Source organism: Neltuma alba, unplaced genomic scaffold, assembly GCF_004799145.2.
Source record: "Neltuma alba isolate B1F8T4 unplaced genomic scaffold, ASM479914v2 tig00010560_pilon, whole genome shotgun sequence".
NCBI classification, from domain to species: Eukaryota; Viridiplantae; Streptophyta; class Magnoliopsida; order Fabales; family Fabaceae; genus Neltuma; species Neltuma alba.
The window spans coordinates 1650709-1722797 of record NW_021635427.1 but is presented as its reverse complement, the minus strand read 5'-3'; the positions used below and the strand labels follow the sequence as shown (position 1 = coordinate 1722797).

General features: G+C 31.3%; 1 protein-coding gene and 2 long non-coding RNA genes across 3 annotated transcripts; 1 reads left to right on the top strand and 2 right to left on the bottom strand.

Moving 5' to 3' along the window:
• Positions 1-1672: 1672 nt before the first annotated feature.
• LOC114757039 (uncharacterized) lies at positions 1673-4064 on the bottom strand. Its single transcript, XR_003741524.1, has 2 exons — positions 3856-4064; positions 1673-1922 (listed from the first exon to the last, which is right to left on the bottom strand). It is a non-coding gene; the product is annotated as an uncharacterized LOC114757039 (long non-coding RNA).
• Positions 4065-26857: 22793 nt separating this feature from the next.
• LOC114757093 (uncharacterized) lies at positions 26858-45532 on the bottom strand. The gene is made up of 3 exons (XR_003741528.1): positions 45522-45532; positions 34513-34515; positions 26858-26938 (listed from the first exon to the last, which is right to left on the bottom strand). It is a non-coding gene; the product is annotated as an uncharacterized LOC114757093 (long non-coding RNA).
• Positions 45533-50697: 5165 nt separating this feature from the next.
• On the top strand, positions 50698-51911 carry LOC114757113 (thioredoxin H2-like). Its single transcript, XM_028946101.1, has 3 exons — positions 50698-50907; positions 51008-51130; positions 51441-51911. The coding sequence occupies exons 1-3, from the start codon at positions 50758-50760 to the stop codon at positions 51570-51572; spliced, it is 405 nt and encodes a 134-aa protein (XP_028801934.1). The 5' UTR covers positions 50698-50757; the 3' UTR covers positions 51573-51911.
• Positions 51912-72089: the final 20178 nt, after the last annotated feature.

Genomic DNA, 72089 nt, shown 5'->3' with positions numbered 1-72089 from the left:
GAATAAAATTAGCAATAGAATTAGTAACAAAAACTCCTGTAACAAATAATTTAATGACAAAATTAGCAACGAAAATTTCTGACGAAAAAAATTACGTTGCTAATTCCATCACTAAATATTTACTGATGAATTATTACTGATGAAATTTAACAACAGACAGAAAATTCATCACTAATCCATCACTAATCCGTCACTAAATTTAGCAACAGAATTTTCGTCAAAAATTAGAGACAAAATATTTTCCTTTGGTAATGAGCTGTTTTTTTTAGTGACACATGGATTAATTAAAAAATATAACAATTTATCTAAAAATCACATGTTTTGATTGGAAAATGACAAGTCTAAATGTGATATTAACAAGATATTTTTTCCTCATACATAACAGGAAGTAGCATGCATACTAATTAAAATGAAAACAATTTATTTAGAAATGACAAATCTTGACTGTGAAATTACAGGTCTGTACATGGTTAACAAGGTGTTTTTGCCTGATATATACATAATGTGAAATAACATATGAATTGATTAAAAATGACAATAATTTATCTAGGAATAACAAATCTTAATTGTAAAATGATAAATTTAAACTTGAGTTTAACAATGTCACAAGTGTAGACTTGACAAGTCTAAACTTCTGAATTAATTAAAGATTATATTGTTAATCTTAAGTATAAACTTATCATTTCGTAACTTGTCATTTTCAAATAAAATCTCAAATCTAAACTTATCGTTTTAAAATAAATTATTGTTATTTTTAATTAATGTGTTATTTCCTCTTATGTATCAAAAACAAAACACATTACTAATTTCAAATTTAGAATTGTTATTTCTCAATCAAGACATATCATTCCCAGATAAATTGTTGTCATTTTTAATTAGTATACATGTTATTTCCTGTTATGTATCAGGAACAAATAATTTGTTAATATTAAATTTAGACTCATCATTTCCCAATCAAAACTTGTCATTATCAGATAAACTGTTGTTACGTGCTGCAGCTACAGTAAAAGAATCAACTTTTTTTTTTTGTATTATAAGATTAACAAATCATTGGCGGCCCAATAGTCACCTTCCCTTTTGTTGGCCTAAATTGACCAGAGAATAGTAGGATTAAATTACACTCCCACCACTTTTCTTAAATGATTTTTTACATGGAAAAAAAAATCTGCCACCAAAAAAACTTTGTCGGCAGCCAACACATTGGTGGCCAACACCGTTGTCCAGTCGTCGGCAATGGCTTGCTGCTAGTGAGGGGTTAAACCTTTTTTAAGAAAGGGGGATATTTTTGTTATTTCTTTTGAATTTCAAAATTCCAATTTGGGAATAACTTCCCTCTCTGTCATTTCCAACCCTTAGCTTCCTAAATTGGAATATCCTAATTTCAGCCTTATTTATTTGTCATTCTCCCTAAGATATGCTACTTTATCAAATGTACGGATGCAAGCTTCAATAAGAACCAAGGATGTTCCTATTAAAAAAAGAAAGATAAATAAATCTAAAGTGAAAGTAACCTACCAGAACACATTTAATCAAAATTTCAAGATCTTGCTAAGAAACTCCAGGTTTTTTTGACCGTAGATGGTTGTTACGCAGTTACAGCAAGAATGTGAAGATTCCACCTCTTGCCTAAAAGCCAGTCTTTAATCAACATGTTGCAGCACAAATCGGTTGTCAACAAAATTTTGGTCTAGAAATTCCAACAAGTTTAATTAAGTTTCAGAGATATACATAACTAGTCACTCGCATTCAAATAAGGTACAGGGTTTTCACAAATCCCTCCCAAGTGAATCTGATTATTGAAGTTACTAACTATCATGCACAAACTCAGCTCAAAGCTATGTCCAAGAGCACATACCCAGTGTAAGGCTAAGAACAGCTAAGTGCAGCAAAACTCCAGCAGGGTGGTTCAAGTTCCAGCAAATCTGAAATAACGTGCCAGTAGAAACTAGGAACATTAGATCACGCAATTGCACTCATGTCTAGACCATGAGGCAAGACGAGTAAAAGCCCATGAATTGTCAGACAACAGTGGGTCTGTATAATTCAGTGAAATGCAGCAGATTTCAGCAAGAACAAATAGCAATGCAACTAAATAATGATCAGATATTGACAAACTCAAGTACTCAACAAAGAATCACTTCAGAAACTTCATTTCACAAGATGAAACAACTTATGATAGCTTTCCAGAAAGTTTAGTATGCTTCCAACAACTAATTGTAACAAAAACTTGCCCCAAGAGTCATACTTGTGAAGAACAGAAAATAAGAGCGAAAACTCAAGGGCAAGAAAAATGAATATATCCTCTGCAATTCCAGCAGCGATGCCAATAACAAATAATAGCTCTCATTCTAATAAGATCGGGCAAATAACAGAGGCCACGAATAACCAGCATAGCACAGAGGCTATGAATAACAGGCGCTTTGTGCCCAGTCCCACTGAAAAAACAAATGTTTATATTTTATAAGAAATCATTTCTTTCAACTTATGAAAATTCATCTAGTATATTTCAAAAATTCAACTCCGTAAAAGATTCTGCAAAATATTCATAAGCCATATTTTAGAGTTCCTTTCATGTTCCTTTCATAGACTTAATGATCGCATTACTTAAATATCTGTGTGTCTGTGTCAATAAATATATATATTTATATACATATATATAAAACAAAACTGTTCACTGAACAAGGAAGAATAATAATCAAATCAATATTTCAATCAGAATGAATTGTTATATACATTTTATTATAATTCTATCTATCTCAAACATTTTCCCGGTTCAAACAATTGATCAAGTATTTATAAAAATCAAGATAAAATAATTATGCACTTAAATCTAAAATGATACCTAACCATTCAATAATTTAAACCATTCTTCCTTTCTATTCATAATAAGCTCAGAGACGACTCTAGACATAAATTTAAAGCAGCAAATTGAGAGAAAAAAACTTAAACCAAACCCAACTAAAGAACCAATCCAAATTCATTTTTTATGCTTAATTCCTTTATTCTCCCAAGCTTCCTTAAATCATTTAATAACAATTTTCAATTTATAAAAGTAACTAATTCTTATATTATAATTATAATTTCACTCAAAGCTAGCATCAATACCCAAATCCATAATGATTCCTCTCAATTATTGAATCAAGCACTTCCAGTGCATTTCGCAAACCAACTCAAAACCCTTGGAATCCCTTGGACAATCTTAATTTAATCCAATTACTTTTCTACACAATGCAACAAACATCTCATATGCATCTTCAAATTTATTCCCAAACAATCACCATACCACAATTTAGTATAAAATTATAGAACTTCCGAATTTTTATATTTACACAAGATTTGCAACATAATCATGCAGTACAGGATCTCAATTCTTGTTCAGCATCAAGATACTTTAGAAATATACTTTTAATTTAGTCTCTTCTCTATCAAACATTTTATCAAACACCTTGTGGGCACACAAGATTTCTCAAAGCCAAAACTGATATTATGATACTTCAATGCTCGTTCATTTTGACTTTAAATCCCCACATTTTATCTAACACCTATCATATAGAAGACTAAAATTAGCAAACAAGTTTCTTCTCTTTTATTTCTCCCCTTCGCTGACTTGTGTGTGCGTAAGTGTGTGTGTGTGTGTGTGTGTGTGTGTGTGTATAGCAAGAAGATTGACTCGAACACGCCATTGTGGAGGAAGAAAAGAAAAAAAAATTCAATCCAAGAAGCATACTCACTACGGCAACAGTTAACAATGGAGGGGAAGAAGGTGGGGGGGGGGGGGAATCATTACAGCCCATCCACACCCAATGAACAAAAGAGACAAAAATAGAATATAAGGAAACCCAGGCTTATACCTACCACAATGCCAGTTGAGGAGAAGAACGAATCAGAATGCTGAACAGAGTAAGAAGGAGGAACAGCGAACCGAAATCTGAAAAAGGGAGGAAGGCGACGGCAGACAGGCACACGACGTAATCACCGACGACGACATCATGGACCACCGGCGATGATAGAAGGAGCAATGAAGCTAAGGTCTCAAGTTTCAGGGTCTGGAAGTTTCTTCCCCCACTTTGCCCAGCGTTCATCAACTGAATTTAAAAAAAGAAAGCTTATTTATTTCGTTTTATGGTGGTCTCATGGTGTAGGACAAAAAACAAACAAAATTACCAAAAAAAAAAAAAAACATAGATCGGAATCTTAAAAAACGTACTCATTAGAAAAGGCAAAAAGCTTTTACACTCTAAATCTTAAAAAAAATCTTAATTAAATAAAAAAATACCCTTTATGCTAGAGAGCTAGCTTTGGATTGTATATAAACATTTGGTGGTTAAGTTTTTTCGTTATTATTCAATGTTTGGCACATTATGTATATGAAAAAAATACTGTTGGAAAAAATCCCTATTATAGTTTTACAATACTCTAAGAGATTAGTCTCTTACCATTCGAGCAGAATGATACTCTAAGCAACTAAAAAAAAAAAATAGTTAAGGCTGGCAAAAATATTTTACACTATCATCAAGATTTATTTTAATTTTTTATAGCATAATAATATGGTAGATAGTGAGCTTTTAGATTCATCTAAATGGCTACAATTTGACGCAGAGGGACGCTGCGTATCCTGTTCCAATAGAGGGAGGATACAAATCCAAGACACAAGGAACAAAACACAAGTTCCACAACACCCACTATTCGCTTTTAAAATCATGTAAAACAAATAATTAAAATACTAATTATGAATGAAATATTATTTTATTCTAATTTCAGGACCATTAATTTTTTTTTCTTTTCCAGTTTTTTCCCCTTACCCTATCAATTAATTAATTACTATTAAAATATTCTCAAATTCCTTGTTCATTGCATTCCTCCCCCTTAAAAAAAATTCGGTCCTCCTAATTCAAATGTTTGTACGGTAGGCCCCATTCTCAACATTGAACTCACCATGCAACTTAGAAATTATATTACTTCCAGTTCTAATTATAATGCATCGTTTATAAACTACTACAAACGACCTCTTATGATTAGGATAAGAGATAGCATAACGTTAAGAGGATGATGAAGTGGTGCCAAACTACCCAACCTTGGCAAATCAACTAAGTACTGACCACTGATTTCGAGTCATGCATCAAGGATCGGTAGGCCCCATTCTCAACATTGAACTCACCATGCAACTTAGAAATTATATTCTTCCAGTTCTAATTATAATGCATGGTTTTAAACTACTACCAACGACCTCTTATGATTAGGATAAGAGATAGCATAACGTTAAGAGGATGATGAAGTGGTGCCAAACTACCCAACCTTGGCAATCAACTAAGTACTGACCACTGATTTCGAGTCATGCATCAAGGATTTCATTTTTTGAAGTTTTCTAGCAATTTATGAGCGGCACCTGGTTGTCAAATATGCAAAATTTATTGTACCAAAAACGGTCTCTGATTCTCATTTTACCAAACCAATAAAAGACGGTAACTATAAGAGTCCATTTGATATGAAAGGAAGGGAGAGAAGAAAAAATGTTAATGAGCTCGACTTAAAAAACTGAAAAAATGGGACTTAAAGTTTTTAATTAATTTTTATTACTCTTTTATATTGCTTTTTCTCTTTATTAAAATTTTAAAACCTCGCTTCTCCAATTTTTTAAATAGAGCTCATTAAATTTTTTTTCTCCCCTCTCATTCCCTCCATTTCCCACATATCAAACAGTAGCTAGGCTTATAACTTAGAGGCAAAAAAAAAAATCATTTTAAATCAATCATCACACGTCTCAAACACTCTCTTTGTTCTCCTTCTAAAGAATTTAACAGCGGTATCACTAATCACTCTCTCCTTGAAATGGAAATTGATCTTAGGATTTAGTACTTAGAAAATACGATGCTTTTAAATAAAAACCTAATCCAAACCAAATGAGTGTTAAGTGGAGATACTAAACGCAAAGCTCTTTGTGCAAGTGTTTGAACATATATTCCTTCCAACCAAAACAGAATAAATATACACAATAATCTAACATGCAATATAATCCTTCCTTATACACATAATTTGCATGCCTTAATTTGTGGGTTAATAACAAAATGACCAAGCAACAAAACCTTGGCACAAAACTAGGAAAATAACTGGTGGAGGTTCCCCCCCCCCCCCACTGAAAACTCACAAGAGTCAAGCACGCACACCAACACTTTAACACAAGCTTTAAGAAACTGCGAAAACACATCATTGGGATTAATTGATTTTAATGTTTTTTTTTTAGTTGAAATAACAATATACATGTGCAGCTGTCAAGAGAAGAATTTATTCATGATAAATCATGCTCATATGCTTATATGCAGTTGCTTTTTCCTTTTGTTTTTGTTTTCTCTCATTCTCTCTCTCTCACAACAAATCAAGCTGTACAACCAGAGACAAGAAGTTTATCTAGTATCACATCCTTATTATATAAATAAACTAAAATCCTTTATGGCTCATGGCTATCCATCAATTAAAACCCAATATGAGACGACGACTACCTGTTTAAACTCTAAATGGAAGGGTTTATTCATAAGCTCCCTCTATGATGCTAAGACATAAGCATGACCTGAAAAGTGCTCAAGACAAATCTTCCATGCAAAATTAAGGATACAAAATAGATACCTCAAGCAAATTATATAAAGTTTCCTAAACATTATGTTTACTAAAGGACTAAGAGGGTGTTTGGATGAAACCAAACCATGGTTTGGAAAATAGCTTCTGGAGAATAGATTCTGGAAAAAATAGATTTTGTAAAGAATAGATTTGGTGAAAAAGTGATTCTGATAAATGAGAGTATTTGGATAGTTATTATCAGAAGAACCCAAACCATGGTTTGGGTCCCAAATATTAGTTTTCTATGTTATCCAAACAGGCCCTAAAAGGGAAAGAAAATGAAAACAAAAGGGCTTTTCTATTAGTAGAGTGCATGCATCACCATACTCAAGGAAATTGTATTACTTGTGTGTTTTTCTCACCAATTTAACATATCCCAGTTCATACGATGAGATGGAGTAATCCATAAAACTTTTAAAGATGCGTGTTTAGCACGTGGCCTATTGTATGATGATAATAAATATATATCAACTATCAAAGAATCATATATACGGGTGATTGAAAGTTCATCGAGAAAACTGTTTGTGAGTATGTTATTGTGTTGTGGGCCACTTGGCATTGGACAAATGGCTGAAGGATACCTTGTTTGTCTTTTACCATAACTAGTCCATATATAGGAGACCGACATGAATCTTCTTTTATAAAGGTATGTCTTCGTCTGATCGAAACTTATATATTCACATACGGACACCTAAGATGTCTTGATGTTTGAAAATAAGGTAATTGAACACTTCGTTCAAAATCTACTGTAACCCATTTAGTTCTGATTAATTTTATTATACATCCATCTTTAATTTTTTGGAACTACCATGAAATAGGAATCCTATATAAATAGTATGTAAGAATCAAATCAAACAAGCAAGATATATATGTGGCAAGAGAAAACTATTATATAGGGAAAAAAAGATCAAACACCAATTACGACTAAGACGAAACACGAAAAAAAATAAAAAATTATAAACGAAATTGTTAGATTCCGCACCTTGAGCTGATTTTGCATAATCTATTTTAATTTGACCAAAAAAATTAGTTTCATGAGTTGGATTTCAATCTTGATTCATGGATTATGTAGTGCAAGCAAATTAAATACCTAAAGAATTAAAACAGAAAAGAAAACAAATGCAATAGACCAAACAGATGGCAAGATTATGAAAGCTGAAGTATTTCGAGCTTAAAAATTTCGCAACCAATCAAAAAATTTGTCCTCAACTATCAACAATCCTGCAGAGGGAAGAGAGTAGGGTTCAAAATTATTATAGATTGAACGAAGAAGAAGGAACAAGCGACCAAAAACCATATACATCAACTTGCCTGAAGGGGGTGGAGGTTGCGACAAGAAGTAGTGAGCAATGGCGTCAACTCGAAGATGAAGAAGGGAAGCTCCTTGCTCTGCTCAGTCAGTAATAAGAGAAACGCTGGTCACTGGAGAAAGTGAAAGTCTTCGCTCATCCTCACGGAGCACGGTACGTAGCAGCAGATTGAAGCAAATAAGAGGAGCGGAAGGAGTAAGAGGTGCCGAGCTTAGGTTCACAAATAGGGAGAGGCCGATGAAATTGAAAATGGCGAATGGGATAGAGGAGTTGATGAAGAAAAGAAGGCCGTGAGTTTCTGCAGGAATGGAGTCACAATCATGAGGGGGAGAGAGTTGGTGTGCGTGAGCTTTGGAGTTGCAGAGGGAGCGCTTGAAGGAATAGAGTCGGTGAATGATCTAGAGGGAAAAGGAAAGTGAAAATTTTTGTTAGAATTAAAATGTCATATTAAATGGGTTTATTATTAAAAAAAAATTAAATGGGTTCAACGGCGGGAAAGTGAAAATCTTTGGAGCTAGGGAGAATAAGTTTGGCTTTTACAATGAACGGAATACAGTTTTTTCACAAACATGAAAGTTATTTGTCAAATTTGCTTTTATAAATTGCAAGTTCAAATATAAGTTTTACTATTTTTTACACAAAAGAATAATTATATTATATTTTTAAAAAATATTATAACATTTGGCCAACTTTTTTTCTAACCAATATCTAGCTAACCTTATATTATTATTATTTCTAAAATTTTTTAATTAAGTCTTTCTTTTAAATGCGCTTTCAATGTCAGTTATGGTAGACTAACTGGAAAAGACAAGAAAATGAAGCAACGCTTATTTTGATATTTACTTTTTTTAATTTATAGAACGTTCTAATCCTTATTTATTAATAATTCATTAAATATATTTCAATTTATGTTTACTAAATTATAGTGAAACCTTTAAATTGTATGATTCGTGAACTGATATTGTCATTTAATTTTCCAAATTAGTATATTACTGTATGCTCTATCAAATATCAGTTTAAACTTTTAAGTATAATTTGATAATTTTTCAGTTTAAATTTTCCACATCTTTTTTAAAAATAATATATGTATATATAATATAACAAGATCAAATTACATGAAGATGTGGAGTGAAAAAGTGGAATAACATTGTCATGGATAGATTACAAGAGGTGATAATTATGATTCATACATATCTCACAGTATAAGGAGGATTGCTATGAATTACCATAAAGTACAACCAAATCATTAGGCACTTTGTTTAATTAACGAGAGTTGTAACTTCTTAATTGAAGGTTGCGAGTCCAGATACTCAAAATATAATCATGTTAAATTTTTAACAGGAGAATTTTGTTGTTCTTTACAATCTTATTAAACTCAATACTGATTAGTTAACGATATTGTTTTACACCATTCTATATTGTTCTTTATCTTGCACCCATTATATTTTTCAGATGTCTATTCTCTTAAGATCAGTAAAATTCAATTTTGCGCCTCCCATTCATTCTTTTATATCTTCTTTTAGGATCAATAATATTCAGTTGATTTGATAGAGTCGCAATCAACCAATAAATCCAAAAAAACTTTTATTTTTTCATACTTAAGTCAATCAATTGAGTAGATTGAATTGGTATACTTTACCAATGCCTCCTAGATTTCACTATATGCCTTTAGTGGAGTTCTTTTTGTTTCTTTCTTGTATAGAGTGGTCTTTTGTTGCTTTCCATCTTGACGGGAAAAAAACAGAGAGAATAAGTACATATTATAAGAATAGAGTTATAAAATTTCAAATTACACGTAATGTTTTAGAGGAAAGAAATTAACTAATACTTCAATTGTCAAAAAGATATGGCCAAAGTATACATTTGGTACCTTTAACTTTATATGAGGTTTCAATTTGATCCCTTAACTTTAAAAAGTAGTACTAGAAAAAAGGTTTTTTACACCAGTTAGAATGGGCATTTGACATTAGAAATATGACCGGTGTAGAAACAATGTTAAAAATTCACACCTTTTACATTGGTTTTTTAACTGGTGTAGAAAACTATGATGTCAATAGCAGTTATTATACCAACCAGTGTAAACATTGAAAATTAAAATTAAAAAAATCCACTACTTAGCCTAGTGGTCTAAGAAGTATAACTTTTTTTTTAAAATTTTCTTATATACTAGCTAGTTCTTCTGATGAATGAATTTGTTTTGCCACAAACAAAAGAAACTACGAAAACACAAAGTAGTCTTGTAGTTAAGAACTAAGTAGTATTAGGGTTTAGGAAAATAGCTCACTAGGGAGAAAGAAAATGAAAGAAGATGAGTATTAGTGGTAAACGGGAAGAAAGAAAACAAAGGATAGTTCTTTTTGCAAGGATGAACTAGTTCTCTAACAAGTATTTGGTCATTCAAAGTACTGCAACTTAGAGCTAATCATACTTGAATGACAAATGCCTAGTATAGCTCCTCATCCTCTTTAATGGACCAAATACAGTGATGATGCTTCAAGCCTCAGACAGCTTATTGCAACCTTTAATGGATAGATTCAAAGCTAATCTTGAACAGAAAGAGACTTGTATGAGCCAAATAGCTCAATGGAGAAATAAAATAGCGACAATGATACCTATGGTGAGACTAGAATGGCAAAGGCAACGGATGGCAACGATAATGGCATGCAGTGGAAGATGACTTGAGCACTCCATGCCATCTCCACACAGCTTTAGAGGTAAAAGTTCTCTTCTCCTTATTTTGAGATTGCAAAACTAAGGGTAGAGGCCTTATTTATAGTGAAGGCAAAATTTTAATACCAGTTGACGTAGAAACTGATGTTGAAAACTCATTTTACATTGAACACAGGATAACTAGTTTAAATTTTAAATGTTAATCATCACTAGTTCTTCTCTTTCTTTAAACCAGCTAGCCAAAAAACAAGATAACATTTTTACTAGTTTTAGGGTTCATTGTTAAAGATTAGAGAACCGAAAAACGCAATAAAATAAAGGAACAACACACGATCATCACAAAATATCATTATATATTTACATTTAGTAGGGGGCATGGAGGCTACATTTACAAAATATTTTAAAGGAAAAAGACTACATTTTTACAATAATAAAAAAAACTAATAGCAAGAGGAGGAGGAAGATGCAGCAAATAGGTCGCCCATGTCATCATACTCAATGTACCTATCATCAAGTAGGAGGTTGACCTTATTGTTGAGGGCATCAAAATGAACCACTAAACAGTAGTGGCAATGATTAATCATTGCCACTCTTTAAAGTAGCTGGTTGAGAGGAGGAGGGACAGGAGGAGAGGGTGGCAAGAAAGGGAGAGAGGGGAGGGAGGGGGAGGAGGGAAAGATGGAGGATGGGTCAGGACGATTTTTTACTGTTTGGGCATTGTAAGGCTGCTAGCATTAGTAGATGAAGAAGATGGAGAATGAGAAAGACAATTAGCTTTTGAGCTTAAAGAGATTGTGACAAGACATAGTTGGTGACTGTTCAAGTTCAAATTACTTTGGGGAAATGAAAAGGCAGAAGATAGGCCTATGTAAAGATTAAAAACACCAATTGGGTTAATACTCAATATAAAAAGTAATAATGACAATGGTGTTATTATAACCAATTTAAATATTATATCATTATATACAACAATGCCACTACCTCATTTATTCCACCATTAGTGCAATAACCGTATTAGATTAGGCAGCGGAAAAAGGTGTTTTTCTAGTAGTAAAGTTGGTTTTGGTCTTTTTACCCTAAAATTGTTAGATTTTAAAGAAGATTTTTTAGACAATCATGGTTTTAAAAATTAAATTTAATATGTTAGTATTTGAGAATGTTTTATTAACATTTAAGATCTCAATGTTATCATTTTTGTTAATAATTTTAGGGTTAAAAGACTAAAAGATATATTTTTTTAAAGTTAAGGATCAAATTAAAACTTACACAAAGTTAAAGTACTAAATGTATATTTAGCCAAAAAGATATTAATATCAATAGTAGCCTTCAAAACTCATTATATTTATTTGAGATAAAATTAACTAGGAAAAGAGAAATCAATCTGATAAAAAAAATTGACTATATTTTATTAGGATAATATAAACATATCAAATTCCTATCACCTATACTCATATTTTTTTTAATTTTACTTTGTGAACTCAACAAATCTAATTCTAAAAATTAACAAATAATTATAAATAATTTCTTATTATATCTAATAAAAATTATTATCATATTACAATGGTAACTAAAGTTTCAAAAATCTTAAATTGCTAACAGAATTAGTCATAGAAAATATTCCTTTGCTGATTTTTGTTAGAAATCTATCACTAAATTTTTTGACAAAAGTTTCGATGGACTTTGTCACAGATTTTCAAAAGAATTTACCTACAAAATTTTTTCATGGCTAATTTTGTCAAAAATAAAATTACTGACAAGAATTTTTGACAAAAAATTTTCATCGATAATTTTCGTTGGAAATCCATAGAAAATTTTATCCATAAAGTTACCAAAATTCCATTAATGATTCCATCAGTGATTGAGCGTTTTTTTGTAGTGGCTATAGCAAAACGAAAAGAAGTTTCCATGACTTCTCTTTTATGCCTTCGCTTGAAGAATAGTTGAGTTATGATAGAAATGATCTTCATTTAGAATCAGCTAAACTCTTGAAGGCATTGAATTCTTAGCAAAAGCAAATGTATGACAAAGTCATGTTATCTTTAGAAATGGATCATGGGTGTTTCTTCTTTGTATATAAATATAGTGAAACTAGGAAGACATTCCTGTGAAATGAATTGACTTTATCATTGTGTATAAAAGGAAGTACTGTATTTACAGTTGCATCAAGTGAAATTGCAACAACCTTATTACCATAAGGTTGGACAATACATTCTAGGTTTGCAATTTCAATTCAAATTACTAACTCTTCTTTGTGTTCAGTCAAGCAAAACTCACCTTAGAGAATCTAATCAAAAGCACTAAACGAATATTTTGGGATGAGGTTCTTATGGTACAATGTTTCTATGTAGAAGCATTAGACAAGACACTACAAGACATCATGCATTGTGCTAGATTATTTGATGGGAAATACATTCCTGAGAGGAATAAGAGGAACAATTATCAATGCATGCATTAATTCTTCACACCTGTGGAATCACCGCACCATTTTCCACTTGACAAAGAATATACAATTGACTTATCATCATCGTGCAATGACAAAAGCAAATTGAAATGGTCTTATAGATAGTTGTTAGATGTGGGTGATGGCAAACTGGGGGATTCACATGATAGTGTTACAAAAATTGAAATGTGTGATAGATTATTACTATCAAAGTGTTAAGATCCAATCTATGCAATTGTGGAATCTACTTATGTAAGTCTCCCTAAAGATTTAAATTTCAATGAATATTTCAATGGCAAAACAATACTAGCACTAACCATTGAAATGATTAATAAGATTAATTAGCACATGCTCGATATTGCCAATAAAGCACATGAGTTCCTCAATTGTTACTCAATTCACAAGGTCGTAATGATAATTACAGCTTTGAAAACCTATGTTCAAAATTCTTAAAAATAATTACCTGCTCAGGCTTGCCTCTACATAAGCTAACATTGAAAGTTGAAGCACCAATAATGTTGTTGAAAGAAACATTATTCACACCTCTGAATTATGCAATAAACACGTCTTCATATATCAAAACTAGGAAAGACAGTTATAGAGACAATCACTTTGAATGGTCTATGCCAAATTAAAAGATTCTCATTCCTAGAATGAACATGAATCCTTCCAAAAGTATATGGCCATTTTTCATGCAATGGATGCAATTTCCAGTCACTCTATCATTTGCTATGACAATCAACAAAAGTCAAGAGTATTCTTTCCATCATATAGGTTTATATCTATGTAAGCTCATCTTCACACATGGCCAATCACACGTTGCCTTGTTCAAAGTGAAAAGTATGGATGGTTTAGAGATTGTTGTGGGTGATAATCATAGTGATACTAAGAGGACAACAAAATATATTGTGTTGAGATCTTTAAAAATTATCATTAAGACAATTGTCAATGGTTTGGTTTTGTTCTCAGCAACTTTCATATCTTCATACTTCCTTTTGCTTATTTCACTATTACTCATTGTTGTTTATTCTAATATATATGTTCGACAATAATGTTCTAAATTAAACTTAATTAATGTCCTGTGTGGATGATGATTTATTTATACATATGTTATGTTCAGTGTAGAGTTCAAATTGGTTTGTTGTATGTGAAATTGGATCGTCTTCAATTTTGTGATATGAAACTCATAGTTTGTTCTTATTTTCATCCAAATGTTAGTTAGAGTATTATATAAGTATTAACCTTGCATCAACATGGAGGTTTAGAATGAAATGTAAGAGTTGCACTAATGTTAAATTTAACAACATATTGATTAAATTTTGTAGCCTTACTGACATTCTAATTTAAAACAACATATTGTAGCTATTGCATTGAATAATAGTAATCAATTAATTAGCATGAGTAACTAATCATGGAATGAAAGATAGACATAGTCATACATATGTATTATTATTATTATTAATTATTAATTAGTTTATGGTGATGATAGTAAATTTCCATAATTAAAAATTATGGGAGGCTTCATTCCGCTACCTATGACTCATGAAGTTGGCCCCCGACCCTCTCTTCACTCTTACTTCTGTGTTAGGGTTCTGTAACCCTTTGTGATTTTACCAAACTTCATCAAGATTAGTTTAGACTCAGATAAATCCTTCAATTAAAATGAGACAGGTCTAAAACATTGTAAATACTTGGTGGCAGAGTTTTGTTGTATTGTCGGATTTGATTCGAATTAATCTAGACCTTGATAAATCCTTTGCTTGATGAGGTAAGATTGTTCCTAGAAATTGGATGCTCAATACAAAAAATATTAGATAATAGTTTAAAAATGACTCAAATTTATTTTTAACTTTTAATTTTAACAGCATGATGAAGTTGCAAACTATGAGATGTTGCATTAATCTAAATGGATAAGATTCACCACACTAAGAGTTACTAAGAATTTTTGCCACTGAGAGAATGAGTAGATTCCATCCTCATCAACAAGATGAGCATGAAATGGTCATCTTAACCTATACCATTCAAATTGATTTTGAATGGTCAAGATTCTTTTTTTATTTGCTATTTAAATGATTTTTTTTATTTTAATAGATGCAAAATTTAAAATAAAAATGACCTTATAATTGACACTTGAAAAAATTAAAGTTATCACAGTTATGTAAGAAAAACAACACACATAGTATTCAATCAAGTCTGATTATATATATGCATATAATATCTGAAAAAAGTTACAACGGAAGACTTATAAATACCTCTTGCCATTAGCTTTATAGATTTGATGAAGGCCTTGATCTGAATAATAGAGAATTATAAAGCCAAGAATACCGTTAAAGAAAACAGTATAGGAAATCTTCCAGTTGGTGATTACGTGCAATGATGATAACTGGAAGGTAGCCGTCACCATTAGGGAACCCTCAGAAAAGTGAGCAGAGATTACAATTAGGGTTACTTGCTTTAGACTTAGTTTACCGCATGTTATATGTTACTCACTATCAGAGAAAATAACTTTTAATTAATTGAATCTAACACCTACCTTGGATTAGGCCCAAAATAACTACGGGTCACACTTAGCATATTTAGTTTATTAACCTAATTAATATCTAAATAATTATAATATAATAAATATCTCACATTCTCCTACTTGGTCTGTATACTCAATGTCATTGCCCTGTTTAAGGTTAACTAAGGTTGTACTATAAGAATCATGGTTCATCAAGTATTACTTTCTATGTATTATAGGTAGCATCCTTACTTAATGGGTATCGCTCTATGAATAAACTCAATGTTTATTTGGCTCCTATTTCAATGTTCATCAATTTCAAGGTCACAAATGTATACAATTATAAAATCGAAATGATAAACCATGAATTTCATTTCATTGCTCATACCTTAACTAATCAAATAAATAACGAAGTCCCATGTAAGGCACATGTAAAACAAAAATATTTGGTCGCAACCCTTTAGTCAAAGGATCAGCTAGCATATCCTTTATATTGATGCATTCAACTGAAACTTGGCCATCCTTAACTCTTTCTTTCAAGTATAGGAATTTAAACTCGATAAATTTACTTCGACTTTTATTCCTTTTGTTATTTGCTATGGCCACAACAGCTGTATTATCACAATACATACTAATTCGCCTAGAGATTAAGTCCATAAACTTGAGCATAGCAATGAAATTCTTTATCCATATTGCTTATGAACTTACCTCAAAGCATACAATATACTCAACATCACCAGTGGAAGAAATTGTTTGTGTTTGCTTTGCACTTTTCCATGACATGGCTCCTTCTGCTAATAGGAAGATGTAATCGATTGTAGATTTGTTTGGATCTACACATCCTCCAAGATATGAATCTGAGTACCCAATTACTTCCAAATTTTCTGTTCTTCTATATGTGAGCATGTAGTGTTTACTACCTTGTAGGTACCTAAACACCTTCTTGTAGCTATCTAATGCACTTTCCTAAGATCACTTTGATATTTTTCCAACATACCCACAATAAAAGCAATGTCAGGCCTCATACAAACATGTGCATATATCAAGATTCCTACTGCTGAGACATAGGCCCTTTTCCATATGTTTTTTCTTAAGCTCGATTTTGGGATACTAATTTGAACTAAATTTACCTCTTTTTTTAATAGGAACTACATTAGATAATTAGTAGCCAGCAAAATGTCATTCACATACGATATCAAGAATATTATCTTACTCCCACTAGCCTTGTGGAAAATAAAATCATCCATGATGTTCTTAATGAAACCAAATGATGTGATCACCTCATGGAACTTCAAGTACCACTACCGTGAAGCCTGTTTCAAACCATATATTGACTTCTTTAGCTTGCATACCAATTGCTCTTTACCTCTTGCAATGAATCCCTCAGGTTGTTTTATGTAGACTTCTTCCTTAGTTCACCATTAAGGAATATAGCTTTCACATCCATTTGGTGCAACTCTTGAAATATCCTTTCATTTACCCCTTTTAGTATATGTGTGGAAGTGTTACGGTTTAAATTATTCACAAAATAAGCTCGTAGATTGAAAATTCGAAATTTGATTCTTGGGTAACTATTCATTGGTAAATTCCAAATTTTTTGTTTAACTTTGAAAACCCATAGTTAATTACAGAAAAATCATATTGAGGTAGTTCAAAATTCTATTAGAATCTCTTTCAATTATCTATAGGGAAAACTATAAATCTGGGCTTAATCCTTGCCAATTCATATGGTTAATTTGTGAAAGTTTACTGTTCATTTGGTAAAAATTGTACTTTTTAGTTTCTCTATCCTAACTTTGAGTAGTCATAACTCTTAGCATAGATATCTATTTTAAGTGATCTACCACTTATTTTAAATCTCAGGATGTATACTCTAACCATACAAAATTTCATAGGTAGATTCAATCATTTGCCTCACTTCCACTCTGTCATAAATTTGTGGCTCATTTAGGGGTAATTTATCCCCCTTACTTGCATTAATAATTATATTCATTTATTTCTTATCTCATAGTTATGCCAACATTGCATAATTTATTCCCATACATTATCATATTTAGTTTTGCATGCCTTCATCATCATTTATCATCACATAAATGATGTGAAAGTTTACTGTTCATTTGGTAAAAATTGTACTTTTTAGTTTCTCTATCCTAACTTTGAGTAGTCATAACTCTTAGCATAGACATCTATTTTAAGTGATCTACCACTTATTTTAAATCTCAGGATGTATACTCTAACCATACAAAATTTCATAGGTAGATTCAATCATTTGCCTCACTTCCACTCTGTCATAAATTTGTGGCTCATTTAGGGGTAATTTATCCCCCTTACTTGCATTAATAATTATATTCATTTATTTCTTATCTCATAGTTATGCCAACATTGCATAATTTATTCCCATACATTATCATATTTAGTTTTGCATGCCTTCATCATCATTTATCATCACATAAATGATGTGAAAGTTTACTGTTCATTTGGTAAAAATTGTACTTTTTAGTTTCTCTATCCTAACTTTGAGTAGTCATAACTCTTAGCATAGACATCTATTTTAAGTGATCTACCACTTATTTTAAATCTCAGGATGTATACTCTAACCATACAAAATTTCATAGGTAGATTCAATCGTTTGCCTCACTTCCACTCTGTCATAAATTTGTGGCTCATTTAGGGGTAATTTATCCCCCTTACTTGCATTAATAATTATATTCATTTATTTCTTATCTCATAGTTATGCCAACATTGCATAATTTATTCCCATACATTATCATATTTAGTTTTGCATGCCTTCATCATCATTTATCATCACATAACGTTAGTGGCATATTCATTTCATACATTGGCATATAAATTACATAATGTAATATAATACATTTCCTCAATTCTTTTCCTCTTTTCCTTACTTCCTCTTCATGCATCATATTGCTTGCTCATTAATACCTAATAAGGTTGGTTAAGGGAGGGTGAGATTTGAAAAAATCTTAGTAGCAAATAATTACCCATGTGTATGTAATACTAATGCTTGATGGATAACATGCTTGGTTACATGCTTTTATGCTTATAAAATGATATACTCCAATGCTCAATGTTTCATTCACACATGGACATAGAAAATACAAGAAATAAAGCAACATTCAATTTTTCGTAAAATAAATTATCATCAAGCAACATCAACACACAAGCATACATATCAAGTACACAATAAGGGTAAGTTCACTATCTTGTATCTCTAAGCTTTCTTTGCTCACAAGCAACTTTCTTGCTCCCTTTGCTTCTAACTACCAAGATTGCTAGAACAATCTTTTTATTCATCTGTCCTGGTGTCTCATGACCCTATTTTCACATTGCACATTAATAGGCAACGCACTAGGACCATGGTCATTCCTAACAACTTTTACCTTCAAACTTAATTCCTATTAAACCCTAACTTTTTACTTTCTTAATCTTGATTTCTAAAATCATTCTCTTAGCCATTTCCTACTCAAATTTTCATAAGAAATCCAAATATGAGCTTGGATTTAACAAAATCCAACTCCTTTCATTTAAATTCTGTCACATCCTATAAATTTTAACCCTGATAATGAGAATAAAAAATTAAGTCAAGGGCCAATAGGGAAAGTAGACTAACTGACAAAGCCACGTATGACATAAAATCCAAACAGGGTCTAGACTGATATTTTTATAATATCTGGTATAGGTTGGACAGACTGCAATAGGGTGTTAGAAAAATTGAAAAATTCCCCAAAAATAGGAAAAATAGAGATTTGAGGATTTAGAATAATATATGAGGTCCCAAAGGTGAAAAAGGGTAAAAATAATTTATTATAGAATTTCCAAGATTTATTAGTATTTTATGATCAGATAGGGATTTTTTTATTGTAATTAATTATTTGAGCTACCTCGAGGCCTCAAAAAATTTGAAAAAAATATAAAAAAATTACTTAGCATATTATTATGAATTTTAAAATTAGTGCTAGCCTTAGGATGTGAAGAGAATTATTTTTGGATAATTAATTATGAAACTTTATTGGTAAGACCCAATTTTGGATAAAATTCAATACAAGAGGTTAGGGTGGGAAATAAATTCCAAAAAAATTCATGAGACCTTTTTATATTAAAAGAGAATTTTTTATGGGAGAAATGAATTTTTGAAGGCCCAGAACTATTTTTGGAAATAGTAACTCATATAGTGAGTTTTGATTTGAAATTGATAATTTTTTATTGGGCCACACTTTTCCTTCCTTTCTAATCAGTTTGGACTCATTTTGGGTTAAGAAAGCATATAAAATTTGTGCAGCCCATGGTCCCTTATGTCAAGTGAACCCAAGCCCAAAACAAACCCAAAATAACTAAGAAAAATTAAGATAAAAGAGACACTTGGCATCATCCAAACTTGAAAGGTTATGAAGGGAGACATATGTTCCTTTAGGTGGTAGAAAATTAGGCCATTTGGGAGGGGTTATGGCTAGCTCAAGAGGTTTATAAATACCCCAATGAGAGCATAATTCAGCCAAAAATTGAAAAAATAAGGAGAAATTCTGCTCAACAAAAAATTACCCAAAAACAACACCCTAAACTATCCAAAACAAGAGAAAATCATCAAGTTTCAACCAAGGATCCATTAAGGTATGTTCAAGCTTTATTTTGGTTAGGTTTAAGAGTTGTTTTGGTTAAAGTTTCATGACAAAACCTAAGCCTCTATGTTGCCAAAATTTGGTCAAAATTGAGAAAGCATTAGGGAAGGATAGAAACCATGAATTTGAGCTTGGAATAGCATGTTTGATTGATGTTTGGATCGAATTTTTGAAGAAACCCTAAGTTGTGTCCTTAAGGGCCCTATTCGACCACCTCTTGTTCTTGAGGTTGGAAACTGTTTCAATGTGATTTGATAATTCCAATGGTAATTTTGTGTAGGGAAACACTAAGAAAAAGTGTTTAAAATCATTGTAATAAAAAATGAAAACCAAGGACCCTTAGTATACCCTATTCGGCCAAATAGAGTTTAGGGGGAAGGAGTGTGATTTTGTTAAATCTGATTTGGTATTTGGATTGTACATGAAAAATTATATAGGAATGGTTCAAGAGATTGATTGAAACAAAGAGGAAACAATTATGTCAAAAATCAAGAAAAAAGGGGTTTATGAGTTCATTTAACAAGGCTTTTTTGGGCTGAAAAGTAGCTTATTTTGCTACAAGCCCGATTGCAATATTTCAGCTTGTTTGGTTGGGCTTAAATCCAAAAGGAGCTTATGCATTTTAAGCTGGAAAAAGTACGTTTTGAGAGAAGCTCCATTTTTGGCTTATTGGATCAGCGATTAGAGCTTATTTGCGTTACTGTCCATTTTGGGAAATGGACTAAATGCCACCTGTCCTTGCTTTGACCTTTTGTTGCAATACGAGGGACCCACCCTCTCCTGTCCACATTTTTAGCCAGTCCTCTTCTGTGAATTTGGTCAAATCATTTTTATTAATGTCTTTCTATTTCATCCAGGACTCTGAATATATCGGCCGTATTATTTTGCCTCACTTCCTATACCTGTTTTGTTTTTTCCTAAATATATTTTTGTACTATTTTTAATTGCTTCTCATGTCTATTTATTTCCAAATAATTCAAATTATTTTAGGAAAAAATATCAAAGAATCTCGCATTAAAATATGTCTTAACAAAAACGTATTTCAATTTCTTTAGAAATATAAGTATAATTTTTCAGATATATGTAACGTACATTTAACTATATCTAAAATGAAAATGAAAGATCTTCCCTGCAAACGGAAAAATGCCATGAGATGATCTAAAATATTCAGTGTTTGCTCAAGAATTTTGTTTCCTTTGATTTTAGAATTACATCCTTATTACTCTTTTAGATTTAGGATTACTAAGTTTTTTTTAAAGTTCTTGTTAACATTTGTGTGCATTATGTTTTATTTATAATATATTTTATCTTTTTTTTCATTTCTCTGATGTTTTCAAATTTAATTCATTCAATCAATTTCACTTCTTCATATTAAATTAATTTAAATTCATTTTATTATGTCAATTCATTTTTTTTATCATGTTTCATTTTATAGTTAAAATATTTCTTATGATTTCTCTAAAGTTTTCAATTTTAATTCACTCTATAAATTTCACTTCTTCATTATATTATCTCAATTCATTTTTTTTTTCATCTTTCACTTTATATTTAAAATATTTTTTTATGATTTTTCTAAAATTTTAAAATTTAATTCACTCATTAAATTTGACTTCTTCATATTAAATTATTTTAATTTCATTATATTATGTGAAATCATTTTTTTATCATGTTTCATTATTTATTAAAACTCATATCCATTTTGGTCATTTTATAACCAAACTTATTTTTACTCAGCCGTAATCCAAACAATTTTTTACCAATCTCACTTTTGCAAACTAGCTTTTCTGAATTTCAATCCAAACACAATTCAGCTTATCCAATTTAGCTTTTACCCAACTTCACTTCTCTATAAGCTATTTTTTAATAAGTTATTTTTCCAATCGCTGATCTAAACGGACCCTATATGAGTATGTTATTGAGCAATAGTGTTTATGCCTTGAATTATTGGTAATATAGAATATGTTTATACTTGGATTGATAGGCATTGTATAAGAAAATAAAGATGAGCACCAAATACATAAAGAGACCGAATTGCATACCTAAGCAAGAGATAGCATTAAACTCATAATTTGATTGCTTTCTTGCTTGTTTAAATGTGTATGTGTTACTTGTTTTATATTGCCATGATGTGATTGAGCAAGCTGTGTGATTATGTGTAAATTTTTATGTCAAATATACCTTGGCAATATGTAATGTGGAATGGCTTAATGGCTTGATATGTGGCTCTCTTTCTATGGCAATAAAAGTATATGAAAGCTTGTGTATGATCATTCTAGTTTTATGGTAACATGTCACATTTTTGCATAGCATGATAATTGTGATTCATTGCTATTGAGATTTTCTATAAAATCTCATTCCTTTATGTTTAAATATTCACCAAATAGGGGTTAGACCAAGTAAGGAGAAAGGCAAGGAGATTATCTTGGAAGAGAATTGAATTTATATGCCTTTTGAAGAATATTTTGTAATTTATGTGAATTATTTTGGATTATGTATAGGTGACTTGAGATGTTATGTATGTGGATATTTGATCAACAAATCATGTTTAAGCATGTGATATGGGATTGCAATAGTCCCATGAGATTAAAAAGGGAGGAAAGTCAAAAAAATGCATGAAAAATGGATAAAATAACCCTAATAATGCCTTATTTTCACACCAATGAAATTCTGCTCAAATGTTTGAGATTCTAGCTGAAAGTTGGCAAACTTATAGATAATACTTTTAGCTTTTAAAAAAATTTTTTATTCCATCAAATTTGGAGTTTTGTACAAAAGTTATGCCTATCCAAAATTAGGCATAAATACTGAAAAATTAAAAATTTACTATATGAATAGTACCACTTTGCATTAATTTTGGGGTTGATTGGTAAAGGTTGGATACCAGTGAGTATTGTTTCTCTGAAGATCATATTAAGAGATTTAAATAAAACTTGGAACCACCTCATTTTTATTTTTCTAAAATTAGTTATGATTTTTCAAATTTTGACCTTAATTAGGGTTACATGAATAATAACCCAAATTTAATAAATTTTAAATTTTAAATTTTTCCTATCTAAGGCCATAAGAAATGGTTCCAAATGGATCTAATTTAGATATAATATGGTCTAAAATTAAGGTGTGACAAATTCCATTTGGCTAAGAGGTTACCCTTTAGGGTTCAAAATTTTCATTTTCAATTCTAATGCTTTCAAACTTGTTTCCTCACTTGTATCTTACACAATTTTTCATTCTAAACTTATTGGAAGAATCAAAATTATCAAAATCCAATCCTAACACTAAGAACCAGCCTCGGCCAAACAATTCCCTTAAGTTACATAATCATGGAATTCAATCAATTTCAATATAAAACCATTTAATTCTTATTCCTTTCAAGCCTTTAAACATTATGCTAACATCAATTTCATCTTCCCCTTAACTTATAAAGTTTGTGTAGCTCATACCTCTAGGGTTCCAAGCTTCCAAAAACCATCAAAATCATAATCAAACTCAACAAGACAAGTAGCAAGATAAACTACATCAAAAACCATAACCATAACTTATCCTAAAGCTTAATCTTGCATGGAACCTCATGTTCATCTTCTTCCTCCTTTCCTCCTTCAAGTTTCGGCCTCTCCCTCTCTCTTGGTGGCTTGGCCAAAAACTTTGGCCAAATGGTAAAGGAGGGGTATTTAAAATAATACACTTACCATTTACCTTGGTTAATCACATATACCTTTACACCAACATGTGTCAGTTGATTAAATCACCTTTCTTATGATATTGCCATGTGTAATCAAGATTGACGTGCCTCTAGACTTCTAGATTGCTTACTCCTCATGACATCACACCATTTACATCATGCCTTGCCATGTGTTTTATGATTAAGCCACCTAGCTCATGATTTTGCCATGTGTTATGATCAACTTCCCAAGTATGTTCTTGCAACTTTTCCACTAATGAGAAGCCATATATATGGTGCCATATTAAGGAGGAAGAAGGACTAGGGAGCTACTTCAATAAGCTTCCAATCCACTAGTCTTATTCACCAGGGAGTTGCTTTAATAAGCTTCCAATCCACTAGTCTTATTCGTCTCCTACCGGTCTCTTTTCTTTTTCCACATGTTTTCTTGGAATTTCTAACCAATAGAAAGAGCACACATGTGGCGCCATCTTAGAGAAGTAGAAAGAAAAATAATCAGCTCCATTGATAGGCTATTTAAGCTTATTAAGCCATACAATAGATATTTTATTAAATAATTTCATTTCTTCCAAACATATCCCTTAACAACTTGTACAATTCCATCCATGTCCCTTCATCAAATTACATTAAAATAGGGAGCAAAATAAGGAGAAATTCGTACTCCCTCATACCCTTGGCTATTCCTCCACCTATTTTATGATTTTATATCATATCAGGTACTTTTTTTAGTCCTAACTTACCTGGTAATCTTGGGACACATTATGGCGCTCTTTTTTTTTTAATCACAAATAACCTCACATGATATTATATAATATGCATAAAGAGGGAATGATACTCTTCCATTTGTTCTTTCATTAAAACACTTAATAATATTTATTTCGAAGTAACTTAACCGAATTCTTTCTACCAGTCCATGACTTCGAAAATCTATCTTTAGGTGGCAATACCACTTTTTCATCACGGGAAATTTCTCTAATTTTTCTTAGGTAAAAAATTAACCCATATACGTTTTATTTTGACTTTTCTCGGATAATGTATAAATAGACTTTAAATTCTGTTAAAGCAAACCTCTCTACTCTCTGGGGACAAAATCATTCTTAAAATATGTGATAATTCCACAAATATTATTCCCTATTTTTCTCTAATTATCTGAGACCTCCCTATACTTTGAATAATTCAATTTTGGCTAATATTCACAATTAGCCAAAACCTTGGTAATTTCATCCATTTTGCTCTATGTATAATTTTTGTCATAACAGGGCCTCAATACCTTATTTCTCTTTTTTTTTTTGAATTTTTCAAGAATTTTTTTGGTGTACCTTCCATCATTGTCATTTTCGGCCTGAAAGTTTCTGAATTTATGATTAGGGCCTCAAGAATCATCTCATTGAGGTTTCTAGCATAACTTTTGGCCCTTAATCATCTCCAATTCTCACACTTGAGCTCTCAAGACCTTATCAGAGTCTTTAACTTGCCTATCTCATGATTTTAGAAAACTCTTACTTTACGATTTTGTTCCTAGGAATCTTCTTGTCCTTCCAGGGAACTTCTGGAATGCCTGCCAAAAGAGGTCTGGTAATCGACCCATTTCAGGCTAATTCTGGTACTTCTAGACCTAAAATTCGGGATGTTATAATTCTAGATCAAAATACGCAACTAATGTCATGATAATGCAGGGTGAATTTTTCTTGGATACTGGTGAAAAGGTTTCCCTATAGTTGATTCTTTTTACTTGTATGAAACCCTTAACAACCAATATTGCCTTGTATTTATCAATGTTGCCTTATGGGTCTCTTTTGGTTTTGAAAACCTAATTATAGCCAATGGCCTTCGACCTAGCAGGCAACTCTATAAGTTCCCAAATATGTTTGTTTACTATAGAGTTCATTTCATCAATCATTATATCATGCCATAATTTAGAGTCTACACTCTTCATAGTTTGAGTAAATGTCATTGGATCATTGTTAACACTTACATCACAGTCAACTTCAACAGAATATACTATGTAGTCATTAAGTAATGTCGATCTTCTTTCCCTAGTTAGCCTCCTTAACTCAAATTCTTGAGTTAGTTCGGGTTGTAATTAGGAACATCCTCCATCATATTTTGTAGTGGTTCTACTTGTGTGACAGTTTGGTCAGGTTGTATATGTTCTTGTTGTTTGGCATTGTCAACTTGAGTCATGGAATTCACATCATGTTCATCAACCACCCTAACAATAGGAGAGTCATTAACTATTGATATTCCCTCATCATTAGTGTTCGTGGTTTTCTCTATGTGATTATCTTATGGACAATTACTTCCACTAATCACATCATTATCAAGAAATTGGGCATTCCTAGATTCTATAAACCTTTTAAAAGGTAGAGGATAATAAAACTTATAACCCTTTGATCATTTTACATAGCCTACAAAATAAGCTCTAATAGTTTTAGGGTCTAGTTTCTTTTCTTGTGGATTACAAACTCTTACTTCTATAGGGTAACCCCATACCTTAAGACGATTTAAACTGGATTTTCAACCTATCCAGATTTCAAAAGGTATCTTGGACATAACCTTTATTAGAATCCTGTTTAATATGTATGTGGCTATTTTGAGTGCTTCCTTCCACAAGAAGGTTAGAAGTTTGGAGTTACTTGGCATGCTCTTAACCATATCCAACAAGGTCCTATTTCTTCTTTTGGCTACACCATTCATATCAGTTAAGTCAAGCATGATATATTAGGCTACTATACCCCACTCAGAAAGAAAATCAGCAAATGAACCAGGTGCCTTCACTAGTATATTTGCCATAGTACTTACTACCTCTATCTAATCTCACAATCTTAATTGGTTTCCCAACCTGTTTTTTTACTTTTGCTTTATATTTCTTAAAGGCATCTAGTACCTCACTTTTATTATAAAGCATATAGGCAAACATGTATCGTGGGTAATCATAAAAAAAGTGATAAAATATTTTTGACCATGTGTAGTCAAATCAAGGCAACAAACACTTGAAATAATCCCTTAATTTGTCGCCTTGAGGTTATTCCAAAAATAAACCAAATTAATGTAATATAGTGCACAATCCGGGTCATATTCACTTTAAGGAGTCTTTAAAAATTCTTAAGTAACTAAGTATGCAAAATAACTTAAACTATAAAAACAATTTTGATTTGATGAACTACCAAGTAAATGCCATGAATTAAATTGAATTTAAAAGACTTATTTTTAGTGTTTTTATACAAAAATAATATAAAAGGAATGATGATAAATGGAATGAAATAAGACAGACGAGAAAACAATGATAAAGAACATTCAACAGCATAGGCAATCACCACTTCAACAATGATAACGGAGTTAAAAGCAATGAATTAAGAATCATAACTAAGCTTTTAATCCAACAATTGAGCCACCTCGAATTGTCACAAACTGTTTTCTAAAATCCCAACTTACTAACTGTAATCAAAATAGTAAAATGGAACTCATGATGTTAAAAGCCAATGCTTAGTTACAATTCAATAATTAAAAACAGCAAAATTAAAGGTAGCAAGACCTTTTGATCCAAAATTCCAAGCCACCTTAAAAAATCACAATATATTAACTCTAAAGTTAATACAAACGTTATAACCACAACATTGTAATTGAAATTAAAGCCATAGACAGCCTAATGTCAAATGCTAAACAATAATCTAGCCACAATAATCTCTATACAGTATCAAATTAAACATTACAAAATTCTTAATAATCAAAACTATCCTAAGACCTAGGAATTGTTAAACAACTAATGGGAAGAATATTAGAGTAGCATGAAACTCCCTTATAGAGACCCAAGCTCCTACCACTGCTACTAAATTAGAGGATTATGGAGACCAGCCATGGATTGCCATCAAGATTGACACCAATAGAACTCTACCGCAAGTAACCATGGAGAAGACATCGGGAAGGTAACAGAAACAGAGAGGAAAACTGAAAAAGCTGATGGCAATGATGAAGAAATATTGAAGACAATGACGGGTAGCGGCAGACATTGAGGGAGGTGGTAGATAGCAGCGAATCACAAAGAGAGAGCAAGAAATAGTGATGGAATGACGGATTAAATGTTTTGGTTGGTAGTTTTTATGGAATGGGCCAAGAATCAAGGTTAGAGGTGGAGGAAAGAGGTTGCATTGAACTCCTTGTTACAACCAGGAAGAAGAAACAAAGAAAATGATGAATTGATGGTTTAAATTGATAGGAGATGAAGGATTCAGTAGAGAATAAGAAGTGGAGGAAAGGGTACAACTTGCTGTTGACTCCTCTATCTTGCCTGCGTGAAGAAGATGATGAATATTTGCTCTTTTGTATTTTCCATACGGTCCTTTTCTACATTTCTCTTGGTCCTTTATTGCCATTAAAATTGGAACTAAAGTGTAATTTTCAAATATGCCAAAAATAGAGAAAATCATATAGTTTTAATTGTCCTTCAAAATCAATTAATCACAATTAAACTAAAATATGACAATTTTGTCCCTATAAAATAATAAATCAAAACAAGGCATATTGATTCAATTAATGATCAAATAATTCAAAAGGGACCAATTAAAGTGACAAAAACCCATAAAAAAGATATGAAAATATGTATAAATAAATGAGTTTGTCAAAATATCTATGTGCATAATTTCCAGCAATTGAGAACACCTTTTAGCCCCTTTATGTGACTTATTGGTCTGTTTTCCTCTTATGCAATTGACACAAGAATTAAATTATGAATGGTCTAAAGATGGAAGAATTTCTTCTTTACTTAACCTTTTGATTCTCTTAATAGAAGTATGTCCCAATCTCCTATGCTACAAGCTAAAAGAGTTCTCATCAATGACACTTCTTTTAGTACCATGCATAATAGGGCCAAAAAAAATTGAGGCAAATCAGAAACAAGTTTAAATAAACCATCAATTATAACTAAGTTCGCAATCAGAATAGAGTCTTTTGTCAAAGTCATAAACTTTTTTGAGAAAACCAAATGATAATCAAACGAAATCAATTTTGACATAGAAATCAAATTCTTCTTGTAAGAGGGAACATAAAATACATCAAAAATATCCAAAACATAATTCTTTGAAAAAATGATGCAAAAAATTCCAATTGCTTTTATAGGATTTCCTTTCCCACTATCTGAAAAGACTTTTTCCTCATTAGGATATGGAGGCTTGTTTGTTAGAAAGCTCTGTATGGTAGTTAAAATGTGAATCATTGAACCAATGTCACTCCATCAAGTGTCATTATTAACACTAAAAAAATTAGATTCAAATGCAACACATGATGTAAACATACCTTTCTTTTCCCACTATGTCTTCCTTTTGAGCCATTCCCTCTTTATGTGCCCTTTTTTCTTACAAAAGAAACACTTAGAGTCCTTCTTTCTAACAGCCAAGGAAGCAGAGATTTTATCATTTCTGTTTTCTTCTCTTTCACTATTAGCCTTAGAACTAATCAGCCATATAATATTCATTTGGTTGTATAGGAAACTTCCCCTTCATCATTAATCTAGTCTCCTCTTGAACACACTTGGCTAGAAGTTCATCTACTATCCATTTATCTATATGTGTGTTAAAGGAGATTTTGAGAGCTTCATACTAATAGGGAAGTGAATTTAGAATCAATCGTACCAAGAATAGCTCAATAAAGGACTCAAATTGGGAGGTGAGGTTTTTCATGTTCAGAATATGTTTCCTGATTTCACCAATACCTGCAAGTTTCATGTTGCATAATTTAGACATGACTATTTCCCCTTCCTTCTCATTTGAGGGGTTGAATTGTCTGTCTAATTCTTGCAGATATTCATTTGTAGTGTGATATTCAGGAATAACTCCCTGAATGCTTTTAATGGTCCTTGTCTTAATTAGTAAGAGTGCCAAGTTGTTGGAGTTCTACCACTGATCATAGATATCTTTAGCCTCTCGGTCATTTGGATCATCTTTAGGTTTTGAAGGTTCATTAATCCTCAAGGTATAATCAAGATCTATGCTTATGAGCTGTAATAAGATATTTTTCTTCCAATTTGGATAGTTAGAACCATCCAAGAGTCCTAGGTTACCTACATCGTGAACAATTTCATGGGTAGCAATCAAAATTGCAAATCAAGACAAACAAGCTGCCATATATGCCTGTTCAATTGAATAAAGGATACAAATTATAAATACATATCACTAATGTCTATCTTTAGGCAAAGATATTAGCATAGCATGTATTTATCTCAATTGATGAAACTAAAATGCATTTATATTTCTTATTACCTTTGGGATACTTAAAATAACAAAGTCATTCTATCTCACTCTAGTTAAATATGCAATTATAAAATATTTACGTTTGGGCTGAGATAAATTATAATTACATATTTAATTACAGTTGATACTTCAAATCCACATGTGATTAAAAAGTGCATGTAACAAAATTAAGGATGTTTTGGCTACTCCTTAGAAAAAAAGCGTGCTAACAACAAATATCACCAATGTGCATTCGATTCCAAATATACACAGCCCAATGAAGAATTCAACAAATTAATTTAACCAACAAAAGTGAACTCTTCCACTATTTTATGCATCCAAAATTTTTTTTAATAAATCAATTTCAATACATTTCAACTCAAAAGGATTTTACAAAATTTAAATAGTTATTTTAATTGCCTAGAATCATTTATGCAAAATAGATAATTAAATAACAAACCAAAACTAAATTTTGTAAACATTTTCCAAATCTCAAAATGTTAAAGAAATTAGTTTTTCTCAATTTAAAAAATTAAAGTTTATAAAAAAAAATAAAAAAATTGTCAAACAAAATTAAAATTGCGTAAAGAAATTTATTTAGTACAGATAAATTCTGGAAAAACAACTAAACAGCCCAAAAACATTTTCTAGAAATAAAACTAAAAACCCATACTGAAAAAGTCTAAATAGAGTCCAAAATAAACATTCTAAAAATAAAACAAAATGTTTAGGCCCATAACAAATGTCTAAAAAGTAAATAGAGACAAAAAATAAATTTCTATACAAAAATAAACCCAAACCAAGGCCCAAAACATCACTGTGCAACTTTTCTTTCTTTTTGTTGAACATGCATGGCCCAAATAGAGAAGGCGCAAACTGGAAACTCAAATGAAAAAACAAAAATAAAAAGTACACAGCCCAATCATAATAAATTAAATAAAATGAATTAATTTAATTTTTCAAAAACCCAAAACAAGTCTCAGACCGAAAGCCCAACTCGATAGAAATAAAACAAAAACAAAATTGAAACTTTTCAGAAGTCCAGAAACCTCTCAACCCAATTCATAAAACTTAAATAAATAAATAAAAAAAATAAGGCAAAAACTGAAGCCCAAAAGGTGTTTGGCCCAATTCCACTTGAGTGAAATTGTGCGTTTCACTGGGCTGGAAACAACGTCATTTCAAAGCAAAATAAAGGCTCCAGCCTGACTCAAAACGACATCATTTTCTGCTCTGGATCATCTTCCACATGGAATCGGGTTAGGTCAACTTGACTCTTGACCCGGTGAACAACCTACCGGCATAGCTGCCGCTGTAAATTTTGTAGCCATGATTTTCGGCAAACAAGAGATTATTCCCGGTGATATTTATGCTGTTTTGCAGCGTTCCCGATGGTGATTTTAATAGTTTATGCCCAGAATACAAGAACAAACAAAATTTTGAACAAATCCAAGAAGAAAATTGAGCCAAAACAAATTGAAAAATTTCAATTTTAAAGAAAAACAATGTCAACGTTTCGGGTCCTGCAAAAAATCAATGGAGTTGGCCACGGAATTCGTTGAGGAAGCCAGCTTCGGCCTTCTTTCTATCCATTAACCCAATTCCAAAAGTCAAACAATCAGAAACATGAACAACATAATGCATCTCTAATTTGAGCTATGGGACCGATGGTAAGGCAACAGCCATCTTTCATAGATAATGTGAAAGATTATTTCTTTCTCGTTCAGAAGCTCAAAATCATCATAGATTCAATAATAATTGAAACTCAATACAAGCTTAAATGTAAAAGGAATTTTGATCGAACCTTCAAAAGTTTGAAGATGTGATGTTCATGGGAAAATCAAAAATTATTTTCTCCGTCCTAATAATCCGTAAATTATAAAATAACAGCCAAAAGATAATCAGATCAAAACAGATTATTAATCAAACAGAAAACTAATGCTCCCAAAAAATTTCTAAATAATTTTTCAAAAATAGAAAAATAATCAAATCAAAAGGAGCATCACAATTAAGTAAGGTGACATCAGTCAAGAACCTGGTTCTGATGCCATGCATAAGAAAAACAACACACACATTATTATTAGCTCAGTAAATTTGACAAAGACTTTGATATGAATAATAGAGAATTGTAAAACTAAGAATACTGTTAGAGAAAACAGTATAGGGAATCTTCCAAGTGGTGATTGGGCATAGTGATGATAATTGGAAGGTAGCCATCACCAATGGGGAACCTTCAAAAAAGAGAGTAGAGATTAGAATTAGGTTTTTTTTTTTTTTGACCAGAGAGATTAGAATTAGGTTACTCACTCTGGACTTAGTTTAACGTATGTTATATGTTACTCATCATTAGAGAAAATAACTTTTAATTAACTAAGTCTGATACCTATCTTGGACTGGATCCAAAATGACTACGGGTAATACTCAGGATACTTATTTTATTAATCTAATTAATATTTAAATAATTATAATATAATAAATATCTCACAAGTTATGGATTAAAAATTTTAAATTTGTAGCATTCAAATAAAATTCTAGATGGTACAAACTTCACCACAGCACATGATGAGCACAATTGATGTAAAAAAAAAAAAACAAATCCCAGTCTTGAGGCCTTGATGAACGATTGTTGGAGAATCCTACTTATATGAGTTTGTCCAATCTCAAGTAATAAGTAATAGCTCATACTAAACACTTCTTTAATGATTTTTTTAATCACAATCCATACCTCTTGTTTTCAGAGATTCATACAAAACGGAACCTAAGAGCCGAACTGCCAAATCTCTAGCCAACGAAGTTGAAAGTGAAGCTTGGTATCCCATGTGATGCATTACTTAACATTATTAATGTTGATAGGTGTTTCTTAAAACTACAAATAATATGGTTGAAACAGGAGTCAGCTTTTACCATTTCTAATATAAATCATAAGCAATTCATAAGACTTAATTAAAAAAAATAATTGCATCAATAAATTTGTTTAAAATTGCTTTGCTTTTCATTCATGTTTATCCCTAATAAATACTATGAATTTTAAAATAATATTCTTTCTAATTGCTTCTTGTTATGAAGCATCTCGAATCACTCTATCCAAATTAAGAAGTGGTTAAATCATCAAATTTTGTTTGAAAATTGAAAAAAGAAGTTTTGAAATGTACCTTTCTTTTCAAACCATGAGTTATATCTTAAAAACCATAAAAGAAATTATATTAAAATTTAGATAGAATTTTTAATCTTTAAAATATAATTCATAAAAAGTGACTTTAAGGAGAATATAGGAGGACTACTATTTGCATGAGACAAACGGAAGTAGCTGTGACCAGTTATTGCTTTGTGTCGGAATATTTTTGCATTCTTTATATCAGAAATTACAGGCAAACGAATTTCCATTGAAATAGAACGCTAAGTTGTGGTTGGTCCAATGTTGTGGCGGCATAGGATTTGCTTGTCCTTAAAGAATTCTGGTTCACGTGGCAATGTTTTCTTGATCCCTTTAGACAAGAAAATAAAGGTACAGATTGACTGGAGGCTTATTCGGAAAGATGGTTAAATTATCAAATTATTTAGAAATAATTTTTAAATGTATCTATATTTAAAGTTAGGCTAAAGTATACATTTGGTTCTTTAGCTTTGTACAATGTTTTAATTTAATCCCTTAACTTTAAAAAGCATACATTTGATCCTTTAACCTTAAAATCATTAGATTTTAATGATGATTTTTTGTAACAATCATGGATGTTTTGAAAATTAAACTTAATATGTTAGCATTTGAGAATATTTTATCAACATTTAAGATTTTAATGTCATCATTTTTTTAAAAAAAATTTAGCATTAAAGGACTAAAAGTATACTTTTTAAAATTAATGGACCAAATTAAAACCTTGTATAAAGTTAAAGGACCAAATGTATACTTTAGCCTTAAAGTTATAAACTACATTTTGAGAGCCAAAAAAAAAATTACATTAAATTTTAAATTATGGATAATCACGAAAAAATGTAATTAATATCACTCTTATCCTATATTTGGTATGAGGGAATTGGATTAGAGGATAGGAGAAGAAAAATTTTTATGAGCTTGATCTAAAAAAATTAGAGAAGTTGGGTTACAAATTTTTAATTAATTTTTCTTATTCTTTTATCTTACATTTTGTCTTTATCAAAATTTTATAGCTCTACTTTTTCAATTTTTTAAACTGAGCTTATTAAAATTTTTTCTTCACTACCTATTCCTTTGATCTCACCATACCAAACAAACCATTAGTGACTTACCATAAAGAAGAAAAATAATCATAAAAGAATCTTAAAAATGACTTGAAATTATATTAAAATGACACAAATGCCCTTTTGTAACATAAAAGGAGAGGAGGGAAATAAATAGGCATGGTGTTGGGATTGTGTGGTTCCTAAACTTGAGTAGCTAATATCAATTGAAAAAAAAACGGACCGGACCGACTGGTTCAATTGGAAAACCGGTGAACTGGCCTCCAGTTCGGTCTAGTTTGAAGAAAAAACCGGCTTCAAATGAAACCAGAATGAATCGGAACGGACTGGAAAAAACCGGTGAAAACCGGAAAAACCGTTGGGTTGGTGGGTTGTCTATTTTCTTTTTTTTCCCCCCCTTACTTCTTTTTTACTCTTACCGTCTCACTATTGACCGGAGTAGACATGGATATTGTTGAGAGAAATGGTAAAAGCAGAAAAATCATAGAAAGAAAGACCCATTTGAAAGTCTCTTGTGTGCCGCTTCGAACCCGTGCTTGTGGAAGAGAGAAATGAAGAGTGGAAGACAAGGAGGAAGATAAAGTAGAATGGATGTGCAGAGGGGGAAAAATGGTTGCTGTTTACCATCTTTGTTTGAGAAAGAAAGAAACGAAGAGGGACGACCGGAGGAACAAAACCGAATGAGAAAGAGAAGTATAAGTGCTTCAACTTTCAAGATGCAAATTTAAATCTTCCGTTAAGGAGGAGAGAGGCATAAAAAAGTGACCTCGTGATTTGTTGTGGAAAAAAAAAAGTCAAGTGTTCATGTGAGAGAGAGAAAAGGAAGAAATAAAAGTATAAATTAAAATAATAAGAAAAAGAAGAAGATTGTATTGGGTCGGAAAAAGAGGGGAAGGAGAAAAAAGAAATAAAAAAAATTATATACATTAATATTTTGTAATATCCTAAAAAATTATTTTGTAATATGACTAGTCATTCAACATATATTATTTTTTATAACTAAACTATAAACATTTTTAATTATTTTAATTATTAAAGGTTTAACCCGGTCTAACCCCGATCTGACCCATTGACTCTTGACCCACTGTTTCGACCGGTTAGTACCCGATCCGGTTTTTTGTTCCTTGGCTAATATCAACTTGACCATTTATTTTACTAATGGGAAAATTAATATTTTTTATCTTTTAATTTTTAACTCACTTATAACTTAGTCCTTCAATTATGACTCAATATCATTCAATTAATTCTTTAACTTTTGACTCGTTTATAATTCAGTCCCTCATATTTTTTTATTTTTATATTATTATCCTTATCATTTATAACTCACTTTTGAGTCATTCCATGTGACAACAATGGACAATAAAATTGCTTAAGAGTCAGCTCCACTTAATCAATCAAAGAAGGGAAAAAGGAAGAAGAGGCGATGAACTCGGTACAAGTTTTGAATAAGAATTTGAAGTACTTGGAATTTATTTTTCTGCCGCTGAGAGTGATGAGCGCCGAACTTAGAGGATGGAAGATAGGGAAGACTGTGGAAAAGCAATATCATTCGGAAGCTTTGCAAGAGATGCAATCAATCTTATGATCCCTCTTCCAACACTTCTGCATTCTGCCGATTCCGCCCTCCCTTCTTCGTTTGACGCCGTCACAATGATAAAAAAAGGCACCTTCCATTTTTGTCTGCTGATTCAGCAACTCACATGCGACTGAATGATAACTTAAGTTCTTTGTGAAATGAAAACTTGCAATTCTTATCATATAATGGATTTCCCTCATCATCTTCCGGCAATCTTTTCCATTTGTTTCATCTTCCTCTTGTTTCAAATTCTTCTTCGAAACATGTACTGAGTTCATCGCCTCTTCTTCCTTTTCCCCTCTTTTCCGAGTTCTTCAGTCCTCCCATCTTTGATTACGTGAAGCTGACTCAGAAGCAATTTTATTGTTCATTATTGCCACATAGGATGACTCAAAATGAGTTGTAAATGATAAGGATAATAATATAAAAAGTGATTAAAAAATAGAGACTAAATTATAAGCAAGTTAAAAGTTCAGAAATTAAGTCGCATCAAGTTATAATTGAGATATTGAGTTAAGTTAAAATTTGAAGGATCAAGCAATTAATTTTTCCTTTTACTAATTTCGGAGTAGTGGAGATTAACAAGCACCTTTTTCATAACAAAAGGCTTGTCAAAATGGGATCAACTCATTTTTTCAGCGTTTTTGAAAGTCCTAAACTTGAGCTGGTAATAATCACTTCCTTATTTATTCTAACAAGCATGGAGTAGAGATTAACTATAAGTGTGGAGTAGACATTAACAAGTGGCTTTTTCATAACAAAACACTTATCAAAATGGGATAAACTCGGTATTGAAATTGTGTAAACTTGAGCTGATAATAATAACTTCAATATTTATTTTAACAAGTGTGAAGTAGAGATTAATAAATCGTTTTTTCAAAACAAAACACTTGTCAAAATGGGATAAACTCGATATTCAAAATTCTTAGAGTTGAGGTCGCCATTTATTTTAACAAGCGGGGAGTAGAGATTAACAAATTAAATAGCTTTTTCATAACAAAATACTTATCAAAATGGGATCAATTCATTTCTCTAGGATATTTTAAATTCCTATACTTGATCAGCGAGTAATAACTCTTCTATTCATTTTACCAAGTTTGAAAGCACGCACATTTACACATCAACATTCACATTAACATATTACCATTAACAGCTACTCAATAGGAAATAACAACTTCCTTTCGGATGCTAACCCAAAAAAAAAAAAAAACAATATAGCCATCACAACAACTGATTTTCATATATATAACATAGCTAGGTTGGGATTTTTGCAAGTCCTCCTTATGCGTCTAGCTTCACGACTTCTTGTGCAATGGCACCTCAAATTTTCCTCAAACAATCCACCATTCCTCATCATTCTAACCCATATCGAGCACCAACAAACCCATGTGGAAAAGGATAAATTCCCCTAGCAGCCAAGAACAAGTAGAAATCGCAGAAAAACTCAAGAACAAGCAAGATCTCAACCTCCTCCGTCAAATCCACCATAAACCACCATGGAAACTACTGTGAGGCACCCCTATTTTCATATCTACAAAAGCCATCCAAAAATCAAGCATCTAATTGTGGTGAAGACAAAGTGAAGTTGCAAATCCCCTGATATTGTTTTATTCGTACGTTGTGTCCTTGCTAGAGTCGAAGAAATAAGAGTCAGAGCCATCCATTATGTTCTTGCCAAAGTCATCGTTATCCTCCATTGTTATCGCACCCAAATCCCAGTCTTCCCATAAAAGAGAAAGAAGAACCATCAAAATTTTAAAAGGTTAATTTTGAAAACCTTAAAAAATGTGGTCTACGAAAACTGGATAAGGTTTAAGAGTCAATTGTGTGTGGGGAAGGTGTTAGGCATCCCACAACACCCATTCAAGAGAACAGTTACCCTAAGTTAACTACTCAAATTAATATGGCCTTTTATTATAGTTTAATTAACCTAAAAAAAGAAATAAAATAAAAATAAAGGAAACTATTCATTTGCAAAAAGGAAAAAAAATAAATTGTTTACAAAACCGAACTTGACCTAGGATAAAGACCTAGGGCTTGCGTACCCTTTAGAAGAATTAAAGGCCATGTAGTTTGGGAGTAAAAATGCAGGTCACTTGGTTGATATTTTTTAGAAAATATTTATCCAATTAAAAAAGATATTTTTTGTGGGTCAGTATCTTTCAATATATGAAAACAATTTTTATATTTTTATTTAGCAAATATTTTTTAAAAGAAATTTTGGATTACCCTCCTTGTGGAGATATATGGGATAATCATCGTTTAAGCTTGCGGAGGTTTTAAAAACCTCACACGACTCTAAAAAAACATTTTGAAATTATATGTATATATGTATATATATATTTAAAAAAAGACTTTTTTATTTTATTATTCATTGAGGCAAAATTATTTCCTCTCTCTCTGTTTTAAAAAGAAAACTTGCACAATCATATTGGTTAGGGCTGCACATGGGCAAGGCTGGGCAGGGCAAACCCCTTGCCCGATGCCCAGCCCGAAAGATGAAAATGCAACCTGCTACCCGGCCCTGCCCAGTAGAAGCCCTAATCATTTTGGGCAGGGCAAGGGCGGGCTTTTCTGCCTAGCGTAATGACACCATGCCCTATATCATATGTAGAAAAAAAAATTCAATTATCGTGTTTTGAGACAAGTGAGAGGAAAAAAATTATCACGAATGAGTCTATCACTCATATATATATATATATATATAATGCCTATGTAGTCTTGTTCTTCAACTTTCAATTTCTTATGGGAGGTAAAAAATATATATATTTAATAATTAGAACATTTAATAATTAATCTAAATCAGTAGTTCAATTCCTTAGTTTATTCATATAGTTGGCAGATTCTTATAATCATGTGAAAGCACAAAATTTGAAAGGTGGTTTTATTTTTCTTTTTTTGTTTTAAAAAATTGGATGTAAGAGAAAAAGAAGGAAATTTGACTTGGAGTAATTTAGCATATTGAATCTTATATTTTGATATTTAGCTCTTTTATATAATTATAATTTTATGTTCCTTTCATTTTTTTTTCCTAATTTTACCTAATTTTTTTGGCCAAAATAAAAGAGATAATTGCTTAAAATAATATTATCTTATATATATATAATTATATATATTTTTTGGGCAGGGCCAAATGGGCAGGGCAGCATACCCTGCTCATGGCCCTACCCTGCTTGTGAATCAGTCGGGCCTGAAGATGCCCATTTTTGCTTGGGCAACTTTTTACTAGGCTGGGTTGCGCTTTTCTTGTGGGCTCGAGCGGGCTTATTGGGCATGCGGGTTCCATGCACATCCCTAGGTATTCCTGCGAACACTCCTATAGCTTCACACGGTTTACTAATGAATCTAGATATCTACAAAGGTTCTAAAAACCTCACATAGTACAAATTTTAAAAAAGGAAGCATTTTTGAAAGTAAAAAGAAAGAACAGCCAAAATCAATTCATCATGAAATTCAAGTCAAACATATATAGGAGAATAGAAATGGAAATCCATACCTAATACTTCACTTATCAATTGGATAAAAAGAGAGAAGACATTGTGTAATAAGCCAATAAAAAGACTAAATATGCATATTAAGCAAAACGACATGAACAAAAATAAATAAAAGAAAAAGAAAGTAAGTATCAAGATGAGCACATACAAGAAATAATAGATGAGAGCATATTTCCAAAAAATAACAACATAGATTAACTCAAATTATATTTGATTTGATCGTTTAGCCATCAATGATTAAACTCACAAATGTGATAATACCCACAAGAGCATAGGCTTTCTTTGGGTAGAAGAAGGAAGAAGATGAATAATGGAATTTCTCTAATTAGGTCTCCTCTCTCCTTCCTAAACACATATCATTGTTATCAAATAAAATGATAGAAGAGCTTTCTACCTTGTCTCCCTTTTCACCAAAAAAATTTTGGATCCCTTTCTCCGACACTTAATCTCCTATTTATAGGCTCCACCTAAGGATTTCTATTTTTTTTAATTTTCACAATTATAACTCATAATACAACTTCCTATTTAAGAATCAAATTGTCATCAAATTGTGATTTTTTTTTATTTTGATCTTTGGTTTTTAATTTTTTTACAATAATGACACAAGAAGATATTTCCAAATTGCGAAGCAAATCATCTTAAATAAGGGATTTTGATTTTGATTTTTTTGAATTTTCTTATTTCCCCCTTTTAAAAAGTCTACCCCATATTTCCTAATTTGGAGGTCAATTGGCTTTTAATTCTCATCTTTTATTTTATTGCCATTTATTGTATGAAAGATATTTTTATTTAAGTTTTCTTTTTTGATTTGTCACATGGTGGACTTCTCAAACTTAGCCTCCAAGAAAGAATCAAGAAGGATATTGCTCTTTTATTATTCTTTTATCTCTTTTTATTTATTTCACTTACATTTAATATATTTTTTGTGTGGCCAAAACAAAATTGGGTGTTCACAATTATCCTTTTAGAGTCATATTGTTGTCCTCCTCATGTTGTCCTTGTCGGATCAGGGAAGCCAAAGAGGGTCGTCGGGGTGGTAGCCGGAAACCTTGTGAGTTATGTCGACTAGACGACTAGAAATGGATAGAGAAAAGGCAGAAGGACGGAGTGAGAAGGCAATGGATGAAAGAATAGGGACACTTTTGTCTTTTAAGTCAAATTTCATGATTCCACTTAGAAGTTCTAACAGTTCACTAGTATTATGGTAATTGAGGTACCTTTTGGGGGGTTTTATGATCATTTTCCCTAATAAAACCCACTTATTTCTTTTATAAAATGCCTTACAATAAAGATGTGAAAGAGTATTTAAAAAAAAAAAAACGTAAAAAGTACTTGAAATGACTCAACACTTTAGACTCTCTTCTAATTTTCACAAGACAAGAGATGTGTGTGTGTAAGGTACAAGAAGAAAATTAAAGTCTACACAAAATAAGATTCATTGTATGTCGCTTTTCCCCGATTATCTTCTATTGATGATGCTCTTTGATGTGTGATATTCATTTGTTTGGTAGGATCATGCTTTGTTTTATCCCTTTGGTTAATTATTCTTGGGCTGATGTAACGTTTTATTATTGGTTAAGGTTTAATTTTGTATGAAAGAATTATGTATTAAAATTTATTTAATTTAGGAAATCATACACCTTTCAGTCTGGGTAAAGTAGTAAACATGTTACATTAACGAGCTGTTAAGACTTAGATGAGAGGACAGTAAGTTAGAAATGGATTCTCAAATGGTCATCAAGTAATTTAGAGGCTGTTCCTTTAATTTCCTCTAGAAAAAGTTATTTTAATTAAATTAAAACTTTTTTTGGTTTTAATTCTTTGTTTAAGCTTTTGAAAATGATCACTTTTAGGGAAAAATAATCTCTTTTTAGTTCATTTTAATAACCATTCGGACTAGCTGTTTAATATCTCCGTACATCACTTTCTTAAAAAAAATGCTTTTTACGTCCTCTGTTATTGTTTAACTAATTTATGATTTGAGCTAAACAATCACTGCTCTTCTATGTAATTCAAAAATCATTTTTCCAAGGTTAAATAAAAACAGGATCCTAATTAAAAAAATAATCGATACTCATCAAATTCAATATTGGCGTTATATATTTGATAACGTTTAGATGACATTAAATACTAACTTAAGTCTTAATTATAAGACTTTATTTGTAGCTTATAAACGAGATCTTATAATTAGAATTGGAGGTAGTAGTAGCATAAAAAATTTGCGTAATATTGGTTGTTGTATATGTTATGAATATTTTTAGCCAAAAAATTAAAGTATATGTTACTAATATTTATATCATGCTTATTGCTTGAACCATCAAGTTAAATATGAAATTAGACTTGCTTATGTAGATTTTTCTTATTTAATGAGAAGACGAGTCGAAGAATTAGATGAAGAAAGGGGAAAGAAGAGGAATTTTGGAAAGATCTTGCTTAAGAAATGTAAGAAAAAGGAAGTCTAAGAAAAAGAGTTTAATTAAAAAGGTCCATTCTTTGTGTTCTTCGACTTTTATACGCTCTTACATCTATTATAAAAGAGCAAGTTGATGAATTTCTCAAGTGTTAAAAATGTTTTTCTAAATGTTTTTGAGCCAAGAATTGACTAGTAATTATTCTAGAGGCTTGGTCTTTGTTTTTGACTTTTTTGAGTCAAGTATGAAAGCAAATTTTGGCCAAAAATATGAAAAATTAAAAAAAATTTATAAAGTGAGAAAAGAAGATTTACAATGAGCTAACTCATTTTCTCTCTGTTTTTTTTTTTAATTGAGATCTTCGATGTGATGTCTTACTCTTTGAGAGAGTCTTTCCATTGTATTCACTTCATCTTTTGAGAAAGATTTCTAAGAGGGATGTATTCTAGAGTGATCGTTGAAGCTTGGGAATCTTTAAAGAAACTAGATGAAAGCGAAGTGATGCTTCGGTTGAACCAATATAAAGATGGGAATCTATTTTTTATAATCAAGATTTAATTTTTTATATTTATGTTTTTTTAAATTTTTTTCCTTTAATAGGTAATAATCCAAAACAAATGTAATTTTTTAACTGTAAGTTTTTTTAAAATGATTTTTTATTTAAAAATAATTAGTTGTAAATTTTAAATATAGACCATTAAAATTATATCTGAATGGTGTAGATTTCGCCACAATAATAAGTATCATGATGAGCATCAAAACTGATTCCTATAAAAATAAGCACCTAAAATTCATTATTTTAAATCATCCAGATCTAATATGGACGAGAAGAATAAAAAAAGATAAGTTTGGAGTACTCATTAAACCCGTTCCCTTCTTGTAAGTTATTGGGTAATTTGTTATTAAAAACGCAAAATTTTTACAACATTCAATGCAACCCTATCAAGTGATAAGGCACCCTAACATATAAACGATTGAAGGCGTCATTCTAATTTATAATTGAAAGGCTCCACCCAATAGGAAAATTTTACAAATTCAATGGACGGTATTTGTTATCTTATTATTTCAGTAAAATTAATTATGGATGATGCACAAGCATGCATGAATAGTTTCAATTCTTAATTCTTGATACATATACAAGTCAACTGATCTTCCTAATCGTACATCTACATTTTTGGGTTTATTAATATTTGATCCATTCAATTAAGATACAATCTCACTCTTCTATCCCACAGTAGCTAGCTTTTTGCAGCAAAAAGTATGATCTCGAATTTTCCCAAGCAGACAAGATCTTATAACAATAATGCTTGGAATGTTATATTTGTCAAATTTTCATAATTTATTTTAATTCACTGCATACAAATCATTCTAATAAGTTATTAAAATCGATTAGTGGACTAAAAGTTACTTTTCATGACCATCGAATCCAAAGCACACAGGGTCTTGTTGGAGTCAAATACTCCTATAAATAATTAAAAGTTCAAGTGGAAATTGGCTTTTGTGTGAGGAAAACCAAACAAAAAATGGGCATGAACGCGGGATAGATACTGTACATGATTAATTACTTTTTGGATATCTGATAGAAAATAGAGAAAATAAGAAAAAATATTCCATTGAATTTATATTAAACTCAAGAATTTGACAATTAACATTTAAATTTAAGTAAAATATTTTTTTATGGAATTGAAAATAGTGAAAATTAAAATGAGGGACCTGGTGGAAATGATTTTTATTTTAAAGGACTAAATATCAAAATAGAAATTTAAAAATACTAAATTGCCCATAAACCCTAACCAAACTCCCAATATTTCCTCTAACCCCATCCATTTAACGGTTATTGAAACGTTAACAAGGGAAGACATAAATCTTTGTGAACTTTTGTGGCCAAACTAGCGTGTTAAATTTCATAACAGGAACACCATGGGTCAAAAAATATATATTACATCCAATCCTTAACATGAAACTTCCTCCAATCCTTAATATAAAATTTAGTTGACTAATTTGGAGAGATTAAAGAAATTGGTTAAGTTAATTATTTGTCATAAATAAGTGCTTTCTTTTCTAAAGTATCCTTGTTAGTCATGTAGATTAACTAGAATTACCATTTGATGAAACTTTTAACATGTATAACTACTACAAGGACTATTTTAAAAAATAAATAAATATGCAAGAGAAAATGAATTAGATTCTTATATTTAGGACCAAATTAAAGATTAAACAAGTTATTATAATTAAGAACGAAGGTAGTTTCCAGTTTGTAGTGTGTAGTAGGAAATGGAAATAACTATAAACAGGTTATTGCCGGGGCCCATAATTTATCGTGAAATCTCGCCACCCAAAAATCAAAATTGAAACAAAAATTAACTACAAATCAGATGGATTGATTGCTTGCGTAGTAGGTGCTAGAATTATCGTTGAAAGATTCCAGAGAGTCATGATATGCGTTACTTAGGGTGCAAAGTTTTCACTCATAAAAACTTGTGGAGTAAATTTGCATTTTAATCCTCTCGGGACAAGTTCATAGAGATTTTTTTTTTTAAATCTCTGTCAGATCAAGAGCATTAAGTTTAAAGTTCTCTCAAAATATGAGATTTTCAGAATTTAAACTTATATTCTCCTTTTTATGGGGTGAAACTGCTTATCAACTCAACTAACAGTTTATTGGTGATTTTTATCTTTGTTTTATAATTATATAACTGTTTTGTGAAAAATGTGTTGAAGCGTAGGAACAACTTAGTATTTTAAAATTTATATCTTACTATTTTATCTTTCTAAATAATTGCAATTTTAAGGTCCTCTTTAATAAATATTGTTTCCTCAAGGTTCCTTAATTTTAATTTTCCCTTGAAAATAACAGTTCACTTTCTTCGGATTAAGACCCCCCCAGCATGTTTTATAATAATTGACTATTTGCAAATATTAAATAAATAACTATTTTCTAAATGAAAAAATAAATTTAAGAAAAAGTAATTGTTAAATTTTAGTTGACTATTTGCAAATATTAAATAATAATGGACTATTTGCAAATTATTTTTACTCTCATTGCTTTGATACTAAAAATAGGAAAATGAAGTAATTTTAGTTGCCAATGTGAAGACATAAATAAATATTAATATCTTATATTTAAAAATATGAAATTTTAATCACATAAGAAATTGAATTTCTCCAAAGACAAATAAAAAAGAAAGTGGTAAAGGAAGGTAAAGAAGACTAATTAATTAACAAAATGACATATTTAATATTCAGAAAACTTAAAACGAAAAAGTATACACTTGATTGTTTTTTAAATTGTATTGTACCCTTGAATTTAAAAATTATATTTTTAGTTCTTTAATCCTAAAATTGTTAATTTAATATAATTATGGTTGTTTTGAAAATTAAATTTAATATATTATTATTCAAAAATGTTTTATCAACATTCAAAAAAAAATCCCAATATTACCAGTTTTTGTTAATGGTTTTATGATTAAATGATTAAAAATATACTTTTTAAAATTAAAAGATTAAATTAAAACCTTATATAAAATTAAATGACTTAAAATACATTTTAACCCCTTCTTTTATCATCCTACATGTTAGTGGACTGCTCTTTCTGTCTGTCTTCCCATGTTAGTGGGCTCCTCTAAGAGCCCGGTTGGTTCAAGGAAAATTGGGCGATGGAAATGAAAAATCTAAATTTTCCATTAGCAGCGGCCACCGTATGGTTCGAAAATTGGTGGGAAAGTATTCTCGGGGTGGGAGGATTTTCCTTCAAACAAATGAAATTATCTTCCCACCAAAATTGGTGGGAATTAATTTTCAATCCCCCACCAAAGGCTACTTTATCCCTGAAAGTACACATGGTCTCAACCTGCAGGAAGTTGGAACATCTTCTGGTCGGAACTGAAAAATGTGTGTGACGTTAATGGCCTGTAGCTTAGGAGTATGCAATGGCGAAATGAGAATGCCTGCGTTAAGTCCTATTCTTATTAGCCAGTTTAGTATCCTTTGAATATACCTGCAGGGACCAAAGAAAACTTCTCTTTAAACATTCTGCAATCAATAGAAGGCGTTCAATTCTACAAGGTCATTGTTTCTAAAGAAAAAGAAACGTTCTTGGGGTTTTTTTTTTGAGATAATTTATTATTTTTTATGTTATTCATAATCATATAATTCTTCAATTGTTTCTTCAATATTCAATTTTAATAAATTTTATTTTCATATCAATATAATTAGTATTATTATCTATAACTTATAAACAATAATAGTATTTATATTGGGCATAAAATTTTCTCTCAAACTAATTTTTCTAATCGGTTTCCTTGGAGAGTTTATTGCTGCATGCCAACATATTAACTGAGGTCACCCCTTTCTCTTTGTTTGGGCTTCTTCCTCTTATACCAAATGTGGCCTAAATATTTATCATCATAATTTCGCTTATTAATAAACCCTCACAAATTACAACTATACTACTCCTCTAATCTTAAATATAATACTTAGTATAGCGGTTTATTTTTCATATTAAATGTAAGATTTTAATTCACTTTGTCTTCAGAATTTATAATTTTTTTTTCAAATTATTCCTATTAATTAATTACACTCATGAAAGGTTTGTATCATGGGTAGTTTTTAATGTAAATAATTAAAGGAGTATTTTATAAAATTAATATATATTTATTATAAATAACTAACTTAACGAATTTTTTTATTTCTTACAAATTAGTTATTTGGCTCCGGAGGAGTATAATTTAACTGTGGCGTTTACTAACAGTAACTAAAGCACAATTTAGCTTTGAACTTTCCAATACATAGAAGCTTTTACAACTTTAGTAATTGCAGTTAAACCCACACTTACAAATATAAGAAACAGTTAATAATACAAATAACTATTAAGAATATTACGACTTCCATAGTCCAACACTTAAGTTTTATCTGAATGGCAAGAAAAAAACTTAAATTTTATCAAATGAATTTAATAAAAGTTACGGATTAAAAATAAGCCAACCCACTTAAACTTATGTGATAAACTAAAAACACAAAAACTACCGAATGAAAAAGAAAAAGGATTTGCTTAGTGTTTTTTTCCCCCCAAAATCAACCTTATAAATTTCTTCTAAGCTACTAAAATCTCCTTAGTTTCTGGTAGGATGCAGAAGAACTATTGAGAAAGACAACATCTCTGTTGGGCAAAAATAAAATAAAATAAAATAAAAAGACAACATCTCAATCTCAATCTCAATTTCCAAGGTTTTGATCAATGAGTATTTAGACTTTTGTTAACAAGTTGAGGAATGTGTGTGTGTGTGTGTGTGGATGGAACCTATCAATACTAGGAATATTTTCCAAATGTAACAAATAAATTCTTACTACATATAATTAATAGAATATTATGCAGCAACATATATAGAATTCAATTAGACACAAAATTTATTAATACTATCTCGTCCTTAATATAAGAGTTAGATGACTAACTCAGAAAGATTAAGAAAATTGGTTAATTTGGTGAAGTATAATAATTATGTGTTGATTTTCTTAAATTATCATCTTTATTTATGTGCATTAAAACTGTCCCTTGATGGGAACCCCGGTCCCTACGGTCAATATGGAATTTTAGAGAAAATATTACAAATTTTAGAGACAAAGTGGATTGAGATATTATATTTTGGATCGATTAGTTCTTATATTAAGGACTGAAGGTAGTATGTAAAAACATTGCCGACACTCATGTTGTTGATATTTTCTGTTGTAATGTCAATTTGGTACAGTGTAGGCTACCAAGTTTTTTGGCTGGGAATTTGATGCCACATCAACAGAGAGCTCCACCGAGAAAGAAGGATGCTCAAGGATTCTCTTTTATCAAATATTATCGTTCATTAATTATGTTTATTATGCAAAATGTTTAGTAGGCAAAGAAATAGATATACATATACATATATATATATAGGAGAGTACGAAAATGACAATTAATTATGTATTACTTTTTATCTTTAATATAAGAGCTATTTGACTAATTTGAGTAGATTAAAAAAATTATTTAAGTTGCTTATTTGTTATAAATATGTGTTGTCTTCCCTAAAATACCTTCGCCAATCAAGTATCATTTGATGAAACATTTAACATGTACAACTATTACAAGGACTACCTTAAGAAAAATGGATAAATATAAAAGACAAAGTGGATTGATGTTTTATATTTAGGACCTAAAATGAAAGTCAAACTAGTTTTTATATTAAGGACTAGAGGTAGTAATAATATTCTAGTTTTTACTTTAGCAAATAAAAAAATATTATTAAATAGAAATATTATAGCCTTGGCATAAATTAGGAGGATCGGAATAGTTTGAGACGAATATGATAATTTCATTTCTTTTTAAAACCGCAAATTGCTAAATTTTAATTTAATACATTTGGTTCTTTCAGGTTAAATGCAATAACATAAGTTGCATGTTTTCTGCACCACTTGAGAGTTAAATTTCGGAATGTCACTATTAAATCATTGCATGTATGAGAAATAGTAGGTTTTTGGATACATGCAAATTAAATGTGGGAAGATGAATGACAAATTCTTTAGACTTGAGATATTCGATTGCGGATATTTAGCATCAAATCCCTACACTCATAAAATGTCTCACTTCATTGATTTACGTACTAAACATATGTCTCGGAATTGAACTTTATAATATCTAATTTCCTAGTGTTCCTTATACCTCATTATCTCAGTAGCTCAGTGATACAGCACTCTGCTGTTAATTCAGAATAAAGGAGTTTTCTTTGACCATTGAGAGTAGTTATAAGCAACCCGTTACTTGTGTCTTTGGTTCTTTACCCTAGCCTATATCCCTCTTATACTTCATCAACATTAATTCCTTGAGAACAGAAAAGTGAGCTTTTTTGGCGTACCAAAAATGTAAAATCCACACACACACACACACACACACACACACAATAGCTATAAAACTTCCATGAACCTTTGAATCGTGTAAAAATAACCCCCTTAACAATTAAAACTTAATAATAAACCAACAGGGATTGGGTCTAGTAGAAGGGGCTAGTCTCTTATAACATAGCGAACCAAGGTTCAAATCCTTATTGGGAGAGGTGTCCATATTTAGTACCTGACAGTGTCTCGAATAAGATTGCCTCCAATAGGAGAATACCTATACTTTAGCAAAAAAAAAAAAAAAGAAAGAAAAAGAACTTAATAATAAATCTCTTTGAGTTTTGAAGTTTGTGCGAATGACTCCAATTATCAATTATGTGCCCTTTACTTTTATATAGATATAACACTATTAAATTTTGAATTGTATGCAGATAACCCCCCAAATTTTAAGCTATAGACAAATTAATAATGAGTAAAACTAATTATACAAGAGTTATATGAATGTACATAAAAGTCTAGGGGAGTTCCTTATAAAGTTTCAAATCTCAAGAAAATTATTTGTACATGATATAAAATTCAAGGGAATTATGTGTAATTTAGCCCCCCCCCCACACACACATATAATTAACTGAGCATCTTAACAAATTAACTGTCTCATCAGTGTTGTCCATGCATGTTTGGAATCGTTTGACTTCCTTGAGGTTTTAATTTCTTCCCATGGAATGATGAGCAACACAGCTGCGTTTTTATTCCATGAGCCGCAAAGATTGAAGATTGTAAATAGTGAGCATGGGCTTCCATTCGATGAAGCCTCAAAAGCATATATGCTTATCGTTGTGTTCAAACTAAACCTTCTATTTATATTTACTTATCTATTTATTTATTTTCGTTTCGAATGAAAAAAGATTAGGAAAAATCACAAAAAAGACCACTAAAATAGAAAAATCACACACATGGATCCGTTCACAAAAATTGTTATCAAAACTCATATTATTGTTGTCAAAACCCATACTCATGTTGTCATAAGTCCTAATTTGCAATTTTTCTATTTCGGCGGTCTTTTTTTGCCATTTTTCCAAAAGATTAAGATGCATTCAGTATCTTAAAGTATTTTGTCAAGCATATCCAGCATTCTAAAGTATTTTGTAGTTTATTCAACATCTTGAAGTATTTTTTTAGGTATGTTCAACGTCCTAAATTATATTTTGCTGCATACAATATACTAAAGTATTTTTTTAGATGCATTCAATACTACAACTTATTTTTTTGGTGCATCTAAAACCCTAAATTGTTGAGTGTAAAATTGCACTAAAATATATTTTAGGGTACTTTATAATAAAATCCAACATAATATTATTTTTTTAATCTATTTGAAATTACAACAAAATACTCATCTTTAAAATAAACTAAGACCGTTCTTTATGTCATCTGGCCCCTTGATGAGAAAAAAGTAACAAGAAAAAGATCACTCCATGAAAAATGGAAAGAGAAGCAAATAATATCCACTCTACTTAAAGCGAAGTTAGTAAGAGGTTTATTTTTTACTAGTGTGAGTTTGATGTGATGGATGATAATTTTTTATTGGCCTTAACTCAGGCTGCCATAATACCCTTCACAAAGGGTTTGGAGTCATCACAACCTTACACTTAAAAAAGACTTACGAGAATCAAACGGAGTTGGATCTAATACAAAGGGTCAGTTTCTTATGATATGGTGAATCAACGTTCGAATTCTTATTGTAAAAAGTATCCACATTTAGTGCTAAACAATGCCTTAAGCAGGATTACCTCCAATAAAAAGATACTTGTGCCTAGTGCAAAAAAAAAAAAAAAAAGGGAAGAAGAAAAACTTAAGAGAAGCGCTTCGTGAAAATTACTAACGAGGGTATGATTTCAAAGTCTTCTTAACTATAGCTATAATATTAGCTTACCCTACATGTACATGGACAGGCGTCCCATATTGATTAATGGAGCATCTGATGCAATCGTACAGATAACAAAATATTTGCCCACTAGCTGGCTAGCTTTATAAGCTATATATAAACAAGTGAATAATGTATGTTGCAATGCCAAAGTTCCTCATCAATCTCCTTTCAAATATTAAGTTGTTAGTATAATTTATTAAGAAGAAGAAGATGGGAGGTAACCTTTCCCAGTTGGATAATAATGCCAAAGTTGCATATCGAAGATCAGCTTCACTGTCATCATCTTCTCGTGTCATCACCTTCCATTCCACAGCTAAATGGAAGGCTCACTTTGATGCCTCCAAATCAACCAACAAGCTCGTACGTTTTTTTTTAAAAAAATAATTTAATTTAGATTAGTTTTGTTAATATATTAATTCATATTCTGCTCTAATTTCTTATTATTCTGCTGATTATGAAGATGGTGATCGACTTCACGGCCACGTGGTGCGGACCCTGCAAAATGATGGATCCGATTATCAAAGACTTTGCTGCCAAATATGCCGATGTGGAGTTCATCAAGATTGATGTGGATGAGCTAATGGTATATATCTCCCATCATGCTTAGCTTATTGACTACTTAATTAATAGCCTAATAGTTACAGGTCGATCTTTCACTCACTAATTAACATAAGGGACTCAGTTTGAGAAATAAGCCACACTGTTCATAGTCGATAAATAACACTATTTGATATAAATAGAGTCTTGGGAATGAACCTCATCGTACTATATTATATTTTTTTATGGCTTCTTTTAATGGTGCGGCCTGTGATAGATTAAATTGTATATATCGGTGCATTATATATACACATATATATGTATCGATATATTTATAAGAAGAAATGGAAGTGCAGGAAGTGGCTAGTGAGTTCAAAGTGCAAGCAATGCCAACATTCCTACTGATAAAGAAAGGAACTGTTGTAGACAAGACGGTGGGAGCCAGGAAAGAGGAACTTCAGAAGCTCATCGAGAAACACAGGAAATAAATGATATTATGAGACCTATTCAAAACTCTCTCTCTCTTTCTACACATATACATGTGTGAGAGAGAGAAAGAGAGATGAACTATATATGACGTAATAAATAAGTCAGCATGACAAGGAAGAGATGGATCTGCTGCTATATATATATAATTAAGGCGTGACCTTTATTAGCCGTTAGGTGGGGAAGAAGAACTGTGTGAGAGTACTATATATAGATCAATAGTTCATATATAAAGAAAAAGAAAACGCATAAAGTGAAATAAGCTGGGGCCCTTTGTTTTGCCATGAAGATGACATACGTGATCTTGTACATGCATAAATATTTTTCAGGGTTTGTATTGAGGATGATCTTGTACGTGTTATATATATATATATATCTCTCTCTCTCTGTTGCGTGTATGTTTTTATGTATTAAACTATTAATATTGTTTCAGATCCTGTGTTAGATATGGAACCATGCAACTCTCCACGTTTTTTTTTTTCTTTCTGTAGTTGAATTCAGTATACTAGTATTCTGCTGTCGGCGTGAGAGAGAATCTTGTGTTGTGTATAAAGTAATGCGTTATGCTATATCTTTTGCAAATTGTTGATAAAATATCATCACCACCTCAAGTGAGGTAGAAAAGTTGCTGTAAAAGCGTTCCGTCACGTTTTGGCATAAAGAATAAGTGGGCCACGAATATTTGAGATTTTGAATAATAAGAAAGGGACATATACCTTTCATAAAACCATAGTATTAAAAATCCTTCTAGCCAGATGCTCAAACCAATGAGTTGGTGAACTAGTTTCATGATGGGTCAATCAAGAGTCTTGGACATAAATAAGATTGAGCCTGAAATGACGTTGTTTAGTTTTAGGGGGAAAAAATAGCAATAGGTCATGTACAATTTGGTAAATTTTTTAGATTATGTGCTTCTTGTACATGAATATTCAATTTACTTGCGAGTTAATAACTTTTTATTTAAATTTTATTATTTTCAAGGTTATATATGAGTATTTTTATATATTTTAATTGAATTCTAGTATTATAATTGAGTTGATGTCAATTCAACCACGGTTTGATTATTGAACCATAAAGCACAACGTTGGCCGATTCGATATCAATTTGGTTTTCAATACCTTTGCATAAAACCAATTCGCATGCTTGAATATAAACAAAATTAAAATAAATAAATAAATCAATGTCATTGATATTTTTCCTAAAACAAGAGATAATAATTTGTCTGAAATTATGAAAAACAAGTTCGCATTTGAAATTATGTTTTTAAAAGTACGATACCTTTTCTTCAACTATTTTGATCGAAGGCTCATTAAGGAAGTGATCAGCTTTCTAATAGAAGGGTTTATTATAACTCATAAAACATATATACTCCTCCGGTCCTTATTATAAGACCCAATTTGACTTTTTATTTGGTCCTAATTATAAGACCCAATCCATTTTCTCTTTTATATTTATACATTTTTTTCCAAGATAATCCTTCTAATAATGATAGTTTTAGCTAATATACTTAATTAGCAAAGATATTTTAGGAATAACAACACTTATTTATTATAAATAACCAATTTAACTTACTTCCTTAATCTCCTCAAATAAGTCAATTGGGTCTTATAATTAGGACCGGAGGAGTACTTTGATAAACCATTTCTTAAAACTCATTCCCTCTACCAAACATGCTTTAATTCAGAGTGTGACTAAAGGAAACCCATCTGTCATTTTAGCATAATTAAAAAGCATCACTTTCAATTTATTTTCTATTGGTTTTGGACATTTAATCAAGGTCTTCTTGGACAAGCCAGTTTAAAAGGCCAATGCATCAATGTCAATATAAAAGTAGCTTTACTCTATTTATCACTACTGACTCATCATTTACTCTCCTTATGCATGCATAAAATATCTCTGTGAATTATCTTGCCTTTATTATTGAGAAGATCCCATAAAAAAGTTTGAAATTAATTAGTAAATCTCAAATTAGGTTTGGTAATAACATTTTAATAGGTTTTGCCAATACTGTATTCATAAATAACAATATATTTTTGTTGCAATTCCTTATTTAGGATTTAGTAATTTCAAACTTCTTGTTGTGAAATTCTCCTTTTATTATTTACATTACTAGTCAATTTTAAGAGATCAAACGAGTAAATTTTGTCTTTTATGTCATTTCCATCCTTAATTAATAAGGGTATCACAAATTTTCAAAAGAGGTTTCGATTTTTTTTTTGAAAAATGCATCTTTGGTTTTTTTGATATAAAAGTCATATTATACAAAGTTTTTTAAAAAAAAAAATTTATACCAGGTTTTGTTTTAGTTCTTTAATTCTTTAATACTAATATCGTTATTTTCATTAACAAAAAAATGTTGACGTTAAAATTTTAAATGTACACAAAACATTCATGTACTAGTATATTAAGTTTAAATTTTTCTAAAGTAACAATGATTGACACAAAAAAATATCATTTGAGACTAGTTGGATCAGGATTAAAGGATTAAAAAATAATTTATAAATTTAAACGACTGAACTAAAATATTTCACAAAATCCATCACAAATTTTACAACAGAAAACTTTCTTGTCACAATTTTTTTTTCTTCAGTTGCTAGATCTTGCACTGCTTTGACATATTTAGATTCTATTTGAAAAGAAGCACTTAACATTACAAATCACACACGCATGCATGCATGCAGTGTATGCTATTTGTATTCTTTTACGTAATATGTTTTTCCTCTTTAACTAGTATTAACGAAGCAGAGACCACTATCTCATAAAGTAGATTCGCCTGTGAAAAATTTTCAATTTCAAATTGCGTTGAATGTTGAAGAATACAATGCCTTCCCTATGATGCAATTACGATCATATCATTCTTTCTTATGAATATATTTCAATTATTTCAAAAGGGACAAGTTCACATGCTAGCTACAAGAATTCAATGCTCTCCTAACGATGCAATTTTGCATAGCCTTCAACTAAATATCTTTCTTGTAACCTGAAGTTAGAAATACAGACCAATCCTTCGGTTGTAATTTCAAATCGGGATGAAAAGACCACATCAAAATAGGGTGGCATTTCGCCAACCCATCCCATCACTCTTTGAGTTTATCCAAGTCGTATAATTTTGCTTCTACTGAACCTTCTTAAAATTTTAAATTCATACAAATAATATCATATCATTTGTTAATTAGTTTTTCGTTAACATGACATAAATATGTGATATAGAATCTTTAGAAGCTTCAATTTTTTTTTTGGGAACGAATAATCTATTAGAATTGAAGTTGTGCAACAAATAATAACCTCATGACAAGTTAGGGTTATATGTAAGTAACCTCCTTTGCTGTTAAATTGCCCAATGTTTCATATAACAATATAACATTATAGGAAATATGTTTTCATAATAAAGTTTATACATAATTCTAAGTTTGAGGATTTCTTTGATGAGGTATTTTGTAAATAAGTTATTATGCTTTGTTAACGAAATAATGGAATAACTAAGTAGTGCGTATATATAATTACAACTTTATTATTGTTATTATTATTATTATTTCTCACTCATTGTCGAAGGGGCCTATGAATAATGTGATAAACTTAACCCTGGACCAGCTGGAACATCGATTCCTATCTAGAAAAGAAACTATAGGTTTCTCACTCAACTTACTAAAGGAGAAAATAACCACCGTTCTTTTAATTTGTGGTTTTCTTTGTTTTTTCTTTAATGTTAAATTATTGTTCTTAATTTGTGCGGTCCCCATTGATGGGTCAAACTTTAGTTACAAGAGTGATGTATAAAGAAATACTACCTCCGGTCCTTAATATAAGACCCCATTTGATTTTTAGTTTAGTCCTAATTATAAGACCCCAATCCATTTTGTTTATCATATTTATGCTTTTTTTCTCAAGATAATCTTTCTAATAATGATAGTTCTAACCAACACACTTAATTAGTAAGGATATTTTAAGAATGACAACACTTATTTGTCACAAATAACTAACTTAACTTACTTCCTTAATCTCCTCAAATTAGTCAACTGGATCTTATAATTAGGACTGGAGGTAGTATATATTTAAAGGGGCTAATACAAATTTTGGCTTTTCAAGTTTGTCCTCATTTTGGTTTTGGTCCCTCAAGTTTTAAGCCATATGTTTTAGTCCTTCCAAGTTTCTTTTCATTTAAAATATTAGTTCTTATAATCCAATAAAAACTTAGATTATTTTGCCCCTAAAGAGAACAAAACTTATGGCTTGAAACTTGAGGGATGAAAACCAAAATAAAGACAAACTTGAGGAACTAAAGATTATATTAACCCTAATAGGGCAAATTCATTTTTTATCTCCGCATAAAGGTAAAAGTAAAAGTAAAGGCAAAAGCAAAATTTGGGCCCGAGAGGATTATCGTGATGATGAATGGTTCTTCTTTCTTTAAAAAATTTCAAACGATAATCTAGCCAAAAAAATCATTGACACGATAAAATGACAGGAAAATCTCTATGAAATACGTGAATCTCAAACTTTAATTCATCAAATGATGCCATCGATCTTGTCACCTAGTGGTATGAAAACTCGTGGACAAGTAGTGAAAGGTTGTGGGTTCAATCTCAAGTTTGTTTAACCTCACGCCTTTAGTGGTTGCCGTTCTAGTCCGAACAAATTACAATAACAACTAAGCAGTGAAAATTTTTTGTTGAATATCAACGACAATGGTGTTGGAAATTGTGCCCTAAGGGCCAATCATTGTGTTATGAACATTATTGATTTATGAATTTATTAATTATGTTATCATATTATTTGCATGTTTACTGTGATGACTATCCTTGGATAACTCATGATTTATCCTAAATGTCCTTGGTCGGTCATCTATGTGGGAGCAGAGATGAAATAAGACCAGTATAACTTTAAAGATATTTAGAGATATAAATTAAAGTCATAAGCATATGTAAGAGTACAAGGTGTTGGACCGACCCGCTATGAGAGAGCTGTATGGGTTAAGTCATAAGCTTCTCTCATATACAAACCATGTCACTGTGCCATTTGACCTGAGATCATCATGGATTCCTACATGAGAAACGCTCAGCTTTGACCTAGTCAAAAGTCACTTTTGACCGAGTGATCATAAAGACTATGTTCAGGTTTAGTGGCTTTTCATGCGGAGGAATGTAAATGGTTAAGATGGAATTTGTCCCTCACATTCGTTGAGAGATATTACTAGGCCCCTCGATGAGTGAGTCTGAGAAATATATGGCCATACTATAATGGAAAGGTAGTTCCGTTTCTATACTCAGACTACTCAGGGATCGAGAAAGTAACGGTCATGAATAGGAGGATGACATTCTCCATGCCTCATCCATGACCAAAATGTCGTGTGACAAAAAGGGACGTGATATGGTTGTATGAAAGGTTACATCGTTCAACGATCCTCATATGATTTGGGTAGTCGTGATGTCTTGCTAGAGACCGCTTACGACTAGTGAGTCATTATAGTTAATGGCCCACTGCCAACTTCATATGGGCCTACAGGGTCGCACACAAAATAGCCCAACACGAGTTATGATGTCCAGATTCATTGAATCTAAGATATGTCCAGATTCAATGAATAATATAGGGTGGACGTGTATATATATATAAATTCGTATATATATATGTATTATATAAATATAAGAGATATTAATTGTTAGCTTTAATTTATAAAGATAAATTAGATCTATATAAATTAATTCCGTCATATCTTTATTTTGAATTAAATAAATAGGTGAATTAAATCTATGAGACGGATTTAATATAAACCATATTTATTTAATTGTTCTCTTATCTGATTAGGCAATATTTGATATTGTATTAATTTCGGAATTAATTTAGGATTAATTTCGAAATTAAATATCATTCATAATACCTATAGCATCCTATATATTTGAGATTAGGAGCTAGGGTTTTGTGTGTGAGAGTGAAAGCACTTGCAGATAAGAGACGGCCAAAAATAGAGAAGAGATGACAGATTCTTTGAAAAACCCTAGACGGACAAAGGCGCTAGCACGTCGTTCGTGGCTGGAAAGCTGTTCGTGTGTGAAGTTAAACTTCCCTTAATTGTCGCTTTGGGGTTACTCCAAAAATTAACCGAATTAATGCAGTATAGTGCACAACTCGGGTCGTTTCACTTTGAGGAGCCGAAAACGAAATTAAACCCTAGTAAATAAATGCAAGTAACCTAAACTATAAAAAGAGATTTTCAATTTTGAAAAGCTGTTAATTAAATACTACGAATCAAATTGAAATTAAAATACTTTTTTTTTGTTTTTATATAAAAGTGATTAAAATGAATGGAGATTAAAGAAGTGAAAATGAGACACACAAATAACACTGATAAAAATCAATCCTCCAATTCAACAACGCAGACAATCATCACTCTAAAAGATGTGGGAGTTAAAAACAATGAATTAAGAATTATAATTAAGCTTTTGATCCAACAACCGAGCCACCTCGAGTTGCCACAAAATATTTTCCTAAAATCCCAACTTACTAACTGCAACCAGAATAGTAAAATGGGATTAAGGATGCTAAAAACCAATGCTTAATTAGAACTCTTAAATCCAAAATAACAGAATTAAAGCTAGCAAGAGACTATATGATCCAAAATTCTAAGCCACCTTAAAAAATCACAATATATTAATTCCAAAATCAATACAAATGTCATAACCACAACATTATAATTGAGATCAAAACTATAAACAGCCCAATGTCAAATACTAAGCAATAATTCAGTCACAATAATCCCTAAATATAATCAGATTAAGCAATACAATTATCCCAACAATCAGAAAAACTATCCTAAGACCTAGGAATTGTTAAACAATTATTGAGTAAGAAATTAAAGTAACTAGAACTCCCCCTTAAAGATCCAAGCTCCTGCCATTATTGTTGAATTGGAGAATCAGAGGATCTTAGCCACGGTTTGCCATCAAGTTTGCTGCCACAATCAGTATTTTGCTACAGGATCCCATGGAAGAACACTGTTCACGCTGAATTTGTCGTGCTCGTGCCGTCCAGCTCCTGCTCCCCTCTGGTTCTGTGGTCACGCTGAGAAGAAGAAGGGATGAAGACGATGATGATGAAGGGACGCTGGAGATGATGATGAAGAGTGTGTCGCTCGCCGCCCCTCCTCGCTTGCGTCTGTGTCTACCCGTTCGTTGCCGCCGCTCAGCTCTGTTCCGTCTTTTTCCTTCGGCGTCTCTCCGTGAGAAGATGATATAATAGTGGATATTAGGGGTGGAGCAAAACGCTGCGTTTTGCTCCCCTTTTTATTATTTTATTATTTTTCTTTTTTTAATTTATTTTTTCTTTTCTTTTTTATTTTATTTTTTATTTTTTATTTTCTTAATCTTCCAAAAACCTGCAAGCAAAAATTCAAAGATAAGGTAGCATTAATTGTTCTCAAAAATCAATTAGTCACAATTAAACTAAAATATGACAATTTTGCCCCTATAAAATAATAATTCAAAATAAAATAAATTAAATCAATTAAGGCAAAAAGAGACCAATTAAGCTGACAAAACTCATATAAAAGATACCAAAATATATAAAAATAATTGAGTTTGTCAACTCCCCCACACTTAGCCTTTTGCACTCCTGGGCAAAGTATCAATAAAGAAGAATTCAATAGAGACACTCAATGCAAGCAAACATAAAACTAACTAAGCATGAATGTGCAATTAACTCAAGCAACCTTTATTCTTAATTAATCAACAATCATAGAATACTTCAGTGCAAAGATATTAACACAAGAAACATAGCAGGATAAAAGAAGAGAAACATAATAGAGCTCACATATGGTATAAGTGTTTCACTCATCTCTCAAATGGGAAAAAATTCACTCAATCCACCTAGATTAGCACCTACCATAAGCTTGTAGAAATTCTAATATCTCCACCACTAACATACCTTAGACTCATGATCAAGGGGACTTGAAGGGTTGTAATGTTGGAAAGCTATGGCCAAATGAATGAAATGGACTAACAAGTGAAATGCATGAGTAGTAAATAATCAACTCAAAGTGAGCTAAAGTACAATCATGGAATAACACCAATGTGCAGATTTTAACCTTTTGAGACAAAAATCTTTGCTCTTCAAACCACCATGGAATGCCTTATTTCAAATTTATTCTTTTGTTGCAACTTATTTTCTCTCTCTTTTTTTTTTATAACTTTCTTTCTTTGGCTTTTTCTAAACATTTTCTTCTCTTTCTTGCCCTTTTCTATTTCTATTTCTTTTCTTCTTTTTTTTTTGGCATCCAAACCCAAGAAGGCAAAGATATAGACATTATGATGTACTTTTCAAAATGAAAAATCAGATAACTCATGCAAAACACCTGTTACAAAAGCAATGAATAGAATGAAAGTGAAGGCTCAAAGGGGTGAACAAGGGTTAAATGAAGTGGTTTGTATTTGGGTAAAGGTTTAGAAATGAATGCCCCTATCATCTTCACAAACCTAGGTATTAATGCAGCTTTGAAAAAGAATCTAAACAAGTTCTAGAGGTTAACCAAAACTAGGTGAAAATCACACAAGATGAGAAAGAATACATGGCTCAAAAATCCTTTCATCAAGGCTTTCTCCAAGATGTTTTCTCCTTAAGAATCAAGCTATGAAACAAGGTTAATAACACTGCACCAAAAGTATTCTACTATGCTAATCAACTAAGAACAGAAATCACTCAAATCAAATGCAATCAAACTCAGCCGTGCAATATTCACAAGCATTGTGCAAAAAGATTTTAAAAAGAGGTGCCCAAGGATTACAAAAGTCAAGTCAGCAATAGAGGGAACAACAACTCGCCCATACAGCAGTGCAGAGCACTGAGGCGAATGAAAACAAGAGGACATAGAAACTAGCAGCAAAATTCTCAAGCAAGAATCACTCTCAAATCATGTGATGCAATTCAAAATCAACCAATAAGGCAAAGAAGAGAGCAATTATAGCAGCAATACTTAGGAAACAGGTGCAAATCCAAAGGCAGAAATTTTTTTTTTCAAGAGAAAGCTCAACAACTCAACAACAATCCCTCCCCCACACTTAAATTTTGCATTGTCCTCAATGCAAAATCCAAGGACAAGGTAATGACAAGAGAAAAAGAGGATCAATAAGGGAGTAAACAAAAACAAGGTTACATTTCTACTAAAATAGCTCCCCCACACTTATCCTCTTCAATAATTCAGTTAAGCACAGTTAATCAATGCTAAGTTAAGAGAAAATAAGTGAGGAAAGAGACAACCTTATGCTTAAAGCGCCTTAGACTCTTAAAAGAGAAATTCTCATCAATAATGAGAAACATGAAACTTAGCAAAAAGGATTGCTCTTGATGATTGCACTTTCTTGGTGGTGGCTCAGGGTCAATTGAAAGAGGTCCAAGAGCATATGGTGGAGTTTGGTGTTGAGGAGATCCCTTCCAATTATGTGCCTGCACAGAAAACAAGCCAGCAGCAGTACCAAATCTAGCAATAGAGACTTCAAGAGATTTCAAATAAAGTAAAGACATTTTATGATCCAGGCTCTTCAAGTAGCTACAGCATCCAAGAAAGTCAATGATACTCCCATCAGTAGGAGTCAAACAATCATTTAAAGTTTCAAAACACTTAGGTTCATGTGACGTGGAAACTGAAGAATCCAACTGACAGTTATTGGAGTACAGCACATCACTATCACATTCACAAGAGGTGGGAGGTAAAAGGGTGGACGCAGAAGAAGATTCATACAGAATACTACTATTGACACAGCTAGCTAAGTCAGGAGGTAAGTCACAAGACAAAATTTGTTGAAAAGACTCATCTACATGCATAATTTTGTCAGTCAAAATTTCAGAGTCTTTCTCAACAACACTAGAAGCTACGAATTCAAAGGAATTTTCAGAAAGATAATTTCCAAGGCTATGTTCAAATTCGCATTTCTCCACAGGATTAACATCTAAGCAACTCACATCAATATCATGCTTTATATTGTCAGCACTTTTAGTACTAGAAGGCGATGCACACAGTTTACTAAAGTTCTGCTTTTGCAACCCAACAAGTATATCATACTTGTTATCAATGCACTCCATGCATATAGTGTGGGCATTACAAGAACAAGATAGAGGTTCGTTCAAATCAGAATCAATTGCACCATCTAATCTAGCACTAGAGAGAGAAGCATGTTCTTCATACAAAGAAGCAGTGACAGTGTAAGCAATATCATCAACTAAACAACTACTATTAGAAGTGTTCAAGTGAGAATTTTTATTGTTAAGCATTTGAGGGGATTCAATTATGATTTCCTCATCCACCTCATCATCACTCACATTATCAATAACTTCAACAGGAATAGTAGTTCTAGTACAAGGGTCAATCTCCTCAAGAACAGGAGCAATATTACCTGATGTAGGGCACGAGTCCTTGTGAGTTTGTAGATGTTCTTGCTTCCTCTCAGCCTCTTGCATGAGTGAATCTAGACACTTTGATTCATCTTTCCCAATCTCAGACTCAATTCGCGCTATATCACTCAAGAACTTTCCCAATGCACTTTGACATTCTTCTAGCTCTTCCTCTAATTCCTTAGAGATCCCAGATATCTCTTCCTCTTCAAGTAATCTATGGTAGTATGAATTTAAGCGGTCGTAAGCTTCTCTTAAAAATTGTATCTGTTCCTTCTTAGGAATAGTAAGAAATGGGTCAAGTTCATTGAATTCATGTTCATAAGATTGGGGAAGGGATTGGTATATGGATTGGGACAAGGGTTGGTGGTGGTATTCATATGGAAAAGGAGATGGTTCTTGGTGGCATGTATACGGTGGAGATATATGATTAAAGTATGATTGGTGAGGTGGGAGTGATGGGTTAGGTGATTGATGTAGATGATGGTTCATCCAAGAGGTGTCATGAGCATAGATGTGATTAGGCGTTTGAGACTCTAGCTGAGCTTGGAAAGAGTCTAATTGTTGTAACAACTCTTCAATCTCTTGAGAACATGTTGAATTAGAAGGTGCTGCATTCCAGGTACTATTTCCTGCAAAAAATTGAGAATGCGAGAATAGATCATGATTGCTATTAAACCAAGCCATGAAAAACAAAAAAAACAAAAACAAATGCAAACTACTAAAAAAAAAAAAACTAACAAAAATGAAAACTAAAAAGGCTCAACAAATGAATCCCAATCAAGGCTACTTGACACTTAATTACTAGGGAACCAATTTCTTGGCTCCCCGGCAACGGCGCCACTTGAAGTTAAACTTCCCTTAATTGTCGCTTTGGGGTTACTCCAAAAATTAACCGAATTAATGCAGTATAGTGCACAACTCGGGTCGTTTCACTTTGAGGAGCCGAAAACGAAATTAAACCCTAGTAAATAAATGCAAGTAACCTAAACTATAAAAAGAGATTTTCAATTTTGAAAAGCTGTTAATTAAATACTACGAATCAAATTGAAATTAAAATACTTTTTTTTTTGTTTTTATATAAAAGTGATTAAAATGAATGGAGATTAAAGAAATGAAAATGAGACACACAAATAACACTGATAAAAATCAATCCTCCAATTCAACAACGCAGGCAATCATCACTCTAAAAGATGTGGGAGTTAAAAACAATGAATTAAGAATTATAATTAAGCTTTTGATCCAACAACCGAGCCACCTCGAGTTGCCACAAAATATTTTCCTAAAATCCCAACTTACTAACTGCAACCAGAATAGTAAAATGGGATTAAGGATGCTAAAAACCAATGCTTAATTAGAACTCTTAAATCCAAAATAACAGAATTAAAGCTAGCAAGAGACTATATGATCCAAAATTCTAAGCCACCTTAAAAAATCACAATATATTAATTCCAAAATCAATACAAATGTCATAACCACAACATTATAATTGAGATCAAAACTATAAACAGCCCAATGTCAAATACTAAGCAATAATTCAGTCACAATAATCCCTAAATATAATCAGATTAAGCAATACAATTATCCCAACAATCAGAAAAACTATCCTAAGACCTAGGAATTGTTAAACAATTATTGAGTAAGAAATTAAAGTAACTAGAACTCCCCTTAAAGATCCAAGCTCCTGCCATTATTGTTGAATTGGAGAATCAGAGGATCTTAGCCACGGTTTGCCATCAAGTTTGCTGCCACAATCAGTATTTTGCTACAGGATCCCATGGAAGAACACTGTTCACGCTGAATTTGTCGTGCTCGTGCCGTCCAGCTCCTGCTCCCCTCTGGTTCTGTGGTCACGCTGAGAAGAAGAAGGGATGAAGACGATGATGATGAAGGGACGCTGGAGATGATGATGAAGAGTGTGTCGCTCGCCGCCCCTCCTCGCTTGCGTCTGTGTCTACCCGTTCGTTGCCGCCGCTCAGCTCTGTTCCGTCTTTTTCCTTCGGCGTCTCTCCGTGAGAAGATGATATAATAGTGGATATTAGGGGTGGAGCAAAACGCTGCGTTTTGCTCCCCTTTTTATTATTTTATTATTTTTCTTTTTTTAATTTATTTTTTCTTTTCTTTTTTATTTTATTTTTTTATTTTTTATTTTCTTAATCTTCCAAAAACCTGCAAGCAAAAATTCAAAGATAAGGTAGCATTAATTGTTCTCAAAAATCAATTAGTCACAATTAAACTAAAATATGACAATTTTGCCCCTATAAAATAATAATTCAAAATAAAATAAATTAAATCAATTAAGGCAAAAAGAGACCAATTAAGCTGACAAAACTCATATAAAAGATACCAAAATATATAAAAATAATTGAGTTTGTCAGTGTGGATACTGGTAGAGGAAGCCGACCAGAGTTGTCGACTGTGAGCGATAAAAGAGGTGAGCAGAGGCATCCTGAATGGCGGAATCCCCAAGCCGCCAAGAAACCGAACATCGAAGGTAATGCTTCTTACTACTTAAAGACAATCAGTAGATCCGGGCAAGGGATTGAAAATTTTAAAATTTATCTTCTGTTGCACGTCTTTCAATTCCCTTCAAATGGTAATTTAAGAGGTAACAATTTTAACTTATTGAGGACAATTAGGCATTTTATGAAAACACTTAATTTCAAAATAATTCCTAAAAATTTCATAAAAATTAAGCTATTTTGAGTCACCATTTTAATATTCACATATTTCATTGGTCTTTATATTATATTTCCTTTTTTCCCATTGACATTGCAAGTAGAAGGATTTCTTTTCTCACACACACAATATGTCATTTCATTTCATAATCTAACCTCAAATTAAGCATCAGTTAGTGCTTCATGGCTCAAATAAGTGACGATTCTCAAAATCTTCGACAAGAAGACAGCGAATTACGCATATGAAGCTGTTAAAGCAGCACCAAAGGAAAAGTATTGAGAAATCTAATCAAACATTGAGGAAAGTATATGGAAAGTCTAATATTGTCTGAAACAAAATTAAAATAATAATGCATTTTGAGACTACTTAAATAATTTCTGGGGATATATTTTCTGACAAGTCATGCATATATATATATTGTCTGTTTCATGGTACCCCATATAAAATATGAAGGTTCTGCGCAACTGAAACGACAAATATTAAAGTACATACACTTGCGTTTGTCTTAGCATATTCCATCTGTTAACTTAATTAAGTCCTCATTTTGTCTTATTTCTAAATAAGTTTTAATTAGTTCACATAAGTTAAGGAAATCATTAAAATTAATTAATATTCTTAAAATTATTTCATCTTTTTTAAAAATATCTTTAATTAAATGCAATAAATTTTCTATTTGAATCTTACTTTTTGATCAATCTCTTCACCATGATTACGCAATAATATCCATGCTAAAGGATGAGATTAAAAAAATTATTTGTTGTATTTTAAATTTTACAAAATAATAGAAAAATAAATAGATTCTATAAAATTTATAAATATCAGCAGAGGAAATGTATATAGCTATAAAAATGTGTTTCTTGTTCTATAATTTTACAAAATGTTTCAATTTAATTCCTTAATTTTATAAAGTTTCTTTACAATTTTTTAATCTTGACATCATTATTAGCAAAGTTAAGGGATTTAATTAAGAGGGAAAAAGGTCTATATTCCAAATTAAAAATTAAGAAAACGTATCAGTACCGTCAAAATGATAGTCTTTTTAGAAGTACAAAGTTTGAACATATAATAACACAAAAAACGAGTAACAACTCTTCTCGTTTATTTGCATCACTGGAAGATCTAATTCAACCTAAAGCAATGCAATACTATTCCTGAATAATTAATGAATATTGCGTCGACTTATGTTTTTAAAACTTTTTGCAAATATAAGCGAAGACATTGGTAGAATATCATCTCCACTTCAGTTGGCAAAGTTGTGCTGTCAAAAGCATCTAGATAGACTATAAAGAAAAGAAGATCATTTCAAGTTTTTAGCATATAAGTATCGATCATTATCAATAAATTTTCTAAATTTTTTTTACTCTAATAATCAAGTCCTTTTGGAACAAATCATCTTAAAGGTCAATGGAGAATATTATTATAACAAATTACTCTTTGTAACTGGTTAACTCATCACTTATGTCTCCTAAATCATATCTTTTGTGATTTGCTTTATTTGTATGGCTTGTTCTCAACTTTTTGACGTTATGAAAGCATCTAGATAGACTAGAAAGAAAAGAAGATCATTTCAAGTTTTCAGCATATAAATACCGTTCATTATCAATTAATTTTCTAAATTTTTTTTTACTCTAATAATCAAGTCCATTTGGAGCAAATCATCTTAAATGTCAATGGAGAATATTATTATAACAAATTACGCTTTGTGACTGGTTAACTCATCACCTATGTCTCCTAAATCATATCTTTTGTGATTTGGTTTATTTGTATGGTTTGTTCTCAACTTTTTGACGTCATGACTTTTGCTTTCATGAAAGCATTTTTATGAGAATCACTTTTAAAAGATTGAATAAGTTAGTTTACTGGCATCAATATTACCTGGACAGCATTGATCTTGCACTGCTTTAATTTTTTGTGTGTGTGTAAGAGAGAGGGGCATTTATCTTTACACATTACATACACACATAATCATGAGATATTAAAAGAAAAAATATTTTCAGTGATCAATACGTATCTACACTGGTATCTTCTTTCTCATAGAAGCATGTATGGCTAATTTACCTTTTTTGGTTGAGCCTAGATATCCACCGCCAGTAGCAGTGAGCCAGTGACTAATCCCCTTGCATTGTAAACTTCCCGAAAGGACCACGAAACCTTTTCCATGCTCATTAAATGCTTAAAAAATCCAGCTATGTGCCAACTGTACTAGGTTTCGTGGTTAACATGTATGGCTAATATATCAACGTTTAAGATCTTAAGATCTTAGAAAGAACCTAATATTTTACTTAAAGGGGATGAATAGTTGAATGCGCAAATTAAAAGACCAATTCAACATTATATTTTGCTGGTTAGCCAGCTATTGATGAATAGTTAAATACATGTCAGCTCTTTATCAAACCTGCAAAGCAGGAAAACGAAAACTTGGTTTCACAATGAATTAATGATTTCCTCAAACTCGCCTAGACCCCCAACTAGGATTCAATTAACCTAAAACTTAAACATAGCCTCATATTTGATCAATAAAGGCTTCTCACAATTGAGGTAATAACACTTAATAAGAATAATATAATCTCAAACAACTTACTCATAATAGCTAAGTAGCATTACAAAATCTTTTGCTCAGAACATTTTCAGATATTTCAAAGTGTGCTGATCAGTAGGTATATATGTTGTGACTCATATGTCTTCATTATCCTTATATAGTTTTAATTTGGATCATCTTATCACAGTTGAGATGAAGCTTTTCACAATCAATTCCTTGATCATCAATTAATGGTAAATGATGATGCCTCTGTCATTAAAGCACTCAATTAAACTAGGTTCCAATTAATTTGTAGTTTAGAATCAACCTAAGTCATTACTTTCAAGGAGTAAGTTATGGGTTTCTCTAGGTAAAAATTTAGGTGATGACAAATGCAATAAAATGGACCTAAACTGAAATGCAAAATTCTAATTCTAAATGCAAGATGCAAATGTCCTAAAATTTATATGAAAATTTAATTAAACTAAATGAATGCAAATGCAATTTTTGGGGGGATTTTCAGAGCAAAGAAAATTAACAAATAAAAGTGAGATTTCTCATCAGGTACGATAGAGGGAACAACTTAGAATTTGCATGGATTTAACCTTTATAACCTAAATCAATTAATTAGACCAAAAGGAAGTGATAAGAGAGTGGAATTAATAAGTCTAATTACCTACCTGAAACAAAAAAGAACCCTCAATTGCCAAAAAAAACCTTAAACCATTAGAGAACTCATAACAGTGTAAGGTTGGTTAATTAAACTCATTAAAACCAATAACAAATAATTCAAATTAATTATGAAAATTATGCTTAAAATTATCCAATCAAACAATTAGATAATTTACCAACTCAATTAAACAATCAAGAGGCAAAAGAACCTAAATTTGCAATTCAAACCACATTAATAATTAAATTCATAATAAAAACTCAATTATAAATTTAATTAACAATGCAAAGGTTCATAAACATAAAATCCAGCAAATATCTCAGCACAAATAAAATCCAAGTGTCAATCCAATCAAAGAATAAAAATGATAATCTAAAACTAAATTGTCTCAGAATAATACAAACTTAAAATTATTTAAAACTAAATAACTTTAAGTCCTCAAATTAAAAGATAAATAGAACATCACTTCCTTATGGTCTTCAAATGCTAGCCCTAGGCTCAAGCCTCCTCCATACTCCTCCCAAGTTGTCTTCTTAGCAAGCTTAAGCTTCCATTAACATATCTCCTTCTCCAAGCTCCTTAGAGCAATTCATGGACATGTGACGCAATGAATAAAGAAAGTGACGTTGGGTGGATGATTGAGAACAATTGCTAGTGGCGTGACTGGAGGGATTGGAATAATGAATATCTGATGAGTAAGAGATGGAGTTGGAGTTGAAGATGAAAACTGTTGAGAGAGAGCTTTTCTTGATTGCGTCTATGGCGAGAGAGTGAGTGTGAGATCATGACTATGGAATGAAGGGAGTATTTTAATAGGAGAAAAGGGAATTCTTTTGGATTCAAAGCTTAAACCCATTAGCAATTAATTTATCCACTTGATATTAGCAATTAGATTGTGCTTGAATTCTAAGAAATAATCTAGGACCATTGGATTTCCTATATGCTCTTCCTTGACCTACAAGAATATAAGTGCATCCATTAATATAAATTATATTTAAATATAATATAATCTATATCAAAATCAAATATTAGATATGCAACGAAATTAGGCAAGAAATTACAAAAATTTCCAAAAATCAATCTTTCTAAAAATATGAGACTTGTTTCCAAAGAAATAGGAAAAATAAATTCCAAGTCAAAAATAGGAAATCACAAAATATTTATATTTTCAATCCAAAATCTTAATTTTTATGAAAAATCCAAAAATCAATCAATTAATCCAATAATGCTTAAAAATCTATTTAAACTCAAAATTATCATTTAAATCCTAGATTAATGTAGGATAAAATGTATAAAAATTGAGCTTTATCAGTGACTTTCCTTTTGTAGCTTTAACACACTTTCTTTTTCTACTTGCATAGTTCTCAATCATTTAACCGTCAATTAATCACATGTTAAAATATTAGTCATATATAGTTTCAAATCTTTTAAGGATTGTTAGGCAGGGATGATGGCTGCCTATACATGGATTGTATGGCATTATTGTGCTCTATCAATGATCAAATTTGTAAACAAATTGTTAGTCAAAAGGTCATGTTGAATAACTTCATTGAATGTTTTTTTTGCTCTTTTTCTACCCTTTTCTTGAGGACTCTATACTGCCTAATCTACCCTTATTACCTCACCTCCAATGGCCTTCTTTGAATAAATGTCTGAATCACCTCAAATAATTTCCTACCTTTTTCCCTTCACTAGGCCCCATACCAACTTTTTCTCAATATATTCATTGCAAAGTGTCTAATGACCAACTTAGAAAATTCTAGCAAAAGCTAGAAAGCACTTACTTAGTTAAACGTTGATTTTTCTATCAGCAAAATTATGGAATCTTGAGCTAACAGAACTGTTGGGATTCAATCATACTAATGGAGAAACATAGAACAAAAGCTCATTGTAAAAGAAATTTGAGCGAACGCGCGTGCACACTCCCACACGTGTGTGCGCGTGCGTGCATTGCATCGAAATTAGCTGTTGATGAATACCGTTACAAATTAATTTCCTCATGACCCAATAAACCCAAAAACCCAAACCCATGTTTTTCATTAAAAAAAAAAAACCTCCTCGGTTCTTAATATAAAACCTATTTAATTAATTTAATTAGATTATAGAACTTATGTAAGTTAGTTATTTATAAAAAATATGAAATGTTTTATTCAAAATACCATAATAATCTTCCTTAATATCTTTTATCCCTCTCCTATCTGATTATGGTTGAGAGAGTATCAATAGGGACAATTTAGACAAAAAAACTAATAAATATGAAAAATAGATCTTATATTTGGGACAAAAATCAACTCAATAATTAGATCCTATATTAAGAATTAGATGAGTATTAAACATGAGCAACTTGTAGAGCAAGTTAATGTGCTTCCTCCTTGACAAGAAAAAGCGTAGAGGATATATAGCTCATGAGGCGATGCTTTCTTGTAGTATACATACAAAGGCTACTTTAGTATGTCGTCATCTAGTGAAATTAAGAGTATAGTTTGGAATGTCAATAAAAAGTTTCTATTTATATTAAAGCCCTCCTTCGTTTCTTCAATTTCTCTTCCAAGGGTTTCAACCATTTTTTTAATGTAAAATCCCACACCCATATAGCAATAGGGCTTTGAAATATAGTGAATAAATCTCCAGCAGGAGACTTGTTACCAGATGTCTTGAATACTAACTCCAATTCTTTTGCCAAATTATAGAGATGATGGGGTGTTTGGGCAGAAAGCAATACCATGGTTTGGGTTCCTACCATCCAAATATGTCAATGTTTTGCAAAATCGCTTTTTAATTGAAAATTTTGGGGGAAAAAAAGGTAGCAAGACACCATAATTTTTTGCTCAATAACTTGCTACTACAAAAAGACATATAACGTCGAGAAACAACGGCAGTTAAACAGAAAACACCATAGAAAAAAAGATAGTGGTATTTTTGTAAATATATGGCATGACAATTTACTTTTCACGGTGGTTATCTTAATAACATACAACTACTTGAAACAACTATACTTTGAAGTGTTCTAACAAGATTGAACAACAAAACTTCCCCCCTACACAATATATATTTCGGCCAGCACCCAAGAAGAGGATAAACAAAATTTTCCAACCATACAAATCATGAAAACAAGGCAAGGAACAACTTGGAACCAAAAAACTAATCTTGAATCTTTAGTTGGATGACTAGAGTTGCTCATTTTCTCTCGATTTCTCCTTCAAGCTCTCTCTTTTCCTCTCTTTTCCCTCTTTGGCCGAACCAACATTTGAAAATAGGGGAAGGAGTGTTCTCTTTAATGAGTAAAATATCTCAACCACCATATTAAATGAAAATCCAAGTGTTAATCCCCTCTTTACTCTTGCATTCTCTTTCTTAATTAACTAAATCCAAACTAATTAATTACCAAAAGTAAAAATCCTCTCCACTTGAGATGTGACACTTGGCAAATTCAAATCCTCTCTATTAGGGGTTTGACACATGGCAAAATGTGTGCCATTTAAAGTGCAAGACTCTGGTTTTCACTTTATTGGTGCACTTTTACTCTGATTTAATTTCTTTTCTATAATTACAGTATTCTGGCCTCTGTAATTATTTTTTATCAGATCCATAATTTATTCTCCTTATTTTTATCTTTCCAAAATGTCCTCTTTGTCTCAAAAGCAGTTTCCTAATAATTAAATAAAAAGGAAAACTAATTTCCCTCTCTTTAGTGATTTTTCCACTTTTCAAAGGAATTAGGAAAAATCTTGGATATTTGAGGGTCTCCTTTTAATTCCATAATCTTTTATAATTCCTTGGTATATCATAAAAATTTTCTTAGAATTTTATTCTCCTTAAAAATATTTATTCAGAATTTTCCAAATAAATGCCCTTAAATTAGCCTAAATTACCCTTGAATTCCTTCGTAATTTTTTCAAGGGTAATTTGGTCATAAAACCAACTATATAACCTCATATAATTCTCAAAGAATATTATCCTTAATTTTTCTTAATTTTCTGAGGCTTGGAAGTATTTTTTTTATAATTATTTTTGGCCAATTTTTCTTAATTAGTCAAATTTTCATAATTGACTTGGAAAATCATAATAATTATTTTCCACCAAAATTCTTGTATTTGTCCTTATTATTTTGGGCCCTTAATTATTTAGGAATATTCTTTATTCTTAATTACTCTATTACTGGATGTGACATTTCTCTTCTCTAAATAAATTTCATCCTCGGAATTTAAAGCATACCTTAGTGAAAAAGTTCGGGATACTTTTCCTTCATCTCCTTTAGAGGAAAGACCTTTCCAG

Excerpts from the sequence above, each read along its gene's own strand:
- LOC114757113 (XM_028946101.1), top strand. The coding sequence starts at position 50,758 with ATGGGAGGTAACCTTTCCCAGTTGGATAATAATGCCAAAGTTGCATAT. Across the intron at positions 50,908-51,007 it reads CCAAATCAACCAACAAGCTC|ATGGTGATCGACTTCACGGC; the intron begins GTACGTTTTTTT and ends CTGATTATGAAG. Across the intron at positions 51,131-51,440 it reads TTGATGTGGATGAGCTAATG|GAAGTGGCTAGTGAGTTCAA; the intron begins GTATATATCTCC and ends ATGGAAGTGCAG.